Source organism: Dysidea avara, chromosome 3 (assembly GCF_963678975.1).
Source record: "Dysidea avara chromosome 3, odDysAvar1.4, whole genome shotgun sequence".
Lineage (NCBI taxonomy): Eukaryota > Metazoa > Porifera > Demospongiae > Dictyoceratida > Dysideidae > Dysidea > Dysidea avara.
In genome coordinates, this window is record NC_089274.1 from 19,966,312 (window position 1) to 20,038,400 (window position 72,089).

Genomic DNA, 72,089 nt, shown 5'->3' on the forward strand with positions numbered 1-72,089 from the left:
TTCAAGCAACAGGATAGATGTTTCAAAGGATTGTAAGCTTTTCATGAGTGCAACAAAGTACTTTCCAAGAAATTTAGTAACAAAATAACACTGTTAGAGGAGTTTGAATGCCTCCCAGGAAATAAATTATGGGTATGATTGCTGTAGTAGGACAGCTGAGTGTTATAATAGAGTTGCTGACTGCTCTATTTTAGAGTACTGTATCTCAATCTTGAGCACAGAAATAATTCGCCATATTTCTAAATAATTTTAACCAACTATGATGCGGTAGGCAAAGTGGCACGTGGGTGGGTGATGGGAAACAAGGAATTAACAAATGTTGTCGATACTGTGATAGCTACATGGCTTCCCTACTGAATTAAAAGTTCACTAGTTCACTGAATTAAAAGTTACAACGTTCACTTTTTGCCCTGCCAACTAGATTTGGAGGCTTGGGCATTGTTGCTCCTGATTCTTTGTCACCTGCTGAATTCTCAGCCTCACTGTATGTTACAGTACCATTACGACTGCACATCCTGTCACAGAATTTCAACTATGGAGCAGATATTAGATGTAGTCAGCTTTCACAAAAGATAGAAATCAAGGAATCTAAGATGCTGAATTTGTCCACACTTTCAAAGGAGCTGCTCCCTCAGCTTACAACTAGGCTTCAGATGGCTGTTGGTTTGGCACAAGAAAAGGGTGCCTCTAGCTGGCTAACAGCTTTACCTGTGCAGGAACATGGCTTTTCTCTACATAAGACAGCTTTTCCTGTGCAGGAACATGGCTTTTCTCTACATAAGACAGCTTTTCGAGATGCTCTTGCATTGCGGTATGGTTGGCTGCCCACCCGAACACTATCTCACTGTGCATGTTGCTATGCATGCTCTGTTGATCATGCATTGTCATGTCTGAAGGGTGGGTTTCCCTCAATACAACACAATGAGGTGAGGGATCTAACTGCTGAGCTTTTAACTGAGGTGTGTCATGATGTAGAGGTTGAACCTCATTTGCAGCCACTGGATGATGAGACTTTTAAATATAAGACAGCTAATGTTGAGGATGGAGCACGTTTGGATATTTCAATGAATGGTTTTTAGGGCGGCCATTTTGAGAAGTGCTACACAGATATCAGAGTTTAAATCTGAACTTCCAACAGAGGATCCAATACTGATTCACTCAAGTTACAGGAAGCATGAATCTTTGAAGAAGAGAGCTTATGAGTCATGACTCCGAGAAGTGGAACACAGTACATTTACCCCATTGGTGTTTTCTGCTACAGGAGGAATGGGTCATAAAGCCACTGTATTTTACAAGAAATTGGCTAATTTACTTTCGGAAAAAACCATATGCAGCTGTCTTGGGATGGATTAGCTAGATGCTGTTTATCTTTTTGTCTCCTTCACTCTGCAATCCAGTGTATTAGAGGAGTGAGATCCTCACAGGGTCACTTTGTATTAAAAGTGCGTTCCAGTGGACTTATTTCATTCGGAGACTCTGTTTTGTAATTGATTTTAAAATTTATGTCTAGCTTACGTATGTATGTAAAGTGAGGTGCTGCATAGGGAGGAAGAAGCTACTCAGGCAGGGGGCTTCACTTCACACTTTGGCCACAAACGAGAGTTATTAAATGTAAACAGGAGCTTAGATATATAGCGCCGATTATGAGCTCCTTGATGTAAATACTAACAGTGCGTGTGAAGAACAAGTGGGCGTCACATTATCAATCAGCTGCCGGAATGGCTTCGTTCCGATCGAGGTTCCGGTACTCGAACTATATAAAAGTCGAGTAAATTATAGCTGCACCGTACATAAACGAATAAAAGAAGTAATGGAAATTGCGTTAAAAAGAAACGACTACTCCAGTGGACTACTGAGTGAAACGCTTAAAGCTTTGACATCTTTGAACGTGAAGAATGTTAAGGCTAGACCTCGGACTAAACGAAGGGTAACTTTCCCGGTCAACGTCATGTTGCAACAAGCCATCACTGATGGAGACAAAGAAGAAATTAAGAAACTAATCACCAAACACGGCAAGAGTGTCTTGGATCTTAAAGACCCGACTGGAATGCCACTACTGCACCGTACCATCTTTGAAGATCAATTTGAGTGTTTTGAGCTGATGGTAAATGAGGGTGCAGATTTGCTTACAGCAGACGAGGAAGGATGGAACGCGTTACACGTAGCTGTCTCGTTTGAAAACATAGATGCAGTTGAGATGCTACTCCAACACAAGCCAGAACTGGTCAACACTCGCACCATGGACAATTTTAGACCGATCAATGTTTGCAAGTCAAACTGTGAACTTTGTGCTTACCTTCTCCAAGCAGAGGTGACATATCTGAAAACCAGATCAGTTACACACTGGGATAGTGCCAACTGCAAACGAGAAGAACTAGAACTATTGAACATTGTAATGAGAGTGAATGAAGAGGACAAGAGGAGCACTAGACAAATACAACAAAGTGCCTTACACCTGTCAGCAGCTAAGAACTACCTTGGACTGGCTTACTACATGTTGGAGAACCAGTTAGTAACAGTAGACTGTGATGATTATGAACATTGGACAGCACTTCACTTAGCTGCTCTACATTCCAGCATGGATGTGTTGGTACTACTCATCCAATATGGTGCTAATGTAGAGAAATTGACCAGTTGTTACAAGAGCCCAGTTGATCTGGCTGATGATGAACTGACCTTAGAGTTCTTGAGACGAGGCTCTGAATATATTGAACAAGCTATCTAATTAATGTAATATATAGGTACGGGTTTGGGTTTTGTTTATTTAATGTAAACTTTTAAACATCATTTTCGCTGTCGTCTATTTACTATTGTAATTTGTATTTGGTGAGTTTTATGTTGTGTACTGAAAATCAATACAAATAACATTTATCATCACACCACCACTAAATGATTTACTATAGTGCATGGGTTAGTAATGTGTGCATGGTAATCCATTCATGTTGAGTAGCTTGCATGTCATAAAGTGGAGAAGTCACTTGACTTCATAATCCATAATACCAAATTAATTATCTGTTTATTGCGAAAATCTGTACATGTGATAAATAGTTCCAGATCCATTAAAGACCTCTGCAAAAATGATATATTATACCCTGCATGTCATTCCACATAAAATGTTCAGCTATAAGGTATAGCTACCTCTATAACACTTAGTATAATTATATATGTATGGACTGGTGAGTTGTGCATGGACTTGGTGATGTGCTAAATCTGCATGAGATTCCACCATGATGCAAGTGTTAATTAAGAATGGTTATGCAGAAATGCCAGTATACACATACACATATCAATGTGAAATTGGTTTGTAAAGTGATTTTCTCTACAGTTCAAATGTCTGTGCTTTTTTAGTGGTTCAAAATATTTGGATTCACTTTATCATGTATGGATATACTTGCTCTATATCTCTATACATATTGTATAAGGAACTACTGTTAATATGTGTGCAGATTCAGTGGTAGATTTCACTTGTCTTAGATTTCACTTGTCTTCCTCATGTGGTTATACAATCTGTTAACTGACCACAATATATAATATATAGCTATATTTTCACTATCACATGTACATGCTTATAATGCACATTGCAAGCAGTATATATATCCAACATAACATTTTATTTCAGCCATAGACCAAGTTTTTAACTTATATCATGTATACATGCATGTGTATTTCATGTGCATGAGCTGCAATTGTATGTATAGTTATCCTGGACAACAAGTCAGTGTCTAAATAAACTATGACTCAAAGATACTACGCGTTTGCATTAATGGTTGCCAGCTTCATTAAAACTATAGGGACATGTATAGGCATCCTCCTTTTTCGGGTATCTACAAAAAAAATGCAGTAGAGCAGTCAATAACTCTAATAGTACAGTCATTGCTCATCAAAATCACCATTAATTGAAACTGATCTATGCATGCACTCCAAAGCATATATCTATCACAATAATGTTATTATTTAAATTATCTCCTAGCTCTTATTCCGAAATAAAATATGGTTACAATTTTTTGCCGGACTAAAATTTATATTTAATATGCATCTAAATGTTTAATTTGAAGCTAAAATTAGAGTAACTTGATCTTAAAAGTGGATGGGGACCAGGTAAGTTCCAAAATAAAAGTGGAGGGGCCTTAGCCATCTTGTTGCTACACCTATATGTATTTTGTGTTGTACGATAGGAAATTTTGAGAGAATGAAAAAGGTTGACAAATCCACACTTCATCAGCTTTGACAAATTAAATGTTGATGAAACTCAAGAAATCATATAGATATCAACACTTGCTAAAAGCACTTATACATTAAAAGTTGACAAATTTGGCTGATTCTTGTTACTTTTTCTTTTGTCTACTAATTTCCTGTCATACAGTATTGACAAGGTGTGATCACAGTTTACTATAAGAGTATTAATAATAAAAAACTGCAAAAGGGGCGTTCAACTATATAACTATTACTGTCACAATTTGTCCATAAGTTACTGGAATGAGGTGGGAACATAAATTATATATTTATGTTGTTATTGTGAAAAGTGGGTTGTCAGAGGAAAACCACAGAAGAAAGAACACATGTTTTCTTTTGCTGGGGTAAATGCAAATGGACTGCATGTCTCATGACATGTACAAGAACAGCACATTTCATAGACATGTGACAGTAATTTACAAGAGACACTAATTTTGTCATAATATCTTCTCTGATGCTATAAAAATAATATATCTTGAGTTTATCCTATATAGCATGTTCTAGTGTTTCTCATTCTAACACAGTACATGATAGCAGTGTTTAAGTGACATACTGAGCTCAGCTCCATATAGCGACCATTATGTCACTGGTACTGTTAATCATGTTTGGTGCTGCTGTTTTATATAAATACCATTCTAAAGCCATAAACTAGCTAATGTAATTAAACTTTGTGAACCCATCAGCTGTAATAAAACCCATTACATTTAAATGGCTTGTTTATTTATTGCATTATATTTATTTTAAATATGTAGCTCTAACAGCAAGAGTATATTATGGGGAGGCCCATTATATAGTCTTGCTAACAGGAATAACTTAAACCCTAACCCATGCACCAAGCAGAGGATATGTCATTGTTTACTAAGGATCGTATCTAGTAAACAAAGATAATAATTGGCCAGAACAAACCTGTAAGTTATTATACGGAAAATATAGAAAATATTTATATAACTAACTTTGATCTGCAATTAGTGGTGTCTGAACTAGTTGACACATGCTATATATGCATGAGTACAGTTTTGCTCTGACACACTCTTAACCAACCAATGGTCTACAGAAACAATGAAAGTAGACGTGTCAGCACAGTGTGATCACTACCATCATATGTACCTGTGACTCCAGATCTGGACAAGCATCAATCCCTAATAGTGAACATCCTCTAGCCTAACAAGAATGTGACAAACAGTAATGGTGACATGTGTTATAATATATGTATATATCTTGACTAATAATTGGCCAAAATGCTTTTAGCACTGACAAAGGATGAACACTTTACAGCATACACCCTTTCACCAGCGTGGCTATTCTATAGAAACATCCAGTATACCAGTGCCCCAGAGTGCATTGTCTTTCTTATCCACAAGTTGAAACAAACCCACAATGCATGTGTACTCGTCAAATGCAAAATGATTATCAACTGCTATAAGAGGCTCTCAAGCAATCTGTGCATACAATGACATCATTAATTCTAATAAGCTTATACTTTATAAACTGCATGTGTATGTGCACTAAGGTTCTACTAACACCTCTCATTAATCATTACGACAGCGGCCTCAAGTAATGATCCATACAAGTGAGACTATAATAGGAATAATAGTGCATTAATAAGAACACTAGCGCATGTGCAGTAGCATGTGGTGACAGCTGCTTGATGAGTGACCATCAAGTGTTACCCTCCTCTCCCATCCCCTACTAGTTACACTCCACCTCACCTCCATACCAATAACATGGCTGCAATACCTTGTTCGCAGATATTGATATCTGCTGCTAGTGACATATCTGCTGCAAAGTATAATGCAGTCAATATGTAATAGTTATACCATGGCTGCGAGGGATTTTGCTGATATATACACCCAAAGCCCGAGGGCTGCGGGTGTATATGTCAGCAAAATCCCAAGCAGCCATGGTACAAGTGATATATATCACTTGGGGCGTACTCACCTAATAGGTGAAAGAACTACCGAGAACTCATCCCATTTGTTTTATACAGTAGCATCTGAAGATCGATTGTGGTTTTAATAGCATGGGCTAATAGCCATCAAAACGTTGTCTATACATTAAAACGTCATTAATACGTTACTATGCTTCAACATGCAATGTTAGAAAACTTGCGATTGTGGGATGGAGTTTATATTGTTATCATTTTTGTACTAAGTTAAGCCAACTAACTTCGCTATTGGGACAGTAAGTAAGTTATTATATTAAGTTAAGTACTTAGAACTGTAAGTTACTAACCTATTTCAACGTAGCAATAGTAGCTTTGCTGTTCCATGGTCTGTTCAAAGGCTGATGCGCGGTGGGTAGAAATACGCATCCACAATCACCCAAACAATTATTTTGTGCCTTCATTATCCTTAACCAACTACTCTATCTTAGCCTATGTACTAAGCTTAGCAACCTCTACAAAACCGAGTCCCACAATACAAAGCTCTATGTCGCTCAATATAACGAGTCAAAGCGCATCGATTCTTTGAACTGGCTGGGTATCAAAGTCATTGGCAAACTGCTTTCCCATGATATTGCCCGGGCAATATGCGAGTTAAACACCGAGCGGCGCCTTTGAACGCCCACGCTAAAGTGGTATATATCCATATAATAATGTTTACCTGCTGTTGACATATATACTGGTGTACTGTACATATGGTTGATATGTACACTTACACAATCAATTTATACAGGCTTTACCTTAATTCACTGTTTATAGTGCCAGCATACAGATAGGGCAAGCATACTGCTGTTATAACTATCCACACAAAAACAGTCAAGCTGTGAAAAATGGTGCGGCCTTAAAAAGCCTGGGTGAAAAAAGTTGTGAAATCAAAGGTGGCAGCCAAGAAATGGCTGCAATGATGTTAATGCTAATAAATTTTAACAATGCACACAGCCATTATTAAAATTTTTAGCATTAACATCATTGCAGCCATTTCTTGGCCGCCACCTTTGATTTCACAACTTTTTTCACCCAGGCTTTTTAAGGCCGCACCATTTTTTCACAGCTTGGCTGTTTTTGTGTGGATTTCACTCCTTTTTGTACTTTACAAGGCCCCAAAACCAGCCTATGGCTGACTTTGAGGTTTGTCTTTACTCACATTTCTTCTTTTCTATGTAGATACAATGATGATTATTGAAGACAGACTTATAAATGTATTTCATTGCAGGGGCGTAGCTAGCCAGAGGGTGATGGAGGGGCTGGCATGCCCCCACGAAACACTCAAAATCATTCATGATTGCAAAAAAAGGCTAATGACCCAATGGTGGGCTAGCCAACATACGGTGTTGTATTATTACAGCTTAAATAACTAGCTACATAACTATTCCAGTACTGACTGCTTCCAATCGAGGTAGCTATATTCGTCGAGCATCATCGCACGTGCCACAACTGTACTCCAACAAATTCATCCACAGTCCGGTAGAGCTAATACTTTAGTGCAAATACAAGTTACTTTACGTTAGCCACAGCCTGTGCTGCAGTCCTAGCACACTGCTGACAGGATGACGTATTCACTCACTTCACTCGGCGAAATTCAAATGCCATGTATCGCACAAAATCCCACCTGTCTTGCTAGCAGAACTTGTAAGCTTGACTGATCCACCTGACTGGCTGACAAAGTAAAAACAGACTGCACTGCCGTACGTACAAAGGTCCAGTGTGATCGACTCGATAAAATTTTCATTGCTTCGTTCTGCTACAATGTGCCGCATCCGGGAACACGATCCATCCTTCATCGTTCCAACAATGCTTCCCCGGAAATGGGCCATGTTACTGGCCCTAGGGACTTCTAGTTGTCCCCCTTTCAGTTGTCCAGCACACTTGCTCCTAGGTGCTGGGGGTTGTAGGCAAGGGCAGTACATCCAGCCCGGGAAAAAAACTCGATAAAATAAACTTGGTACATCTATTTAGCTAACACTTTATCACCTCGTAGGCAGTAGGTTCGTAGCGTCATCTGGTCTTCTCATGCTTGGGTCTCCTTTGTCACTTGTGAGTTGTGACTCCTGCCGCGGAGAAGCGGGTCACTCTTTTTAGATTCAAAAATGTTCTATCACGCGAGTAATCTAGGCTAAATATAGAAGTATGTCTCTAATATTTTCGTTCGATGGATTCACGAGCGAGTTGAATGTTGTGTGTGCGCATTCACTAGCAACCCCTAGTGATACCGCGTAGTAGTGTACATAATTTACAGTCATTTGCGTGTCAGTTTAATACTGGTAAACTTGTGACGAGATTTTTAAAAAAATCATTTAGTGATGGGGGGGCAAATGCCCCCCCTTAGCTACGCCTCTGTTTCATTGCATGATTTAATTCAATATTTGATAATATTATTGTAATACTCTAATAGAGTGCACATTTTTTTGAGGACTTCTAATAGAACATACATAGAATGTTCTAGAACAGTCTAGAACTTCTATTGGTAGATCTATGAAATTACAAACGTTTGACTATAAGCAGATTTCAACTAGAAATTTCATTTATAAAGCAAAAATTAAGTGAGGTGATCAGTCAAGGTAGCAGTGGTTCAGTGGTTAAGGATGCAGGTGTTAGGTATGGAGGTCCCTGGTTCGAACTCTGGTAAGTTGTTTTTTTGACATTTTTTGCACACCTTTTTTACCCCGTGGTGACTGCTCTATTAGAGTATCTCGATCCCGCGATTTTACACTTGCTTAGTTTTTGCTTTATAACTTTGTCGCTGTAACTCTATTGCTATTCAAACTATCAAAAGGCACTGCTACGATGATCAGCCTATCTACACACCAATTTTCAAGTTATTTCTATGCTTGGTTTACCCTGTAGCCGTGACAGAAGTTTGATCTGTTTTTACGTGAATAAACGTCCATAACTCCTTGAATACTACTCAGACTTACAACAAACTTGGTACGTGAATCCACTGTTATACGTTCTTAATTTGTGCCAAAGATCGAGGCAATCAAGTTACACGTTTGCATTTATAGCAATTTTTGCAAAGTGTGCGAAAAGAAATCGAAGCCCCCGTAGCCCCCCGTACGGCATAAGAAGAAAAAAACGAAGAAATTAAAACGAAATTTTGGACGCTCATATCTCGCAAATGGCTGTTGCGAATTTAATCTAATTTGCTGTGTGGCGTACCCTACCTGGGGGACAGCTATAATGCAAAAATAGAGCGCTTTGGAGAAGAGGCCATGGAGCTATGCATGCGTGAAAAAGCTGTTTTCTTTCTTCCTGTAAATATACTCATGGTGTAGTCGCCGGCTTTCTTGGCCGCACGACACACTACCGTGTGTCTTGATGTGCTGTTATCTAATCCTGCATATCATATTGTTGTATGTTGTTACATGTTGCTGCTGCATTTGATGTACTCATTAGCTCACTGCAGGTGAATGCTGCTCTTCTAAGTGGGAATGTTGACAAGCAACTCTACTATGGATCACTGTCAGCTCCTCAAAAGCATGGGAGTGCCTGGCATATGACTCTGTCATGGGTCAATGTCAGTTCCCTCAACAGGAGTGTTGACATGCAACTTTGCCACAGGCTGGTTGGTGTCAGCTCCCTGGTAGGAGGGTATAACACACTGCTTTCCAGCAGGTGTTGCCCGAGTGTTGAAGTACCGTTCCTTTTAATGGGAACACTTTAGCTTCTGATCTTCAGAGAGCTTAAGCACAACATTTACAGTGCTGCCACACAGTGGAGTGTTGGCTTACTATTTGCTCAACCGGGCCAGCTCCACACAATTCAAAGGATATGTATATCAATGTTGGTCATGCTGCTCTGAAGTAGAGCATTAAAAGAGCTCTATAGCTGCATATGCAGCATCTCCATTCCTGATAGAGGGAATGTGATAGTACCGGGTCACTAGGATGGTCGCCACCAATATTAAGACCTAACCATGGCTTAAGAAAGGTATTTGGAGTGTAGAATACTTCAAATTCCTAAGTATCAGCACACCTGGAAAATAAATACAAGACCTTGTAGGCAATTGACCCCAAAAATATTAGGACAGATAAAACTATATTTTTAACCCAACATGGCAACCGGGACTAGGTACATTTACCAAACCACCACTACTAACACCAGTTGGTGGGAGGCGAAGAGCTACCAGTGCTGTATCCCCCTGGACATGCTGAAGGTCAGTCAAGTAATACCTTATCTAGTTTCCTGAACATTGCAAAAAGAGCATTCCTGTGGCACACATCTCTTATGTGGCGTTCACACCGGAGCATTCCTGTGGCACGCATCTCTTATGTGGTGTTCACACCTTTGCACTGGAAAATATATTTGCATTAGGAGCAGGCTAAAGAGTTAAGAGATGGAACTATGTGAAATTTAAAGCACACAACAGGCATGGGTGCCATTCTGGGGGTGGGGGGGTTGGGGGTGTGCCACCAGGAAAAATTTCAGGTCTTAAACATTCTGAGATATGATTTTAGACTATTTTTACTCTATTGGTACAGATAGACTAAGTAATACAAAATGTGACTGTTCTACTGATAGTCGACTACTCTATTAGAGTATTTTGATCTGAACCTTCGCAAATTGCCTGAAAATACACTTGACCAGTTTTCTAGAAACCTCAGAAACCTTCCCCTGAGAAACATATTATTAAGAGTTGGTCACCCTACTGAGTCACTAATATAAACACAATGAACAGCTATATAGGTCAATAGGTGATGAAAACAGGGGGCCATGGCCCCCACTTTTTTGAACAATGTTTGTAGCTAACAAGATTGAAATACTCTAATAGAACAGTCAACCACCACTCTAACAGAACAATTTCTCTTTTTAAAAACTGTTAAGTAGCTACTTAATTTATTGGCAACAACAAAGTGACAAGAGTCTAAAAATACTACCTCATGCAGAGCTTTTAAAATCTGGGGGGACATGCCACCAGACCCCTATGACATCCACACCTGTTGTATGCTTAAAACTTTGTTGTCATTGCTGGAGTTGCTACTCCCCCTCACTCATTCTTTGGCCAGCTCCACCACCCCTGGTGTGACAGCAGTTTTTACCAGCAAATGGGGATAGCAAATACATCAGTATTAGTGTAGTGACATATGTTTTGACGAAAAAGCTATTGGTGTGATATGATTAACATGACAATAAAGCTTATAAATATGCTGGGTAGTTCCTTTTGTGTTAATCTATACCTATAATAAAAGTATGGCTTGTTAGTGTAAGTAGCCATCGATAGTACACTAGTGGCGCATAATACAAGGGCAAGATTAGGTATACAATATTAACTCTTGCATAGCAAAAAAATCTATATTCCACTGTACTCCAGTCACAACTTTTGCCTACAGTAGTTATTTCACAGTTTTAAGCAAGCATTGGATTAAAGTCCAATCTCAGAGCTTCTAGTATGTCAAAATTTCATGGGGGTTTGCCTCAAGTTCAGACTATTTTATTTCTTATCTATACGCCATTCAATAATTATTTCTGAAATCTTAAAAATTCCAGACCTGACACTGTAATGCCAGTAGAAAAGTTGAAGTCTCCCAATGAAGGAAGACTGTCATTAAGATGCTGCCCAACATCACATTTATGATATTTATCTGTGTCTGTTTCACATCTGCAGTTACTGTACATAACAGGTACTCCGGAGTCACATGCATGCGTGGCACATACATAGAAGTGGTCTTTGGTTGTTGTGATGCTTGCTTACCCACTACTCAAGCACTAAAAGTCGGTGCTCCTGGCTGCATGACTAGTCACAGGACTAGTACCCCACAAGAGGTTGTATCATGAGTAATGGTATGAGCACTCAAAATCCCATCCAAGCCTCACCCAACATGAACGGTTGGCATTTTCTAAACCAGGTATCCATTAACACAGCTATAGTTAGGCTGCTTCCCTAGCCTACACCAGGTCCCCATTAAACAGCTGGGTAAGCAGGAACAATGAGGGTATAATCATAACATTTCTTGCTCACAGAAAAAACAACAGCAACTGGGCATTACTGAGCACTGCACCTGGATTACCAGGCTGGTGTTCTAACCACCTGGCTGTGCTGACTTACACTTGCACATGTACACAGACACCAAGTAGTTTTAAATCTCTCCTGTCATCTCAGCGTCAGCTACATGCCACCTCCAATGTATATGCATGTCACATACATGCACACCAGCTATACATTTAAAGCATCATGCTCATCAACGGCCTATAGTCACACTTGTTTTATTTGTAGGATATTGTACCATTGCAATGCTAGAAATTTCAAAAGACATTTGAGTGTAATATGCTCTACAGTTTGTTCACCTTCACACAGCACATTTGAGTTTGTAAAGTGTTTCATCTCCGAAGCATTTCATTACAAAATTTTAATTGTGACCGAATTTGTGAAAAGGGGGTCTTCTACACACATCCAATTCTATGAACTTGGGAGACCATAACTTAGTGTTCAAGAAAGATACAAACCTGACATTTTCTCCATCCCTTAACCTACGTTGGTTCTCACTATTGACCAAATTTCACAGCAATAACTTTTCCCAATCTGAAGTTATGATAGTCTCGCGTAGCCAGACCCTGTTTCTACGCACGACGCTTATTGATTGGAAATTATAAGCGCCTGCTCCGAAAGGGTCTGGGGACTCTACAATAGAAAAGTTCTGCAGGCAAACCACCCCTAGGTAGGTGAGCGTTGATTGGTCCTAAACCACTTTCAGAAGAGGTGTGAATGACCACAGTTGGCTTCATCCTTAGCTATAGGCAAGGCTTCAGCCTGTTCAAACTCTAAAACCAAGGTAAGAGAGCTATAAAATTTGCTTGTAATGAGCGTAATCATGCCTGAGGTGTGAGCTGATCAGTCTCTCCTCCAGACAGCTCGCAGAGCAAATGGCAGATGTAGCAGGTATATATAAATCAAGGTGAAAGTAGTAGTACTGTATTGACTATGCCACGAGCCCGGCTATCTGGATGCGAGACTCAGTATATTCGCGTGACATATCTCAGACATGACTACACTCATTTCAAGCAAATTTAGTAACTTTTACCTTGGTTGTAATTAAAGTTTGAACAAGCTGAAGCCTTGCCTATAGCTGAGGATGAAACCAACTGTGGTCATCCACACCTCTTCTGAAAGTGGTTTAGGACAAATCAACACTCAACTACCCAGGGGTGGTTTGCCTGCAGAACTTTTCTATTGTAGAGTCCCCAGACCCTTTCGGAGCAGGCGCTTATAATTTCCAATCGATAAGCGCCGTGCGGAGAAATAGGGTCTGGCTATGCGAGACTAAAGTTATAATATGTCAAAGTTGGTAAATTGGATGCATGTGGAAGACCCCTTTTCAGAAATCCGGTCACAACATAGCTTAATTCAAAAGGTGTTTATATTTCTTAAGCCATGTCAACTGGCTCCATGCATGGGCCTGACCGACCCACATTTTTAATAGATTGAAAAATTATTTTCATAAGTGGAAAATGAAGCTAAAATACCACTTTAGAAACTCTGAGTACAAGCCTTGATCAATGCATTCAGATTTAACTACTGCTGCTTACCTGCAAATATCTTGTCAAAACCTAGCTCAAAAACACTATGGCTGCGAATGAGTTGCTGTTTCTTCAATACCACGCCCCCATCTGTATCTTGTACTGATTTTTTTTATTATTTATATTCAGACCTATCAACCCTATACTCTTGAGATTTTTGCCCATGAAACAACTAATCAAGTTGAAGTGGCCTCACTTCAAGAACATTTTTGGATACTGCTTGCCCATCAATCTCAAAGGGGTCCAGTGTTTTGAGCTGCAAATTGATCAGTGCTTGTTATTGTTGCTGCTATCTACACCTTGTTGCCACAACAATATGAGGTCCCCTCTGTGTTGACATGTTTATTATCACAATCACTTGTACCATCCACACAACAGCCTTGAGAACCTCCATCACACTTTACTACAACAACAACAACCACATAGTGTGATTTTACTGTTTATACATGTTGTCATGGATATCATTCCTCACTACAGTGTACATTCTTAGTGGGATAGCTGACTGTTATAATAGCTGTCTTAATTGGTGTACCACAGTAATCCATTAATGGATTATTTGATGTTCAACAGTTAACAGTGAACATGAAACAACTTGAGATCCATGTTTAACACTCACCTTGATGTTTATCTGACATGAATCAGGCGCTGTAATGTAGGGCTAGGTAGATTCCAAGGTTGATGTTTTATGTGACATTTCCTTTAAGTTACACCAGACTAAATTCTTGATATAACTATAGACAACTTTTTAGTCTCCATACATGTGCTACATTATGTGGCCTTAATAAACAGGCCATACACGTGAAAATAGAGTTACAGAAAATGAAGATGATAAACAGCTCAGTATTGGCACATCATGTAACAGTGTTATAGCTAGTCCTTCTTATGCTTTCAACTCATATGTTATAGCCTAGTAGCAAGAGTTAATAATATTACTTGCTAGTAGGCAGAAACATATGTACACTGCCATGAAGAGAAGGCCAGGGGGGTTCCATATCACACTTTAACCATGAACATTTCATATTGTAGTGATAAACACGACAGTGGTAATGCAAGTAAACAATAAAACGCGCGTGACGTCATTCCATCCTAGAACAGCTTCCGGTAATCGTTGAATAAAAGCGAGCTGGGTGACCATCGGTCATATAACCCTTTAAACTTTATTACAGTCACTTGAACCTAGAGATACAACGATGGAAACTGTGTTTAAATGCGAGAATTACTCCAGCGGACTGCTAAGTGAAACGCTTAAAGCTTTAACCTCCCTGAACGTGAAAAGCGCCAATGCTAAACGAAGGGTCACTTTCCCAGTCAACGTCATGTTGCAACAGGCCATCACTGATGGAGACAAAGAAGAGATCAAGAAAATAATCACCAAACACGGCAAGAGTGTCTTGGATCTTAAAGACCCGACTGGAATGCCGCTGTTGCACCGTGCCATCTTTGAAGATCAATTTGAGTGTTTTGAGCTGATGATAAATGAGGGTGCAGATTTGCTTGCAGCAGACGAGGAAGGATGGAATGCGTTGCACGTGGCCGTCTCGTTTGAAGACATCGACGCAGTCGAGCTGCTACTCCAACACAAGCTAGAACTGATCAATACTCGCACCATGGACAATTTTAGACCGATCAATGTTTGCGAGTCAAACTGTGAACTTTGTGCTTACCTTCTCCAAGCAGAGGTGACATATCTGAAAACCAGATCAGTCCCACACTGGGATAGTGCCAACTGCAAACGAGAAGAATTAGAACTATTGAACATTGTAATGAGAGTGAATGAAGAAGACGAGAGGAGCACTAGACAAGTACAACAAAGTGCCCTACACCTGTCAGCAGCTAAGAACTACCTTGGATTAACTTACTACATGTTGGAGAACCAGTTAGTAACAGTAGACTGTGAGGATTATGAACATTGGACGGCACTTCACTTAGCTGCTTTACATTCCAGCATGGACGTGTTGGTACTACTCATCCAATATGGTGCTAATGTGGAGAAGTTGACCAGTTGTTACAAGAGTCCAGTTGATCTGGCTGATGATGAACTGACATTAGAGTTCTTGAGACGAGGCTCTGAATATATCGAACAAACTGTGTAATATTATTACAATTTAATTTCATCCTGTACATACAATGTCTAATTTTAAATCATTTTCGCTGTCGCTTTTTCAACTTATTTATTTGTATTTATTAATGTTTTGTGTTGTCAAGTTTATTGTGTTTTGCTGTATAATTGAAAATGTTCATCAAACAAATAACACTTATCACCATATCAACGCTAGACCTCCAACTGATTCACTAGTGGTTGCTAATATAAACACAATGTTATCATAATGGTTAGATCTCATGTGGAGTGGCTCCATACATGATAACCAGATCAGCATAAGGTAATATTGGAAAGTTGATATATGTGGAGTCTTTGTCCTGTGCTCTGAACTGCTTGCAACATCCATGAGCAGGCTATAATGATTTATATCATACTCAGTAGCTTATTGGAGTGCTTGCAACATGAGACTGTTTAAATCTGTATCCTGTAATGACATCTTAAACACTATGGAGTAAAGGGTAACATGACTCGTGTAACTATAACATGCAGTGTTTGCACAAGTGGTGTCAAATGATATATCAACATCACGTACAGCAAGGGATTTGCCAGACTGCATACACACCAGTGTCTCCATCACCTCCCCATAAGTCACTCGGTAAACAATCAATCCATTAGTAAACAACTAATCATAAACATTTATAATCTAATGCGAATATCCTTGTACATCGAATAAAATCACATCTTTCTATTATTGCTCATAACTATATAGAAAAACTAATTTTGGTAAGGCCGCATAACTTTTCCATCCGCACCTGCATCGCTAAGGATTTTTTTCTACATAGCAGTGGTGTCTGAGTGCAGCCATCCAGCACTAGCTAGAGTAGTCTAAGAAGACTGCATTCTGGATCATTTTAGCTAGCAAACTCAACTATCTAGTTAGAATAAATATCTACCCTCCTGTTTTGAGTATGAGAGGATGAGAAACTAATAATTAAGTTTATGTGGCCTCATATAATGTCATGAATTAAAGAGAGTGCATGTGGCACATGCAACACATCGCATTACTCAGTACTAAATATTCTATTGAAAGTTTTTTTTTTATAATGTGCTACAGTGCAATCTCTATCTAACAGAAACTGAGGGACTGATTATGATGAAATTTTACTATTATAAGGAGGTTGTCCTTTTTGAGAGGTAAAATTGTATTGGTAAAAGTCTTCAGGGACCTTAGAAACTGTCCTTTATAGAGAGGTTTGATGTTCAGTGTTCTTTATAAAAGGTCCTGTAAGAGACGTTCTACTACAAATAGCCACACCAGTCAATATATACTTAGTGCTGGTAACCAACATTTATGTCATCACTCAAGGAGGGCACATTTACTTGGACACATAAAGAACTACATTATTTGCTGGGTGATGACAGAACAACTTTAAAGGGATACTACCAGACCACACGCACTCACCAGTAACTCCACCATACACTCCCACAACAACTGACCATTGTCAATTAGCCAGTTGGTAAATCCATCACAACAGCCATATCTACTAATACATTTTTGTTACGTATCATCTTGTAGGATCTGCATGTATCAGTTCATTGCACAAGCGATATGCACATTTGATATGACCTATCATGAACAACTGGAGACACATACCATGCAGGAGGTTGTATATGCACACCCATTACCACATCATCCAGTAGTGTTGTAACTAAAGCACAGACTACCAATTCTGAATGTTCTCTTATTTCATCCCAAAATACATAACTACTACTATACACAATATTACATACAAATATTATTAGTGCACACTGTTCAGCTAATGCAAGTACAATTTGCAAAGCACTGTACTTCTTCAGAAGAGTCCAAGAACACAGTATACCATTGCGTCTGAGTTTACATCATGTAGTAGCTGTAATGGGTTACATGACACTATGTCACTTTGGACGTCTAAAACATAGGATGTTCTATTAGCATCTCAAAAGAACGAATAATATGTTGTCTGTGGAGTATTTGTGGCTGAAACTGCTTAACCGTGGCTGGTGGGACAAATTTCGCATTTGAACAAAAAATGTCTTGGTGACTAAAGCACACTTTGTTACTGAGGTTTCTTCAAAATATAGCGCTTTGTTTATAACACTGAAAAACATCCATCCTTTACTGTTCGGGTTCTAACAACCATTACTAAGGTCAAGTTACTATAATTGGTCTAAAAGCGCATCTATTATTTTCACCAGTTTTCTGATATTTCTCTTATATTTTATCATGGCTATTAGGCTCAGACATAAATGGCATCCCATAAATATACGTGTTTTGGATTCTTCTGAATACCTTTACAGTAACCAGATTACAAACTGAACCTGGCCAGCGCATTAGCTAGCACAGCAGTGCATACATGCATACATGTACACAACTGCATGTTTGATTCATTTACGTGAACAACCACAATATCAATTATGATGGATCACATGATCCCCACAACTTGACACTGCATGAACAAAAATTCATTATAATGCAATGATGATTGCTTACCAATTGGCAACATCAGACAGAGTGTAAGGCAGTCATGAACTCCTGCTATGATAGGTCCATTTGCAGGGCATGAAATTATGTTTAGTGATCTGTTATGTGGTTGGACATATACTCATATAGTACTGTACAACAACTTTCTAAATATGTTCAGACATTAGCCAGAAAAGATCAGAAAATGGCAAATGCTTGACCATAATTTAAGGCTCTGCATTTAGGATAGACATGAAATGCACACGAGTATGAGTTGATTATAGACCAGTAATTACTCTAACAAAACATTCACACTGGGATGATGGGCAGTTGCCAGCTACAAGGTGTAATAAAATTTTAGCTGCCAAGATTCATCAGTATAAACAAATGGGCTCACTGAAATCATGTAAAAAAGAATCTAGATACCAATTCAGGGGTGATTATAAAAGGCCCCAGCCGAAGGGTCTGCGATGCAAGACTGGCTACGGTCCCCTTGACTGAGGTGCAGTCCGTGAAAAATGTAAGCTAAATTATTAACCTCACCTCATCATTCACTCATTGTTGAATTGTGCACCAAGAATTTGATCGTTACACTGTTACAGGTTTCTATTTCAGATTCAAATCCGTCACACCCAAGACACCACTGAGGCACACTCGGTTTTGAGCACTGGAACTAGTGATTGTGGGTTTCGAATATTCGGTGGGTTTGCAGATCAGTGGAACCTCTCGATTTAGAGCTGTTCTGTTGTTCCTCGTGTTCTTAGAGATTCGGTGTATACCTACCTAATGTACGGGAGAGTGACTAAATGTCTTGCTAGTAAACACATCGTCTCAGGTGAGCGTTAAATACAGTTAACTACTGCTGAACTTGAGATGAACGCCATATCATGCACTGTGGTACAGTAGCATGATGCAGCGTTGCTTTCAGGTGCATAGTTCGTGGGAGTCGTGTGTTTACAATCACAAAAAGTATATATAGTGCATGTACCGTCAGAGCTATGCCAGAATTGCAATATCCTGTGCACACAGAATCTTCAATGCTACTGACATATCTGTAAACTAATAATTGATAGTTGTGTGTGTGTGTGTGTTTGCCTTTCCAGGGCTCCAGCTACTTTAAGGCTCCTTGGTACCCCTGCATCTAAGCCCCTTATTTATTTCCTGTACATTTGCCTTGAACCATAAGAACAAATCAATCAAAGAGCTGAGTTGCAGTTGATTAAGTAAAGCCACATGAATACTATCTTTTTGTGAATTGTGAAATCTCTATAGAAACTGTATTGTGATTGATGGCACCCTTATGTTGTAAAAATGACGGGTGGATTTTTTTGTGTACTGCAGAGATTTCGTTTGGTACAAATGTCTTATACTGTCCATGTACAAGTTGTATGGAGATCAATGTCTCAACCACAAAAATTTGTTTCATGGGAATTACTAATTTTGCTGCATTTCAACAATTCACTAAAATTCAATACCACAAAAATTTCTTGCTGTACAGTATCATCCTGTTCTCCAAGAGTTGCTCTTTCTGATGATATCTGTGATGAGTGAAAAGATACATGAATATACAGTGCTAATGTAATAGAATTGTTTAGTTTTTATTGAATTGGTGCAGCTGGGGACAAGTCTTCTTAATATGAGACAAAAATTTGTTATTATAATAATAGCTAACTTTCTGGAAATAGTTGCTCTATTCTGCTGATTGACCCACTCAAATAAGATTTTTCGGTTGAGTTAAGTTTAAAAAGGACAGCCACATGTATAGGATACTGTTTAGTTCATCATTTATGGCACTGCACAGATTACTAGATTCTATCACTTTATATTTTACAATGGAGAATGGGCACATGTATGTCAGTGTGTACATTTGTATGAACAAGCATCCAGTGAAGTAAGTACCAGTTTCATCACATTCTGTTGCAGTCATCCCTACTATAAAATTAGGAAAACATTGTATATAGCTAAGACTGATAAAACAGCCTATATCGGCTGATTCTGCCATCCCTGCTTATAATATCAATGCTGTAAAATAATATTGGCAGCACTGCATTCTATGTCTTTGTAAAGGAACCCACAGATAGTACTGCATGGGGTACTGCATGGGGTACTGCATGGGGTACTGCATGGGGTACTGCATAGCACTGTGTGGCACTGCACACATTTTTCATGGGTCATTTAACATTTTTGATCTTTTAGACTGCATGTCTGTTATTGTATAATGACTGCTGTGAGATAGCTGTTATACAAAATACTCCAATGGAACAGTCACCTATGAACAGTGTTGGGCAAGTTACTTTGTAAAAGTAACTAGTTACATGTTACATATTACTTGCAACTGAACTATTTAGTTACAGTTAACTATTTAGTTACAGTTACATATTACCCATAAAATAAAATAACTGTAATAATATTACATATTATATTACTTTGTGTCCACAGCCTTAAGCTGTCACGTGTGAAACTACCACCTTATCACGTGACATGATTGCATTGTTGGACAATATGCAAATTTTGGTTATAAGTAAGAAGCTGGTGAATAAGCTTCATTCGAATAAGCTTCATTCGAATAAGCTTCATTCGAATAAGCTTCATTCAGTAGGCCTCATTACTTCGTTGTGGCTAGGTGTTACTCAGGGGATAACTAACGAGATTAGTAACTTCGTTACTTGTAGTAATAATATTATGTAATATTAGACTCGTTACAGTAACTATATTACTTAGGTAACGCGTTACATTTGTAAGTAAAGTAACTTGAGTTATATTACCTGTTTTTATAGCGTATTTCGTTATATTACTTTGTTACCACAAAAGTAATAATATTACGTAACGCGTTACATACGTAACGCGTTACATAAGTAACGCGTTACTCCCAACACTGCCTATGAAGTGTTTGTTACAGTTCATATCATTGACCACATATGACAGACTATCATGTAATTGTCTCTGGGTCTGGGAAAACTGGTCTTATTTACAAGTATCAAGAAATGCTGGTTTATGGTACTCAAAGCGTTGTAGCTTACTAATGCTGAAGGTAGTCTTCCAGAGCATCCACTGTATAAGCAACCAACAGCTACTTTTCCTACCATTATAGATAGTTGTTTTCTTGAGGTTGACTGTATCGGGTGAAGAGCTTCTGATAATGTATGTGTTTATTTGAAAGTCCAACCTGTTGTCATGTGCAATAAAACAGGTTTTCCCAGAGCCAGTGTAGATGACACAATTTACAGATCAGGTCATATTAGCCTACAATGACCAGGAGTTAAATAAACACAACAAACAAAAGTATATAGTTGGTTGGGAAAAGGTTAAATATACAGATCAAATGTATACCCTTACATAAACAGTACATATAATAATGGTGATGAATTAAATGACTTTCTTCTCACTACTTTGTATGGGAGAATTAAAACAAGAAATCACATGATCTCTATGAGTGGTCGGTTGTGTTGCATGCATGACACATCTAGAGTGGCTGGTATCTTTGCGTGACATAACCCACTAATGGGTCAATATGTTTTTAATGAGTAAGGAAACACACATTATCACAAAGCAGTTTATAGTTAGTTGTTAACTAACAGGTTGATTGTTTATCAAATAACCATATGGAGACACTGGTGTGTACATGGTCTAGTAAATCCCTTATCATTCGTACCATTGTATAAACACTGCATGATATTACGCTATAGTCTTGTTACTCTTAAAGAGTCTTGTGTTACAAGTAATGCTCCTTGGAATAGTTTTGATCATGATATAACTTATTATAGCCCCCACAACCAGTTTAGAGCAAAGGACACATCATGTATAGTTAATTTCCCAACATAACTTTACTGCTGATCTGCTTCAGTATGGAGCCACTCCACATGAGATCTAACCATTATGTGTTTATATTAGCAACCACTAGTGAATTGGTTGGAGGTCTAGCATTGATATGGTGATAAGTGTTATTTGTTTGAACATTTTACATACAGCAAAATACAATAAACTTGACAACACAAATACAAATAAATAAGTTGACTTTTAAAAAAAGTGACAGCGAAAATGATTAAAAATTTAACATTGTATGTACAGGATGAAATTAAATTGTAATAATATTACACAGTTTGTTCAATGTATTCAAATCCTCGTCTCAAGAACTCTAAGGTCAGTTCATCATCAGCCAGATCAACTGGACTCTTGTAACAACTGGTCAACTTCTCCACATTAGCACCATATTGGATGAGTAGTACCAACACGTCCATGCTGGAATGTAGAGAAGCTAAGTGAAGTGCCGTCCAATGTTCATAATCCTCACAGTCTACTGTTACTAACTGGTTCTCCAACATGTAGTAAGCCAGTCCAAGGTAGTTCTTAGTTGCTGACAGGTGTAGGGCACTTTGTCGTACTTGTCTAGTGCTCCTCTCGTCTTCTTCATTCACTCTCATTACAATGTTCAATAGTTCTAGTTCTTCTCGTTTGCAGTTGGCACTATCCCAGCGTGAGACCGATCTTGTTTTCAGATATGTCACCTCTGCTTGGAGAAGGTAAGCACAAAGTTCACAGTTTGACTCGCAAACATTGATCGGTTTCAAACTGTCCATGGTGCGAGTGTTGATCAGTTCTGGCTTGTGCTGGAGTAGCAGCTCAACTGCGTCCATGTCTTCAAACGAGACGGCCACGTGAAACGCGTTCCATCCTTCCTCGTCTGCTGCAAGCAAATCTGCACCCTCGTTTACCATCAGCTCAAAACACTCATACTGATCTTCAAAGATGGCACGGTGCAACAGCGGCATTCCAGTCGGGTCTTTAAGATCCAAGACACTCTTGCCGTGTTTGGTGATTATTTTCTTGATCTCTTCTTTGTCTCCATCAGTGATGGCTTGTTGCAATATGACATTGACTGAGAAGGTGACCCTTCGTTTGGCCTTCGCACTCTTCACGTTCAGGGAGGTTAAAGCTTTAAGCGTTTCACTCAGCAGTCCGCTGGAGTAGTTCTTGCTTTTAAACACAGTTTCCATATCGTTATCTCAGTTCGAAGTAGCTATCTGTTCAATAGTTTGTAAAAGTGTTTATGTTCGACGGTTGAACTCGAGCTTTGCTTTATACCCACGAATACCGGAAGCCATTCAGTGGAGGTGATGACGTAACGAGTTGTTTATGTCGTACCGAACCCATACTGGGCCACCATTAACACTTTTCGTGTTTATCACGTCAATATGAAATGTTCTTCGTGGTTGAAATCCTCTGGCCTCCACCTGCAAGTCCTCACTATTGTGCTCAATGGTTTTAACACATTCTAGCATTGTACTAGGTACAAAAATGCCATACAAGCCGATACAAGTCAGGCTTCCCACAAATTTTTCTAGGTAGAAGTGCATACATTGCTGGCTGCAGTTCAAAAGCAAAATGGCTGGCTGTTATACACTGAAGTAAGTTATTAATCAATCATATTATATACTAGTACTAAGTGCATCTGCTAAAGGAGATGGTTTGTTTCATTATGACTACTACACATATTGTATGCACTCCAACCAGCTTGTGTGTTGGTGCTGTATGAGCTGTTGATCATACTCATATAACAACCATTGATTTCTGTATGGCTTTCACATGTGTGGCCTCTGTACAGTAATGATGTCAACATCAATGTACATTGTATGTACACATAAAATAACTGTTTAAGTTTGCCTGCATGTGTAATGTAGGATGTGTATAGAGACTTGACACTTGTCTGTACGTTAAGACTTTAGTCTAGCATAACTTAAGGTAATGTCATATAAAACATCAGCAGTGGTATCTACCCAACTCTACTCTACAGCGCCTGATTAATGTTAGAAAGGCATCGAATTGAGTGACAAGGTATAAACAATTGATCACAAATATGGTGTAATCAAAGGTGGACATCAAATTGTTTCTTGTTCACTCTTAACTGCTAAATAAATAAAGCATTAGTGGATTGTTGTGGTATACCAACTAAAACAACTATTATAACAACCAGCTATCCCACTAAGGATACACACTATAGTGTGGAATGATGTACATGCCAACATGTAAGCAATTAATCTCACTGTGTGATTCTTTCTGTATAGTGAAGCTTGATGGAGGTTGTTGTGCTGATGGTACCATTAAGAGATTATGATAACAAACATGTCAACACAGAGGGGAGCTCATGTTGTTGTAACAAGACAATTACAACAATAATAAACACTGCTTGATTGGTGGCTCAAAAGGTTGGACAACTTTGTAGATTATTAGCTAAGGAAGTATCAAAAAGATATCAGAAGTGAGAAATATAAAATTTGTATCAGATGGAGCTACAAGGTTTTGTAATGAACTGCTTTAGATGTGAAACACTTGACAAACTCACACATGCTATAACTGATGATTCTCCAGGTAAAAAAGTTGTAGTGTATTAACATTATTAGTGTAGCTACTACATGACTGTACAGTTGAAACAGGTATAAGCCTTTTTAATTTTGGATGAGATGGTGGCAATTTGTACCATGTACAGGGTGTACATAACATTACTAATGTACATGCAGTTCAAAGTATTGATTATCTCTTCACGTCATCTGCAAGCATTCATAAAATCTATGTGCAATAAGTCTTAATTCCCCTTGTAAGTTTACACCATGCAGACAAACCTGTCAGTTGCAGCAACAGATCCATTTACTTTTGTGTTCCTCTCTGAGGCAAGTGCTGCACTCTAGCTAGTTATATATAGTGCGTGAGGTGTATGATACTTAAAAACAAAATCATCTCCTCAGCATTTTTTTTACTTTTAATGTTTCTCTTTATCTTTGACTAAAGGATTTAAAGTCTTAAAGGCTGTAGGAGTTCATTCTCAATAATCCAATTTTAGAGGCCATTATAGTACGTATGATGGTGCTGAGGAAGCAGTTTCAAGTGATCTTGTAAGAAACATTTTGATTGGATACATGCTGAGTGTAGTCTGTACAATTACAAAGAATAATTTAATATTATACAGTTTTGCTATCAAACTACACACCTATGTAAACAAGTGATTTCCTCAACCCATGCATATCCTGACCTTGTGACTGCAATTAGTGTATTACATCATTGCTAAAAATAGAATGATTGTACTGTAGTGTGTGTTTCATACATGTGGATACAGGTATGGGTAAGCAATGTGTAGTGCACATTGTGGCTACCCATACAATGTGTGCTTTTTAGTACTAATGAAATATTTCAGAGTAGCATACTTTCTGTCATTATAACCAACACAGACAGAGCCGTAACAGCTCTGTTAATAAACCTCCTTTATGCATCAAGAGTTTTCAATTACATAATACGTAGCACTCTGTGAAATTGGAAATTTGTAACATAAAAACTGATATTAAATGTCTCATTAGTAAGAATATATGTATTGTTATCAATAACAATTTCCAGTTCAAAATGAGAAAATTAATTCTGTTAACAACTTGATTAATAATCCTATAACAATCTCACATTTTAGCTCACCCAAAGAGTGTACTTGTGTTCTATTTTTAGTTAACACATTTACTGATTCAAAACTTGAATGAGTGATTTAATGACACAAAAGAAACTGTTCAATGATAAATGATTAATGTATAGGTCACAAAACTGCACTCAGAACATTGTGAACATTTTCTATCCATTCACCACCACAATGCTCACTCTTGTGTTAATGCTACTAATGTACTAGATGGTATTTTAACTATTATACACATAGTTAGATTAATGCAATCGTAACTATTCCACAAGGAGAAAACACCAACACTTGACCCATGGGAGTGAAACTGTATAGTTGTCCTTTACCTACTACACTACAGAAAAATTAGGAATTTTAAGTTCGGTTAGGGATAAAAAAAAAGTTGTGAAAACAAGGAAGGTCACCTACACCTGAAGAACTAGCGGACATTTAATCTCATAGACTGAATTAGGGATTAAATGTTGTTAGTTTACTTTTTTGTAGTGTAATTATGACTGGTGACCACGTGCATACTGCATCAAAAGAAAGAATGGTGTCAGACTTATTGTTTTCGTCTGAATGCAATCCGATTAATGACAAGTGCCAAGTAGCTGTTATCCGGCTATAGGTTCAGCCCATTATACAGCACTACAAATAAGAACAATATGAGAAGTGTTTCTGCAATCAATCCAGTCACTACGGAAAATACAGACAATTTCCATTACAAATGTTGGAAAGCAATCACACATTACTGCAAATTGACACCTTGAGCTTTCACTGAAGAGGAATGGGATGCATTGGTGACAAAGATAATTATGTGTACATTGTACATACTGCAGTATGCCAAAAGGTACTTGTCAGGCTGAAGCGACATCAACAGTGAAAAAATTTAACCCATAGTCCCAGCCATTATCAAGTTACATTGGTCTGAAAGCATCACTAAGTAATTCTAAATTAAATTTGTAGTATCCTATTGGACATGTTTCAGATTGCACTGAAGGCACTTTTACAATATACTGCCATGCAAGAAGGTAATTATTGTGAGCTGGTTTCTAGTCAATATTTTAAGAAAATGCAAACCTCCATATACTTTCACTACCTAACTGTACAATACAAGTCAAATGTATGGAAACAGTCATATGTAAGGACGTTCTTGTTGTATCATTGTATTGTCAATATCAAGTAACTTTTATAATGCAATGGCACCTTTATTGTGATGTCAATAACTAAAAAAACCTTATTACTGGAATTAAGTCATCTACACGCAGAGGAAGCACTTCATCATGTATCTAGCCTATCGTGTCTCAGATTATATGTCTGCTTCATCATCTGCATGGCATAGAAGCCTGATACTGACACATGAATTATTTACTATCTTATCCTGTGTCATTGTCTGTAATATCTGTGTCTCAATACTGCTACATACTTTCATGTGAGCTACTATAATGGCAAGTTATTCCACCTCTGAAGTCCAAAGCATAATATGTGAGTTTGGCTAATCAACTGGATATTTCTGCATGATGGCATGGCATATACAGAACATAGTGACAAAAAAATTTTAAAAACCTTAAAATTGCAATTGTTAGTGATATCAGCGATTAACAGTTTTAAAATTTGAACAGCGCAAAAGAGATTCCATGCCAAAGAAATACTCCTCCTGTGGTGTTCAGAAAACCAATAATGCGGTTACCTCACTACAGAGCTGTCCATTATAGCAGCTTGTCAAAAGAGCATTAAGGCCACACAAAATAAGATGGCTCACCACACATCATTATTTGTTTTCATTACCAAATATACTGTTGACTATTGAAGCTCTACGTGTTTATAGAATAGTCATGTAAGTTTTTAATAGAATCTGAAGTATTTAATAGCTAGCTACCTTGTGCACACACACAACTTCTAAATGTTATTCTTTTCTATGATATTACTTTACATGTTCTTCGCTGATAGACCACACAGTAATACACAGTGAGCTGGAGCCCCCATAATAGTGGATAACCACTACTACAGATTATCATTGTAATGTGTGGGTGAGAGAAATGACGATGCATCCTGAGGCCACTACTACCTCACTGGTGCCACATTAAGTCTACTAATCACAGTACAGTGATAGTGTTGGAGTGATACCTCCTGTTGGCATAAACAACCAAACAGTATAATACTCTCCAGTTCTGTAATCTCAGGTGTGGACACAATGAAATAGTCTAATTATACCAGTGCCATCATATACTGTAGTTCCATTACTGAGAATGGTGAGAATATTACATTATACGCTGAATCTTATTAACATCTCATCTTGCATCATCCACTTTTGATCTTCTATGAACCATTGTGTGGTTAATGGTGTGTGTGAGCACCACTGGAATTCATATATATATATATATATATGTATATAGTTTCATGAATCTCAGCCTTGTGGATCCACTAATCATATGAAGTTTAACTAGTTAAACAAAGTTAATATAGCGACGGAACACAAAGGGGAGGTGTGTGTTACACACATCAAGGGCGAACCTTAATTGGAATACAAGTGTCGCGCATGTGTTACCAAAAGGTGACCACATCTTGACGGGTGGACATTGATACGAAAACAACTTGTTGCACATGCATTATCAGAAGGCGCACAGTGAACTGTGAAAAAACATGGAGAGCCTGTTCCCTCCCAGACTCCCACCCTCTCTGGACAGTTGTATTTGCGAGGGTCTATACTTGCTGGTAGGGCAATGGAATTGTATGATAGAACATGGTCTGGATTGGCTCTTTCAGAGAGGTTGGAGTAATAAGTATGCACCACAGGCAGTCTCAGGGGGGAGACTACTTAGGAAATGCCCTTAATTCCTCGGTTTATCCATCTTGAGGTTTGCTCAGGGTCTGAAAGTGCAGGTGTTTCACCTAGGAGCCCATATGGCCTGTTGAATTCTTGTGGCTTCCACAGAATGCTAGAACCCTCAAGTATTCCTACCTCCAAGCCATCTTAGCAAAACATGCAGTAATTAAAGTAAGGAGTAGTCAAAAAGGAGGGAATTGACAATGCATGGCCCTGTACTAAGGCTTATAGGAGAACCGGTGAAACCCTGCACACCTTACCAAAACAACCACCATCAGCAGACGGTGGTGATGGGCCTAGGGGGTGTTATAAGGGGGGTGGTTACATTGTGAAGGAGCGGTATTAAGACATGTTAGCTTAAGTACGAGGATTAATAGTGTTGTATTGATCACTACCATCATACCTGTGACTCCAAATCTGGACAAGCATCAACTCCCTTGTTGAAGTATGTCCGGCTCAGGTGTGTGAGTTTTACATGGATGTCATATAAGTGTACATCTGAGCTACATATGAGATGTTTACATTTTGTACTTGAAAGATTTGTATTATGCCAGCTATATATATGCATTCTTTTGCTATAGTAAGTAAAGTTATCTTATATTCACTATATGTAACATTTTAAACAGCTGCTCCACATGAAGGTTACAGCATAATCATCTGAGTATATTGTATGTGTAACTTATACAATTAAACAATGAATTCAATAAAATCTTTAAATGCTAATACAATTGATGAAGGTACATCATATATGCATGGTAAGAAAAGAGCAGACATAGATTTGTTATATACATTTTGCAGGTGGCTCATCCTTGGTCCATGGTTCAGCATGACAGATGTCAAACTTACAAGTTTGTCAAGTTTTGCCTTACGTAACTTTAGATAGTATGGTAACAGAACATTATTCTCCACCTCACCATACCCAACACAATATAATTGAATATCAGTAACACGGTGTTGTCCATGGTAACTGAACTAAGCAATGTAACCTGAACACTGCTATTGTATGTTAGAAACATCAGAACACAATTGATAGTTTTGTTAGTAACATCATGAAGTAGAAGAGCATATGTGCAGGTGATGTGATATATAAATAGGGATCAATGATATAACGGTAGAGTCAAAATGATGTGAGATTCAACCAGCTATAATTACTAATTAAGTGTATGCTAGAATAGGACTTACGCATCTTAAGTATAAAGATATTATAGTTTACAGTAACTCAATGTACTAGTACGCTGTGGTTAGCATTGACAAGCATGCAACACAGAAACGTCATCATATTGGCACACTATAGCATTATGTATAATATGCATGACTGATAAACAATCTGACCAATCACAAATATGTTGCATGCATGTATGTTATCATTTCTGGTAAAACACATAAGTGTGTACATGCGTAGCACATTGCATTGATGACGTGATGATATAAATTACTCAGTACAAGATCCGGATATTCAAGATATAAATGATTATGGAAACACACAGCTAGTAGAATATTGTTACAAATTAATGATCTCTGTTATTACATCATTCCAAAAAAAAAAAAAACACTTATGGAAAAAGTACACGTATCACAGTATATTACCTGATTCATTGTTCATTTACAGTACCAACTATAGTATTTTGTGAAGAGAACTAGTTTGATGTCACTGAAATGTAACTGATCACCATCTCACCAGTGGATGTATATTTGTGAAATTTAAGGTCAGTTATATCACAACACACTCACAGAAATAAACATAATTTATATGTATCACGATGCATGCATGCATTACCTGAAATGGATAGCTTTACATGTAGTGTCTTAAGCAATTGTTAGGGCTGAGCTATTGTGAACTTTCACAACTATATAAGGCGCAACATATCATGATTGTGACTCGCATTCATCAGCATCATGTATATGCACAACTTTGTATGAATTATTTAATACACAGTGAAATTGTGTACAACTGTTCACACCATCTAGGCATATATACCTCAAAGATAGTACTATCAACAATACTTTTGCATGTATTACATGCATGACTTCCTCCCCTCAACCGATCTTCATCACCACATTCTATTACTTACTGTATTTGCACAGTTTTGCTTACTGCTAAGCATGATGTAAAGATTATTGGTCCAGGGTCTGTGTATAATTAATGCATATCCAAACATATTGATAATATGGAACAATGGGTCATCACTAATTGTGCAAATGTTATGACTCAGTTGATTTAATCCTTATCAGGAAGAAAAGAATATTTTTAGGAGGGACTGTGTAAGTCATGCACTTTTTGCATCATTCATCATGTCATTGTATGACTAGTGACGTCATCCACACTTGGTACATGTGACTAGTGCCTTGAGAGCTACCCAGTGGTACTACTACCCAAGGGCAAGGATAGCTTTCCTACATGAAACTATTTTAAAAATTTCAAAAGTTGCACAGTGTCAGCATGGACCCTAAAGGGTCTAGTGGAATGTCTTGACATTTATTATAACCACTACACTGAGAATCTATAAAAATGTCCAAAATTTATACTGTAGACCATTGCGTATGCATATACCTCAGATTTGTGTAGATAAATGTGCACATGTATTCTAGGACAAATGGTTAGGAATATTTAATGTGCAAACCACGTTTATACTTATTGCTGCAACTTCTTGTTACAGTACTATGATGATAGATAATTAGTCTATGTAGCTATGTAGCTACCTCTAATTGTCAACATTTAGTTATATCAGTCAGTAGTTATATTAGTCACTACACTGGAAAAACCACTGTGACATCAAACTAGCTAATTACGTAGACACTATTAAGTAAACTACTTACATGACATATGGCAACTCAATGTTTACATCTTGAGTCAGAGCACATGCAGTGATGGTCTCCAAGGTGTATAGCTATTATGTATTGCATGATTTGATCTGGCTATGGAATACTAGGAAGTCCTATAGGTGAAAATGTTTGATTCTTTTGTTGAATCTTAAGTGAGTTTTTAAAACCGATGTTTCCCTTTTCTAATATTGTGCCATTCCTATCTAACTTGTGCCAATACATGCTTGCCTTATCAATGTGAAAGTTTTAACCACAAAGCTCACACACACACTGCACACACACAACACACACACACACGCACACACAGTGTGGCACTCTTGAGTACTATCAATTGTTTATGGTATAGTCTGTTTTAAATTATGGCTGATTTTTGCATGTATAGTAGCTATGTGTTTAGTAGCTTTCAATCTTCAAATAGCCCAATTAAAGATTTACATGTGAGTTATACCAAGAGTACATGCATAATAAAAATAGGGAGGGCTCCCTTATACTCTTGGTTATACATATCTACTTAAGGGTCACAAACACTATGCAGATTTCATTCATTCATCACAGTAACATCCCACAGTATAAGCTGATACATAATAGCGGAGATACATGTTATATTCTTTCAAAGTAATCCATCAATTCTCTGAATTCTAATTCATGTATAGCAGGATCAGAAGTTGAGAACTTGACTAAACAAACTAAATGTCATCACCAGTTATCATAAGGTCATACCTTTATGCCACAAGATACCAAATATTGCCACAAATTCGCCTCACTGGTCTCTTCCTGTCACTAAAGGTGATGACATGTCACTTCCTGCATGTCATGGCCTAAACCACTAAACATTTTAACAACCACTTTGTGCTCTATATGAGCTCCTAGTTTCTGATTTTTACAATTAGATCTAGGTTACTGTAAAGCAGTAAATCTCAACATGGTTGGAGCTGCATGGTCAGTGGATGACAGAAATGTATAGTTTGCCAAAGAGAAGTAAGTATATATGGTAGTTAGTAACGTCCATAGCAAGTCAACTCTATATACATTTTACCTCCAAATAAGAAAATACCAAAAGCTAGGTTTCCACATTGACATGTTAGTGCTAAAATAATTACATGTATCATTAAGGGGAACAAAAAGCAATTAAGAGGACAACAAGTCTCTGCTCCAGCCTAATGTATGGGAAACTTAACCCACATGCAGTCAGACCAATTTAGGCAACACTACCTACACAATATCAACTGCACTTAAAAACCTTTAGAATAATGTACAATGAATGATCTAGTCTGAACAAAAACGATTATTTTTATGTCTTACTATCTATGGTCACTATTAAGAGGGAAGTGATATCACATAGTGGTACCACATAGGATAGTTTACAAATATATACATCATAATGCAAAAGCCTACAGGACTATAAGGACTATGTTGAATAATAAACAACAAACTGCACCACACTGTCCAGCTATTTAAACATACAGAATGCAATTTCCTGAACAAGTGACAATTTCATGTCAATAACAATAGTAGGATAGATACTCCTGTACTGTACAATTCCATAATAGGCAGCTGCTATGGTAATAGTATGAAATCTATTAGCAATATGTAGCCCGGCTAACATGCTGCCAAATAATAAACACAAATCCCATTAGCTACAAACTATGTATACAGTGAAAAGTATGGCTCACAGGCTTAATGGGGCAATGCAGCCGGCTCTATAGAGGGACATAAACCCTCCATGACACATACCTAGTCACCACACTCAGACCATTGCATTGTATTCCTTTCACAAGTATGCATCAGCCAGATGTAGTTTAAATTTTCTCTGTACACTGTTAGTGCTAGCTATGTACTATATAGCAGTTTTACAGTAATCAACAACTGATCAGCAAAAATGACAATTTAAATCTGTGGTCATGTGTTAGAGTGAGCTAGACGGCCACTTATAAAGTATTAAACAGACTCACCAGGCCAGGCACAGTGTATGGTTGTTATTATGCAAAAATGTACATGATTATGACACCTGTATTTTGATTATGTATGTAGTATGTAGAACTGACTATCCAAACTGGTGTGAGTGCCAGCCATGACACCAAAATATTCCCCAGCTTGTTAAAAACAACAGTGTGGTATTGGGCATGACAACCAAACTAAGGAAATTATAAATTAATAAACTGCTTAAGCAACATAACAGTAGTGAAAAGTTTAGTCGGAAGTTTATTTAGCATTTGAAGTGGTCATTAATTCAGTGACATTTCTGTGTCCTTTACAAACACCAGCATAAGCAACATTAAGTACGCACAAGTATAGTCATGCATTCATAAACAAACAGCGACAACCCGATACTATAGTAACTGACATGTAATCACAAGCCATGCTGTTATACGTACTGTATACTCTTGCTGCAAAAAAACTGATGGTTGCATGTGTACTATTCTGTAGAGCTCAAAAATAGTTTGTATGGAGAAGTGAAGTTGAGCATCAACACCACTTCTGCAGTATAGAATGTTCTGTCCTCTCATGGTAACAGGCATCACCTTCTGTGACTTCCTAACTGGTGATGTTAGATAACACCACAGTGAAAATTATATGTATTGTTAAAGCCACACTGAAAGTTAATCAGTTCAGTCCCTGTGACAACATAATAAATCTCCCATTACACACTTGGGAAATTTTCTCTTTGTGCAGTGATTACTGTTGATCATTGGTGAACATTGCTATTCATAGCAAATGCAGAAAGTTCACATGTACTTAACTATTTACATTGCATACATCTTTCATGTATGCATGCACGTACACTTGTGTGCATTCACAAAAATAATATTCACATGCATATATGTAACACGCATGCATGCACATAATATGCACCCTTCACTACAGCTGTACACATACACATACGCACGATCATTATACCCAAGTAACCCCACATAGTGATAATTTTAAGCATTATTGCATGGTTCAATTAAAATAATTCAGTACAGCATACAAATTTTACAAATGCGAAGTTGAATTTAAAAATGAGAATAAAAATTTACACATATAACAGCTATAGTTAGGTAGCTACAAAATCAAATTAGACAACTTGTTCAATATATTCAGAGCCTCGTCTCAAGAACTCTAATGTCAGTTCATCATCAGCCAGATCAACTGGACTCTTGTAACAACTGGTCAACTTCTCCACATTAGCACCATATTGGATGAGTAGTACTAACACGTCCATGCTGGAATGTAGAGCAGCTAAGTGAAGTGCCGTCCAATGTTCATAATCCTCACAGTCTACTGTTACTAACTGGTTCTCCAACATGTAGTAAGCCAGTCCAAGGTAGTTCTTAGCTGCTGACAGGTGTAGGGCACTTTGTTGTACTTGTCTAGTGCTCCTCTTGTCCTCTTCATTCACTCTCATTACAATGTTCAATAGTTCTAGTTCTTCTCGTTTGCAGTTGACACTATCCCAGTGTGAGACTGATCTGGTTTTCAGATATGTCGCCTCTGCTTGGAGAAGGTAAGCACAAAGTTCACAGTTTGACTCGCAAACATTGATTGGTCTCAAACTGTCCATGGTGCGAGTATTGATCAGTTCTGGCTTGTGTTGAAGTAGCAGCTCAACTGCGTCGATGTCTTCAAACGAGACGGCCACGTGCAACGCATTCCATCCTTTCTCGTCCGTTGCAAGCAAATCTGCACCCTCGTTTACTATCAGTTCAAAACACTCAAATTGATCTTCAAAGATGGCACGGTGCAACAGCGGCATTCCAGTCGGGTCTTTAAGATCCAAGACACTCTTGCCGTGTTTTGTGATTATTTTCTTGATCTCTTCTTTGTCTCCATCAGTGATGGCTTGTTGCAACATGACGTTGACTGGGAAAGTGACCCTTCGTTTTGTCTTGACGCTTTTCAGGGAGGTTAAAGCTTTAAATGTTTCACTCAGCAGTCCGCTGGAGTAGTTTTTGCATTTAAACACGGTTTCCATATCGTTTCGTTTTATAACTTCGAGTAACCGTTTTAACGTTACTTTGTAGCACTAGCTACTCGAACTCGCACTCGCACTTTTATACGATGATTGCGGGAAGCCGTTTAGAGGATGTGATTACGTCACGCACAAATGATACATATCAGAACCCATACTGGGCCAACAAAAGGGACTAGACTACTGTACTGACACATGTTTTGGTTTCAAGCATAGTGTTACCGTCGAGGTTACCGTACAGCTCAGTACATATATACATGCATGCAATGACACTGAGTGATGACATTTCAACACTGAACTTGTGTATGAAAATCCCTATGCTATGTAGTTTAATTCCTATATGGATGCAGAGAAATCCAGCCTGTTAAAATACAGAGATTATAAACATCATAGCAGGTTGTCTTTTTTGTGCATGTAATTTACTTGTAGCTGCATTATTTCAACTGATTGCACTGATTACATTTACTGGGTGACTGAGTCTGTTTTAGGGCAGACAGCTAGCTACTTACTGACATTTATATATACCCAAAACCCATGGAAATGAGACACATGTGACTAATATATGTGTAATTACTGTGTGTGGCATGCACAACTTTCTATAATGTAAAATGGTGATTATGACTGTGCTATGAAATAAGCAGCTATGTATGCCTATAATAAGCAGCTATGTATGCCTATAATAAGCAGCTATGTATGCCTATAATAAGCAGCTATGTATGCCTATAATAAGCAGCTATGTATGCCTATAATAAGCAGCTATGTATGCCTATACACTTTTTCAAATTCTGCTGTGACTATGCAATTTTCTTCTCTTGTTAAACAGCTGAATGGCTTTGTAATACAATTTACAGAATGCAGATATTTCATTGGGCTGCATGCAGTCATGCACGACTCATCATTATAGCAAGGTTAGCCTGAGGATCTTCTATTATAGTACACAGCAAAATCAGCTTTGACATTATAGATGTAGAGTTTGAAAAGGGCTTGTTTGAAGAAAATCGTGATCATATACATTTTACTTGGCTAAGAAATTAAATTAAAATTCAGCCATGTTTAGTCCACCCACCTACTGTGTTAATGAATTGAACATGATGTTTGTGGACAAATTAAAGTGCTCCCCCGGCCTTCTCCTCCATTGCCTCACCATTATTGTGTTCAATGTCAGGTTATAGCACCAGAAATATCCTCACCACTGAATCAAAGTTAATATTTATTGCCATGTATGGCCTCAACATCAACATGCATCACAGTACATTGTCTACACACATAATGTAATCTTATTAGTCTGTGCATTAGTCACCAGTGACATCTATACAAATTTATGGTACAGAATCTAATTATTGTCATCAAAAGCTAAATCACATATGTGGTACATGTGATCAGACATGGACACCGTCATCTCTTGTTCACTGTTAACTGCTGAACATCATATAATGGATTAATTGCTGCGGTGGTGTATCACATTAAAACAGCTATTACAACTTGTTGTGTAAGCAATTAGCTATGACAACTCAAACATGTTATGAGTAGATAATTACAACAATAATAAACACTGCTTCATTCATGGCTCGGGTTGGACACCTTTGTAGATTATCAGCTGAGGCAGAATCAAAAGATTCCAGAAGTGAGGAATGAAATACTGTAGAAGATAAATTTGAATGGAATTACAAGAGTATGTAATAAAACTACTTTGGTTGTGAATTACTTTGCTAACTGACGCACAACACGCACACTCACACACACACACACACACACACACACACACACACACACACACACACACACACACACACACACACACACACACACACACACACTAGTTATACCATGATCCCCTCAGTTCATAAGCTAACAAGTAATATACAACAGAGTAATCTATATCAGCTTTATATAGATATATAGTACAATATTTTGTAGACTATTCTAAATGTACATACAAGTTTTTATTAGCATCACAGCACATTAATGTGATACAAGTATATAGCTCATTCAAAATATATTGAGCTTCAGAAATCACATCATCTGCAAATGAACGAAAATCTCCAAGTTGTGAATCATCGTCACTAGTAGGTTGACACCAAAAAGGATACAAATGACACCAAGAAGGAAAGGAAAAAAAAGTGGATGTGTAGCAGTCTATATGGGTACAGAGAATAAATATGTATAAACTCTTATTATCATGTATACACTATAATGTAAACAAGTAATTATCATCAATCCACACATGTCTGATTTTGCGACTGCAACAAGTGTACAACATCATCACTAAAATAATTATAGATTGTTTGTCTGTGTCCATGTGATGTGAGGCAGCAGCCATGATCAGAGCATTGGCCTGGTAATTTCAAGATATAATTTTATAGTTGCTTTGAACGGGAAACTTTGCATGCATTCACATTGAATTGTTCCAGTATGTTGAGTTGTTTCAGTGACCTGGAAGTTTATATCAATAGAGGCCCAGTGTTCAAACTGAGAAAACAAGTTTCAAATGTACATGTCTTGTATAATAGGTAATTATTCAGGTGTGACTTTGGGTGCCCACATTTTCACCAATGAGACATAGCTATGTAGTACAGCCTCCTGTCTCAGGGAATTTGCTTGCACCGATATTTTGATGCTTGGAATGGACCGACTGATCAATGATAAACTGTTTAAAGTCAAGTACAATAAGTGTACTGGTGGAGTGGCCCAATGCTTTGTAGCTACTAGCTAGCTGTGATCATTTTTTGCATTTACATTGTAAGTGCATGTGTGGCTCCCATGTGTAGAAAGACACATTGGAAAACCACACAGATTGACAGGAATAAATATCCTAAACCATTTGTGACCGGATTTGCGAAAAGGTACCTTTTCCACACATTTTACATACCAGCAAACAAAACCTCATAACTATTAACTTCAGATACTAATTAGGTTGCTCTTTGCATCAAAATACAGCCAGATACTGTTGCTACACTCATGAGAAATTTCAGATGATTAAATGCAACGATAAAAAAGTTATGAAGCTGTAAAGTTCAAAAAATGGGTCAAATTTTGTGTGTGAAAAAGGTACCTTTTTGCAAATCCGGTCACATTTAGTATTATTAGTAGTCTCATCATAGTGTATGGTAATGGGTAGTCACAATCTAGTACACCACACATTACTGACCTAGTCATTTGTCAATAGTGTCTTAACAGTTGAGTTAACAGGTCTCCAACCTTTCAACTCTGTATCACAAAAGCTTGACATGTAATAAGAGGAATTACTGTTAAAGGTTTAATTAGTAAGTGTAGATGTCTTGTTGTCAATAACAATTCCCTATTGAAAATGAGAAAATTATAATCTTGATAATGAACATGACTCTCTACAGTAATCTCACATCATCGTCTCACCCAAAGAGTACTTGTGTGCTATTTTTACCTAATACCTGAATAAGTCTGAATCTAACCTTAAATTCAACACAAAGAAAACAGTTAAAATTAAATAATTAATTTAACCACAATGCCTTATGGAGCATCCATATTCACCATTTATATTATATGTACTATAAATCAGCTCTTGTATTGTGTGTCACCATCCACATCAAATGACCAACCGTTACTCTATACCACTATGTACAGTACATAATAAGCTATTATGGTATAGAATAACTGTCGGTCATTCGATGTCAGTGAGAGTTGAGATAACCAGTTACTTTGTAATTAAGTTACATAACTATACTTACTTCTAAAGTAACTGGTAATATAACTAGATATGTAACTAGTAACTTGTAACTACGAGTAACTGTCTGAAAAGTAACTAAGTTACAATAGTAACTACAATTAAGCAAGAGCACTTCGTGCTACAGCCACATAAAGTAGACACTTTCTGTGTACTGTTCTTCATGATTCAGCTTGAGTAACAGATGTAACAGTTGAAACTGAGCTGAAATGGCTACAGAATCATTATTTTCACATATGATTATTATATAGGTCTCTTCTTCCCTTGCTCTGGACAAAATAATCATGTTACAAAAGTTAACAGACAAGCTTTATGAAAGTACCTAGTAACTAAAGTACTTAGTTTCCTTTTTAAAAGTAATGTAACAAAGTTACAGGGGAATAACTAGTAACTATATAGTTACATTTCTGAAGTAGCTACCCCAACTCTGTATGTACTAAGCTATATGTATAGACCAGTAGTATGATATCTGATTCATTGATCTATAATATGCTTTGAGGTTATTCTGTGAAACTATCACGCATCTTGTTCCAACATATATACAATAGCAGAGTTCAGATGACATTGTTTAGTTCATTACTACAGATAACACTGCCTTTTGTTTCCTCCCAACTTGTAATATGAAGGTGATAGCCGGTTAAAAACATGAGTTGCAATTAGTCAAATTTGGGAATTGGAAAGGTTTTCAGTCCCCTTTTCACATACTCGGCCAAGCTATTCAGGCACTAGTCTATTTAATGGTCCCCAAATACACTACTAAGTTGAAATAGCAGCAAGATTATAAAAAGTGTGTGTCTATATTCTAACCTGAGACTATAATTGTTCATGTACATACAACATGATAGTCTCAGGTTTTGTGTTGGCATATATAGCAAAATGGCTTGTACGTATGTATATACTTGGCCTGAGCCTATTATGCTTTTGAGCAATGGTATATAGTTGGGTGCAATATTATTGTTGATGTGCTGCACAAATACTATATAAAGCTTAAGCACCTTGTGGACCCATAAACCAAAACTATATACTTTATAAGTTGCTTGTTTGTTATATATGATGTGTAACATAAGTACCAAGAAATACATACACAAAGCACAACTTGAACTCTGACCTGTGCACCTGTAACTAAGCAGAAGAATTTGTTACTTAGGATGTACCTAAAATGTAAAGGCCATACCTTTAATAATAGATTGGTTAGAGTATCTTAGTCTTTACAACTGCAGAAGCTTGTTCTTCATTCCCCTTAACATTCCCCTTGCTGCTGCACCTATCATATCATTCCATTACCAGCCTCATGTGAAAGGGCACCACTATAATTCCTGAAATATTTTATTTCAGGAACATAATTAGCAAGGATAATGGCTGTTAAGAATTTATAGTGCAATTGCATGTACTTATGATGATAGTGGATCTAACATATTAAGGGAGACCGATATTACAGTGTTTGTTACTATATATAATTACATCACTTCATCATGTGTCTTCACCTGATATTACAGAACTGGGAAATACATTAATGTTTGTTTATATACAATTCCTTGCATTTTTAGACTTTATCCTAGAAGTTCCCAGTAGGATGCACTTCTAATGGAGGTATTACCATAGATACTAAACGTATGGTAAATACTATATCACTGCACTGTGCTGTGATTAATAGAAACCTGTAGAGTTGATTTGTTGTACCAGTGAGGTAGTAGGGAACTCAGGATGCATCGTATTTCTCTTGCCCACAAATTGTAACATTAACTTTTTCATACAAGTGCATAGCTACATACAGTATAGTGGTGTAGTGACTCGCATATGGTCATTAGGTTATGTTGTGTGTAGTTGTGTGAAGGTTTAGTGCAGGCTTTAGGTGCCTCTATTCATTCTATTTCACAGATAAAATAACTATTAGCCAAAGTGAATATACTTGTTCATCATTATTAGCAGCTGCCCAAACCTTCTCTCCACTACTATATATTATTACATGATGAGCATGTGCCTAATGTTGTAGTGTACTGACTATTGCTGTGTGACGTATTATGTGCATGCACTGATATCACAGATAATTAAGATGTTGTAACTTTAGAGGCTGCAAGCATCCACAAAGTGACTAATGAATGCCTTAGATCTACTAATGGCTTGTTCATAAACATGTACTATAGAACTTCAGTATAATATTACTAGATTTTGCAATGACAACAAGCATTGATGTGTGGTGTATGTCATCACACTCATTGATATGTATGCAGTCTGTGCAGCTCCACAGTATCAGTGTTGAGATGAAACTACATCATTAATTTTTGGTTTCCTGAATACTACAAGAGGAGCATTCCTATGACACACGTCTCTTATGTGATGCTGATGTCTGTGTACTGGTAACTGCTGATATCACCTGTATTACAATGTTATGGATTTTATTTTATCTCTTTTTGACTGACATTTATACTGGAAATGAAATGTAACAGATTCAAAATGTCTTGAATACTGAAAAAAAATGGAAATCTGCACAACCAAACTAATACTCATGCATGTGATATATATTATTTTATATTCTATAATTCCTTTGGTATTGTGGTACATACATATACATAGCTATAGCCGAGGGGTAGGTAACGACCTGAAATTTCGTAGATCATCCCTGAAATTATTTCTGAAAGATGAAATATTGCCTGAAATTTATGCAGTTTGAAAGATGAAATTTGACGATCAGAAAAATGTACCGAAAATTTATGGAATTTTACAGAGTCTAAAATTTACGGATTCACAAATTACTGAATTTTACAGAATTTAACTGAAATTTGTCTTGAAAGATAAAATATGGGCAGCCATATTTCTGAAAGATGAAATATGGGCAGTCATCTTTGAAATTTTGTAGACCATTTTGGCTCGTTACCTACCCCTCAGCTATAGCTTCTTGAGATATACTACTAAAAAACTACATGCTTTTTCCCACTGAATATGATAGAGATAGTGTATACATGTGTTATAAAATGTTTTTGCATCATTACTTTGAAGTAGGCTTCAGTGTTTGATGATGCGTCACCAGACAATGTGTAACAGTCTACGCCATGTAGATAATGAAGTAGCTAATTCCCAGCTGTACAGATTGTTTATGATTTTTAATTAGAATGGATGACAGAATCTCTTGTCCATGTTACGTAACCTGTAGTGTCACTTTTTTGATGCTATATATATGTACACAATATACATTGTGAGCGTGGGAGAATTTCCCTACACAGTACATGTACCCATGGCTGTATACTATTTGTGTAGTGTGTCATGGTTTGTTGGCAAAACTGACTAAAAAGTCTGAAACATTTTAGCAACTTGTTTGGATGATAAAATCACTCGAAGACATACCTAGCTGAATTAAAGGTAAAATATTAACTCCTATATACAATCTTTCTCTGACCCATCCAATGAAAGCACTACAGTGAAACCTGTGCCTAAAGACACCTTAATTGGGACTGACCAAAAATGTACTTGATTTCCTGGCCATTACCAAGTGTCCAGATTATGTTCTTATTTTCAAGTGTCCTGATTAACAGGTTCTACTGTAGCCATTAACTTGCTTCTCATGTGCTTAATAGTGTAATATCAATAGTTCTCCTGAGCACAGGTGATAATTGAAGGCTACTGACGTCAAACTTGTTATGCTGTAAAAATAAAAAGCTCCCAAGTAGCGTGTGATCACAACATGACTTACAGGTGGCTCAAGACTACATAGATAATTATTGGCATGTAACAAGATGTAGATAATGTGAAAGGCCTCAGGTCTAACAGTGTGTTGTGACACATTTTATTTTCACAAATTTGAAAGAGTTCAAGAACATTAAAAAATGGTCCGTTGCATGCCCATCAATCAACAGTGAACTTGACACAGTAATTTCAGCACAATATATGTAGCAAATTATTCACATTTATTTTTTGTGTGGAATTTCTGTGTTCTCATCTATTGTTTACAGGTTAGCTACATGCCTCATCACAGAGTGCAAACTGGTATACATTAGTGATGCACTAGTTAATCAGTAAATAATCAGACATTTGCTTATCAGCCAAATTTCAGCAATGGTGGTATTGGTAATTATTAATAGATTATTTAGCCGATTAATGTTACTGACCTTGGTGCTATTGTTTTCATGAAAATAAAACAAAGTTGTAAAATAGAAATATTACAAAATACGTGTGAAATTTTGGTAAACATAAACATCAGATCAGTTATTGGCATTGCAGGCCATTATATGAATTTCAATATTGGCTAATCAGATGATCAGCAAAATCTCTTATCAGTGACTAATGTTACTCTACTGATAACATGTGATCAACAAAGATCCACAATATCAAGTGAACATTAGTTTTCTGGTAATATCTGTAGAGACTAAACAGATGATGTAAATCAACAACATAATGACAAACATTATAAGTACAATATACCTTATATGATCAGCAGCTATAGAGTTATGTATGACAGAATAACCGGTTTAGCCTTCCAAGTAATTACCTCTCCTTTAAGCCCTGGATGGATAGTTTTTTGAGTGACCTCTGCTTAAAGGAATATAAGTTGGTGGCTATATACGTATAGCTACTTGTACATTGTACACTATATTTTGTATTAGCACCATCTATACCAATATGATTGGTGCAAATAGTTATAAATGTGGTGATGAGAGAACTCTACTGTTATCAAACACTACTCCAATATAGAGACTGAGGATGATCCTCTAATGCACACACAGTAGGATATGGTACAAATTAATGATCCTTGTTATCACAACATTCCAGTAACAATATGATAACTTATCATAGATACATTAACCAATACAGCTGTGACAATAATTGATTAAATGCAAATTTATTGATCTAGTGAAATCTCATCAGTATTGTACTGTGCACATAGCCTTAACTGTACGATGGAATGATAGTTCCCTGTGAAATATTATAAATAGCTTGGTGAAGACTATAATACTGTACACATGATTCAAGGTACACAGAGAGGGTCATAATAAACAATTTCATCTAACATGTAGTAGATAGGTAACACCTATCTAGCTATGTATTGTCACCAGCTTGTTGCTCAAAGATTTTTACATGATAAAACATATGACATCAAATTTCATCATATATTTTTACATTCACTACAGTCCATATATGCCCATAGAATTCCCAAGTTAGTATTTGTACCTCAATTGAATTCTGCAAAACAGTTATATATATAGTACAAATCCAGTGTGTGCAGTTATGGTCATATGTGCATATAGGTATCCGCATTCATAATTCTATTTTATAATGACACCTGTTCAATCCTCATTCTGCTATGTACCAGTGTTCCTAATCACAATCATTGGTAGCATCTGACCATGCACGATATCACCACAAATTCTGCTGACTTTCTGAATACAGAGCCTCTGTATATCATACTGCCAGAGGATAAGTAACATTCACATGTGATTATGTAGCTACAAGCAGTATACAGCGATAGGAAGAATGTGGATTTCAGATGTCACATGGAACAATATAAACCTCATGCAATTATTATGTCAAAATTAGCAACTCGTATATTCTATAATAATTGGCGCTAATTAATTACATTGGCACTGAAATCTGTTAAAACTTTTAGTTTTTCTCAAACTTACATTTTTTACTGCTTAAAGTTGGTATAGTGACTTGGCTAGTGTCCTTGGAATGCTGGTTTGAAGAGTCAACATTTGAGTCACTGCGTAGTTTGGTAAAGGTTTAATGATGGAGTTGTTGTAGCCAGTGTTAGATCTGATCCACTATACTGCACACCTTGCTAGTTAAACATGAACACGCAATGACCTAAATCATACAAGCGATGGTTGATTAGGTGTGACTTGCGTGAATGTACAGCACAATAAAGGAAAATGGTATGTGCATTGCTTTCTGTGTAATGGATGCTATTTAGCTGAAGGTCTAATGGCTCTACGGTTACTCTGCTCTAAGGTCAATCTCACATCATAGGCTCACCCAAAGAGTACTTGTGTGCTATATTTAACTAATACCTTTACTGAATCTAAACTTAAATATTTAATAACACAAAGAAAACAGTTGATTAATTTTAACCACAATGCACCTTATGGGACATCCATTCTATAATATAAATCAGCTCTTGTATTGTATGTGTATACCATCCACAGTTATTCTATATCATACAGCTTACTATGTACTAAGCTATGTAGACCATGCAGTAGTATGATATCTGATTCATTGATCTATATCATGCCTTGAGGTTATCCTGTGAAACTATCACATTTTCTCTGGTGCTTCTTGTTCCAACATACAACAGCAGAGTTCAGATGACATTGTTCAGTTCATTTCAGTGCTACAGATAACACTATCATACATAGTACCTTTCATGTGTGTCCAGTTACTTGTGGGGTGGAATATTTGTTGATGTGCTGTACAAATACTGTATAAAGCCATGTAGCTATGATTAATAGCTTGAACACCTTGTGGACTCATAAACCAAAACTATATACTTTATAAACTGCTTGTTTGTTTATTGCAAGATATCGCTTTACATATGTGATGTGTAACATAAGTACCAAGAAATACACATACATAGCACAACTCTGACCTGTGCACCTGTAACCAATGCAAGCAGAAGCTTAGGCTGTAAGGCCATACCATTAGAGTAATAATAGAGTATAAATGATTGCTCCATTAAAGTATCTTCTTCTTTACCAGTGTAGGAGCTTGGTCAAAGCCGTTCTGAAATAAAATGGGGGATCTTTAAAATTTCCCTTGCTGGTAGTCTGGCTGCTACGCCAATCAATCCGGCAATTTTCATGGCTATTGTGTGGTTAATGGTGTGAAGGGGTACCACTAGAATTCCTGAAATTTTCAATTGTATTTCAAGAACAAAATTATCAGTGATTGCAAGGATAATGGCTGTTAAGAATTTATCTGTGAATGCTATCCCACTAGGGACCTGTGAGAAGGCTAAAGCCTGTGAATATAGGGGTTTATTGTATGTATGATGATAGTGGATATAACACACTAAGGGAGACCGATATTACAGTGCTTGTTACTATAATTATTATAATTAAATCATGTCTTTTCCTGATATTACAAAAGTGGAAAACACATATTAATGTTTATTTATATACAATTCCTTGCATTTTCAGACTTTATCCTAGATGGTTCCTAGTAGGATGAATAAGTATTTTCACTTTGGTCAAACATTTTCCAAGAAGTAGAAACAGAAGCACCAAAAGCCTATACCAAACCTTCACACAATTATATTAATAATAAGAGCTACAAACAACATAACCTAATGACCGACCATATGTGAGTAGCTACACCATATACTGAAAAAGTTACTGTTACAACTTGTGGGTGAGAGAAATACGATGCATCCTGAGGCCCTTACTACCTCATTAGTATAGCTGCACAGGTAGTAGCAAGTCAACTCTACAGGTTTCTATTAATCACAACACAGTAATGATAGTATTGGAGTAAGTAATACGTAGGTTTAGTATCTATGGTAATACCTAGCTTCTAGTTTGAATGCTACAAGAGAAGCATTCCTATGACACACGTCTCTTATGTGAAGCATTCCTATGACACACGTCTCTTATGTGAAGCATTCCTATGACACACGTCTCTTATGTGAAGCATTCCTATGACACACGTCTCTTATGTGATGTTCATATCTGTGTACTAGTAACAGCTGACATCACCTGTAGCTACATACAATTTTATGGATTTTATTTTATCTCTTTTTGACACTCATACTGGTAATGAAATGTTCTCCTATCCATTGTTAGTAACAGATTCAAAATGTCTTGAATATTGAAAGAAATGGATCTGCACAACCAAACATTAATAACTGTTATGGGCCATATCACATGGAACTACTCGAGGAGACCAGTCATGGCTCATGTATATAATATATTTTTTTATGTTCTGCAATTCCTTTAGTATTGTGGTACATACGTATATGTATAGCACTATCTTGAGATATACTACTACTATAAACTACATGTTTTTCCTACTGAATATGTTAGAGATATTTTAGAAATAGTGTTATAAATGTTTTTGCATCATTACTCTGAAGTGGGCTTCTGTGTTAGATGATACATCACTAGACAATTTGTAACGGTCTACGCCATGTAGATGATGAAGTAGCTATTTCCCAGCTGTACAGATTAATTATGATTTTTAATTAGAATGGATGACAGAATCTCTTGCCCAGTTATCCGTAAGAGTGGCATTTTTTTGATGCTATATACGTTGTGAGCGTGTGAGAATTCCCTACACAGTACATGTACCCATGACTGTATACCATTTGTGTAGTGTGTCATGGTTTGTTGGCAAAACTGACTAAAAAGTCTGAAACATTTTAGCAACTTGTTTGGGTGGTTACCCCAATAAGATCATTCTAAGACATACCTAGCTGAATTAAAGGTAAAATATTCACTCCTACATACAAACTTTCTCTGACCCTTTTAATGAAAACGCTACAGTGCAATCTGTGTATTAATAACACCTTAATTGGGACCAACCAAAAGTGTCCTGATTATCAAAGTGTCCTGATTTACCAAGTTACTTTACCAAGTGTCCAGATTATGCAGGTATTCTTATTTTCAAGTGCCTTTAGTGATTAACAGGTGAGTGGGCAAGGGACCATTTTAATGCTCTTTGAATTTGTGAAAAATAAAATGTGTCACTGTGCATTATTAGATCTGACTGAGGCCTTTTACAGTATCCGCATCATCAGTTGTTACATGCCAATAATTATCTATGTAGTCTTGAGCCACCTGTAAATCATGTTGTGATCACACACTACTTGGGGGCTTTTTATTTTTACAGCATAACAAGTTTGACGTCAGTAGCCTTCAATTATAATCTGTACTTAGGAGAATTATTGATATTACACAAATTAAGCACATGAGAAGTGAAACAGGCAACTTAGTGGCTAGTCAATTAGTGGTGAATTTGAAATAGTAATTTCAGCTATTATGTACCAGTTCACTTTCTGTGATGAGCACTGTTGGTAGTATTACTTCATTAGTGAGTGTTATTTCTGTAAGGACTAACACTGATGATGCAAATCAACATCATAATTACAAACATTCAAAGTATAATATACCTTATATGGTCAGCAGTTATAGAATTATGTATGACTGAATAACCAGTACAGCCTTCCAAGTAATTACCTCTGCTTTAAGCCTGAATGGATAGTTCTTTGAGTAACCTCTGCTTAAAAGAATATAAGTACAACTGATGTACACTATATTTTGTATAGATCTATTAGCTCCCTCTATACCAATATGATTGGTGCATATATATGTATGTATAGTTGGTGATGAGATGTTATCAAACACTACTCCAATATGGAGACTGAGGATGATGCTCTGATGCACGCACACATACAGTAGGATATGCTACAAATTAATGATCCTTGTTACCAGTAACAATACAGTAACTTATCATAGATGCATTTACCATTACAACTGTGAGAATAATTGATTAAATAGAATTTTCAAATTTATTGATCTAGTGAAATGAGTTTACCATCTCATCAGTATTGTACTGTGCACATAGTCTTAACTGTATGATGGAATTATAGCTCCTATGAAATATTATAAATAGCTTGGTGAAGACTATTATATACTGTACACGTATATTAATTGATCTGCCAGCAATTGCTCTGCTGTCACAGTTGCTATGGTACTGGTGTGCATGATTCAAGGTACACAGAGAGGGTCGTAGTAAATAATTTCATTTAACATGTAACAGGTAGGTAACACCTATCTAGCTATGTATTGTCACCAGCTTGTTGCTCAAAGATTTTTACATAACAAAAACATATGACATCAAATTTCATCATATATTTTTACATTCACTACAGTCCATATATGCCCATGGAATACCCAAGTCAGTATTTGTACCTCAATTGAACTCTGCAAAACAGTATATATAGCACAAATCAAGTGCATCCAGTTATGGTCATATGTGTGTATATTCACGATTTTATTAAGGACATTTTTATAATGACGCCTCTGCTGACTTCTGAATATAGAACCTCTGTATATCATACTGCCAGAGGATAAGTAACATTCACATGTGATTACATATGTAGCTACAAGCAGTATACAGTGATAGGAAGAATGTGGACTTCAGATGTCACATTGCCACTGAAATCTGTTAAACTTTTAGTTTTTATCGAACTTACATTGTTTACTGCTTAAAGTTGGTATAGTGACTTGGTTAGTGTCCTTGGAATGCTGGTTTGAAGAGTCAACGTTTGAGTCACTGTGTAGTTTGGTAAAGGTTTAATGATGGAGTTGTTGTTGTAGCCAGTGATAGATCTGATCCACTATACTGCACACCTATGCTAGTTAAACATGGACACGCAGTGACCCAAGTGATGGTTGATTAGATGTGACTTAAATGTACAGTACAATAAAGGAAAATGGTATGTGCATTATTTTCTGTAATGATTTTGTGGTTACAGTAATGGATGATATTTAGTTGAAGGTCTAATGACTCTAAGGTAACTCTGCAATGTGACATGGGTGGCCATGTACTGATAAATAGAATGCTCTTACATTTACTCAGAACAACCACAGCATTGACGTACTATATGACGTACTATTGACGCACATGCAATACTATATTATAACCACACTGCAAGCTTAACACCTCACACTTTACTGACCAAACACATTATCGTCACAACACCACTATTAGTATTATCAATGCCATCAGTATTAACATACGTACTCCATCAGCATATAGCCCGTTGCCATTAAATTACTCCATCAGCACTCCATCAGTCACAGATTAAGATCTTTGTAAAAGGGATTTACTGTTCATACTAAAAGTACTGCCAGATGACATCATGAGTAGCTACCAGCACTTGCTACCTGTTGTACTGTTCACACATTCCTTAATAATGTGAGCATTTATTTGAAAAGCTATATAATAAAACTATGTACATATGTCTCTGGTTTGAAAGTATGTTTTGAAAGTATGTTGAATAATGGCCATACCGGTTTGACACTCAAGCATCAACTATATGGCGTAGATTGGAAGCCAATACAGTTTTATATTATACCTTAATTACTTCATAATACAAAAGTGGATCATGTGATGACTGAACTCAATTTTATACAATCTCTATAAATAAACTACACATATACAACAGGTACACTAGAATTTGTAATAAATTCCTTGGAATGAACTTTCATGTTACTATAACTGTTTGTGTATAGGATGTATATTCTTTTTTTGTGATAGGATTATAGTCATAGAGATTCTTGTGATCTACATGCTCCTGTCTCTTGTGATTCACATACCTGCGTGTATTGTTTGCCAATGCCTGACTATAATCAACAATCCATTAGTCTCCTTCCTAATATCCAGGCATGATGACAGACATATTGCGGAGCACGCTAAACCATACCGCATGATGGATGGTCATGATGTTTAAGATTCATAGCACTGAAGTTGGTTCATCTCCACTATCAATGTCTAGTTATTATAGCTAGTATTGTTATACCTCAGTTGTCTTGCCAACCAGACACATGTTTTCTTTCATTAAAGAAACATCGGCTATGACTAGTGAGATGGTAATAATGCAACTGTGTAATTTATAATTGGTGAAGAATTAAAAAGAAATGCTGCATGGCAAAAAATTAAAACAATCAATGCAACTCACTTGCACTGTTGCACACAAAGTTCTAGTCATGATAGAGACACAGACTCCAGGTCAGTATAGATTAGATGCTGCACACAGAATTCCAGTAGGATATTACGTTATTCATGATCATTCTTAAAATAAGTGGCTTTATGACCATGCAAATACTGCGTCAATCTAAATGATGTCAAATAATATCTAGTTGCATTAGCAAAACGTAATGATTAGATGACTAGTAATGATGTATGGACCAATAAATTTCAGAGTTGGGGTAACTAGTTACCTTGGAACTAAGTTACATATCTAGTTACTTCTAAAGTAACTAAGTAACTAGTAATATATACAACTAGTTACATACAAGCTTTGTAACTAGTAACTTGTAACAATATTGGAAATATGCGTACTTGATGGTTAAGTGATCTGTTCTTATGCTAGAGACTGACTATTTCTTTTTAAAAAATTCTTCAGAATGTCGTATTTTAAAATGATGGTGCTTAGATAATTAAAGTTGTTTGGAGAACAAGTCACCACCTCGTAGAATTTTTGTCTGCATTCAACATCTATACGATTCTATAGTTTCAGTTTCAAGATTTTGGTATACGTAGGTTTTCAGCCTTCCAGTTTGCAGATTCTTAGTAGGTTATAAATAATTTTTAAAAATAATGCATAGAAAGTAATCAATCTGATTTATCAGTAATTATACTACACCTACAGCCAGCTACCTGCCACACTGTTTACACACCTTATCACCACCCCACTTGATAAACAATCAACGTGTTAATTGACAACTAACTGTATTTCTACACTGTTATCATATTCATTCATTACAAGAATACATTGTCTATTTTGTGTCACTTGTAGCTACAAGCAATTTGGGGCTAGCATAATTTCAGCTGCCCAACATGCACTTATCTACATTCTCCTCTAAACATTGTAACATATTGTGCAATTCAATTAGTAGCTAAGTGCAATCCAACAGATGTGATGCCTTGAAACTTACGTATACATCAAGAAAACATGCACACACACACAAATGTTAGGCCACTCCCTATTAGAGAAGCTAACTTTATCCCTGACAAATACTCTAAATTTGTAAAGTGGAGCTTAATTTATCCGGACCCCAGTTATCCGTATTCTCAGTTAACCGAACTACGGAATGACTGCTCTATTAGAGTAGTGACTGTTCTATTAGGGTAGTTGAATAATACTGATATTTTTACCAATTCTCTTTATGCACAGTTTCAGAGACATGGACTTTTCTGATTTATGGACCCAGCCTGATCCCAAGGGGTTTGGATATAACTGAGGTCCCACTGTATGCTGTTAGTAACCACTTTCAACAAATCCCCTGCATATGCTTTATTACTGTCCTTGACTCCTTTCCAGATAGTTTAGTATTGACACATCAGATACTAGTACAAACACAGTTAACCTACGTATTAATGGTGGATAGTTGAAGTATTTGATTTAACTCTTAATAGCTTGCCAACCAAACTCATATTATAGTCGGGAGAAAGCTGTTAAGAGTGTAATCAAGATGGCTAGTAAGCACTTTACATAACAAATGTAAGGAAATACATGTCTACATTGTAGCTACATAGTAACTTTGCTAGTGTTAGTCATAATAAAGACACCGGTTGGTATATTCACTAAGTGTTATCCACAAGAATGTTGTGTACAGAATATTGCATTATTCACGATCACTTTGTAGTGGCTTAACTCTACTAGATTCATGACCAGTGTCAAATTATCAAGAGTCATTAGAGAGTGTTGAGAGACTCATCAACTAAAAGTATATAAAGCATTATGCTATAACTTGAGTAAGTAACTAATGCTGCTATAACATTAAAGGATAGAGAGATGTCAATACCACATTAATTTTGTAAACTTTATATATAGTAGAAGAACTCAACACAAATGGTAATTGTCAGTGTGGTACACACAAACCCTATATATATGTAGTAGGCTGAAGTGCTGTTATAGTGGTGCAATAATTCTTCGTGTTAATAAAGCACTGCAAAAGGATAGAGTGTTGATTTGTGATATTTATGCAATAACCACACATATCTAACACCTCACATGTTTAGTACAATACTAATCATCAAGGTAGCAAAGGAACAAAAGAGTCTTCCATGAATTTCTGGATGTACGCATGACTTGTGAATAAAATGACCAGAAAGAAATTCTAATTTACACAACTGTACAAGAAGCATGTACTATATTGTTCAGTAATAAACCGACTGCTTTATTAAAGTGTTTTGTCCAAAATTGGATCACAGTCACATGATAATTTCAAATTTTCTGGCAATCAAGTCACTGACACAGTTAATAGAGTTTCAATGTCCAGCTATCAACCTTTTGTGAGTTCCCAGTGATAATTTAATATCACATATTAATTTTGAAGCAATCAGTTATATTGTACAGCAATTTAACTTCCATGTACAGAACAGTGGCTCCATCACCACCCCCATAAGACCACATGATGAAAAATCAACCTGATATCAATTAATTATGTTATTGTGTGTTTTCTTACGCTTTATATTTGACTGTGGTAATGATGGCCAAGGTATATTTTGTGTCACTTTGTGTCCTTGTAGCTACAAAGAACCCGAGGTTGGGAAATCCACGTGCCTACCCAACAAATCTATGTACACACATACATGCATATGCAATTTGAAATATTTCTCTTAATGGTTTTCCCAGCCAAGTTTCCTTTTGTATATACACAGTGATTCATTATGTCTGCAAAAAAGTCCATGTGTTAATACTACAGTAACTACTCTAATAAAGCATTCAAAGAATAGTATACACACAAAGTTGCATGGGGATATAATTACTAACAAGATATTGAGTGAGACACACTCCTCTAAGCATGATAGTTATAATGGTACTGATATGTGTTTTACTTATGTAGTAGCTACATAAATGCAGTGTGATGCTTAAAAGAAACTTAGAATTAAGACAGTACAGTTCAGAAAGACACAAAAGAGCACTAAAATGTCACCACACCTTCCTGCTATAAATATCTGGAAATACACACATGACCTATTAATTCATAAAGTGATCAGAAAAACTTTCTATTATAAAGACTATAGAAACACCATGATACTTAATCATACACTGACTGCTTTATTAGAGTGTTTGGCCCAAAATGCTGTAATCATTTGATGGTAGACATGGGATAGTTGCAAGTTGTGTGGAGATCCAATTCACCACCTGGTTTGAGTTTAATGTGGCTTTCTGCTATATAAGTGGGTCCTTATAGGTGAACAAATAATACCCATATGCAGTACATGTTAATTATGAAGATATCAGTCTTATTTATCAGTAACTACACTAGCTACGCATACAGCAAGCTTGAACAGCTCTAGGGGCTCTATTACCACTCCATATCATTATAATGATAACCAATTAACTTGTTAGTTAACAATAAACTATTAACAGTTCTACACTGTTAGTCTGTTATGTGTGAATTTCCTTATAATATTCAATATGATGGTCACCAACGCAATTATACAACAGCAGTAAGTTAATGATTGTCAACTATATAACATACACCATTCCATCCATTGTTCCCTATATAATAGTAATCTAGTGTCTACCCTAAAGTTGGGTTATGTACAGACTCAATGTTGCCACCAACTTTTGAATGCTCTATTAAAGTTATTTGAATTGCATCAAGATCTTGGAAGATAATTTTCAAGACAAATACGTGTCTGAAATTATCACCATTCATCCAGCTATGTTTGTGCTTAAAAATTTCAAGGAAATAGCTTTCTTTTTCCAATTTGAAATTATGGGTCATCACAGTTGGTATATATGTTGGATACATATGGAAGACCCTTTTCTCAAATCTAGTCAAACTTGATAATAATATACACTCCACTGCAGGATGCTAGATAGACTTCATCATATCACCTTGATGTACATAGTTTAACATTGTTATGAAACTGTTAAGCAAGCTTTTACAGATACCACTATACCTCATGCCGGCAAAGTGAGGGATACTACCATACCACATACACATATACCAGTGACTCCACCACTTCCTACAACAACTGAATTCAGCTTTGTTGTTATGCAGTTAGCAGTCAATTGGTAAACAATCAACAGTGATGGAGCCATACCTACTTCATGTAGTTTTGATAAGTATTAATTGTTGGAATCATGTTAAAATCTTCATGTATTAATTACACTGCATGATTGATCTATACACAAGATCATGCACTTTGTTATGATTAGGTCCACTTGATACGTCAATTCAATTTTCCGTTGTGTTATGTTTTAACCACAGTGCTTAATATCGGCTTAAACAAGCTTTGAGACAATGTTCAGAGGTTTATTTACTGTCACTGCAGCATCTGTTATTGTTTTGGAGTGGGCAACTGTGAAAAATAGATGTTTGGGGTAAGTTTTTTTGTAAGTCTGTTTTCCCAGTCCGTTCCGCATTTTAGTCATATCCATACACATATGTGTTTAACAGCATAGTATTTTCCACGTCCTTTGCATGCATCATTATGGCCTAAAATACTGAGCCCACAGACCAGAAGTGAGTCTTGTGCCCAGTCTCACCAACTGTGGTTTGGAGATACGTATCTTCTTGGATTCTTTGGCTGCATTATAAGCATGACTCCAACAACACAAACACTGCATGGTCAAACTTATTATTATTGATGTGCAATAGAACCCAAAACTGTAATTCGGTGATATCAGACTGGCCAGACAACATCCAGTGCAGCTGTAGTTGCTAGCAAGCCATGCAGGAAAACACTACACTTTTGAGACCAGCATAATCAAAGGTACTCTAACAGCTGATAACAAGTCAGTCATGTGGTATGTCACATGTATAATGTGCAGTTTCAGCTACATCTTGTGGTGTCTAACAATATTATCACTAATCTAGACAGGAACTGCAGGCACATAATGCAAGAGTACTGTAATAGCTAGTAATGAAACTGGAAAAGTTAAATGTAGACTTAGCTCACTAAATAAAACTAATACTGCGTATGTCAAAAACATTCCTGCATGGTGTCTGTCCCTACTGACAGGGTTCCACAATTTTTGCCAATACATTTATGGAGTACCTACATAATCTATTATATGTGCACACACTTACGTGGAGCGTATACTAGTGTATACTATGATAGCTACAATGTTTGACAGCACATAACATGCATGCTGTACTTATGTGTGTACAGAACTTTATGTAATAGCTGGGATATGAGAGTGTTACCAAATGGCATGTTCCTTAGCCAATCTGTACACCAATTACTGTTGTCTTTCATGCATAGACTTAGTTGGTCACTCAAATTAAGTCAATGTTGAACATGTAGTAAGCCTAATTTCATATTTGTATTTATCAATGTGTGAATGTTCTATTAGAGTTACATTCATCGATGTGTGCTCCAATTTATTAGAATTTATAAATCAAAATACCAGCCATTCCCAAGTGATAATGGTATACCATACCACATGTAGAAGAAGGGATACTACCAGACCATGAACACACCAATGACTCCACCACTCCCGCCCACATTGACTGACTTTGTTGTCAGTTATCCAGTTAGTAAACAATCAACAGTAATGGAGCCACATCTACCCATCAACATTTGCCATACATTTTTGTTAGGTATCATTTTGTAGCATCATATCAAAATTTTCATGCATTAATTGCCAGTGCATAAGTGATACATGTGTATACGTGTATATACAAGTGATATTATGATCAGGTGTACTTGATTGTGTGGAGCCGGACATCTGACGTGTTTTGGCACCTTATTCAGACTGGATGTGGCTTGTATGTATGACTTCTCCACACTTGTTAACTGAGTCACCTAATACACACTGATGTGATCAGCCCCACCCACTATGGTTTATAGACAATTGTCTATAAGTCTTATTTTGATGTGACAGACTTCAACAACAAAAGTGGCACTACTGAGACAATGCTACGGACATGAAATATGATTACAGATGACGTGCAAGTATCATGCACCCAAGAATGTAATATAACACAACACATGGGATCAAAACTGTTATGTATGTAGCTAGATGCAGAAAATCACTATACACTGTTGAGACTGGCCACCATAATCTAAGGTACCCCACACAGCTGATAGCAAACTAGTCATGTGGCATCAACCTTCATGTCACATGTATAATTCTTATCATGTACAGCTACATCATGTAGTGTCTGATAGTACAATATTACTCATGACTATATTGTCTATATATACAGGAACTGCGGCAGCCTCACACACACACACACACACAATGTACCAATTTAATTCAATAACCTTAGGACAGCACTGAATTTCCTGACCTTTATTAATCCCTTTGTACACAGTACTTTCAGTTTAGACAGATGACACCATTATACCAGCTGGAAATTGGAACAGATTTTACAGTAGCAAGAATAAGCATGATAATTTGATGTGTCAGTGTATAGATATGTGCGTACATTAGATGCACTTCGACATTACTGGAAGTTTGTTATTATTATTTTGAAAATGCTTTTACTGTGACCTGCCCTGAGAAGACTAAAATATAATTTTGAACCTACATACATATAATTATATCAGTTGCTAACCAAAGAATGTCTGTTGTGGGCAAGGGTGTTGCTACCCAAAGTACTGCCTTTCATTGTTCTGCCTACAATAACTCTTTAGGGAAGGCTGAGCAAATGAATATTATTGTCTATGTGTGTCTATTGTTTGTCTCTGTGCATGTTTAGAGATATCACTTATGTGGACAGTTTTATGGATACTTTTTAAGAGGGATCATTGATACGTATGAAAAGGAGAGTGCTTAAAATTACCTGTTGCCAGGTTGAGGTACCAGGCCTGGTCCTGTGACAACTAATGGAATGCTGCAGAAAATTCTGTTGCCTTGGAGAGATAGAGCCAGTAAAATTGATCATTCCAGACATCAATCACTTTGAGGCAGTAGGGAAGTTGTGTTTAGATTTTACTCCATTTGGCTGATACAACACAGGGGGTGCAACTTCACAACCCCAAATAATATGATACTTTGTAAAATTATATGATTGTTCTTCTGTGTAGTGTGTGTGTGTGTGTGTGTGTGTGTGTGTGTGTGTGTGTGTGTGTGTGTGTGTGTGTGTGTGTGTGTGTGTGTGTGTGTGTGTGTGTGTGTGTGTGTGTGTGTGTGTGTGTGTGTGTGTGTGTGTGTGTGTGTGTGTGTGTGTGTGTGTGTGTGTGTGTGTGTGTGTGTGTGTGTGTGTGTGTGTGTGTGTGTGTGTGTGTGTGTGTGTGTGTGTGTGTGTGTGTGTGTGTGTGTGTGTGTGTGTGTGTGTGTGTGTGTGTGTGTGTGTGTGTGTGTGTGTGTGTGTGTGTGTGTGTGTGTGTGTGTGTGTGTGTGTGTGTGTGTGTGTGTGTGTGTGTGTGTGTGTGTGTGTGTGTGTGTGTGTGTGTGTGTGTGTGTGTGTGTGTGTGTGTGTGTGTGTGTGTGTGTGTGTGTGTGTGTGTGTGTGTGTGTGTGTGTGTGTGTGTGTGTGTGTGTGTGTGTGTGTGTGTGTGTGTGTGTGTGTGTGTGTGTGTGTGTGTGTGTGTGTGTGTGTGTGTGTGTGTGTGTGTGTGTGTGTGTGTGTGTGTGTGTGTGTGTGTGTGTGTGTGTGTGTGTGTGTGTGTGTGTGTGTGTGTGTGTGTGTGTGTGTGTGTGTGTGTGTGTGTGTGTGTGTGTGTGTGTGTGTGTGTGTGTGTGTGTGTGTGTGTGTGTGTGTGAGTGTGGTGTTGTGCTGTATTGAAATGTGTGTGTGTATGAGTGTGATGATTTTCTGAATAGTACAATCAATACTCGAGGACCCGTGCTATATATACAAATATACTATGGCAAGAATGAACCTTGTGACAAGGTGACTTCCAGTCATTCTCCAGTCGGTTGGTCAGCAGGTGACACGTAGCTATTGTGTACATATTAGCATACATCATACTTCTAAGTCAATTATGGTAAAGCACTCATTGCATGTGCATATGAATATTTGCTAAGTGACCAAAAGTATGCTTCATCACCTATGGTTATCAAAATCACTACCAGATCTCTATGGATATATGCACTTGTATGCATGCATTTTGTAATGTAACAGCATAATATTATATTATACACATCACTGCATACGGACTAGCATACTAAACATACGTAGGTATGCACAACTACACTATACGCTCCACACATACATAATACACACACAAATGCAAACAATATGCTGCACCCATGTATGTGAAGTGTACACACAACCAAGGAGGTGATCTCAATCATTGTTCTTTGCATAATATCAGTATTGCATCCTGGTGACAGTTTTATCCTAGCTAACAGTACAAATTACTAGCTATGTACCTAGAGAAGTCAACATTGTAAACTGCATACATGACTATATCAGTGATGGCGTAGATGACCTACTGTATACTAGGGCCTTCAGCACTCAGGGGGGTTAATGCTAATTAGCAGCAGGCCTTGCATGCCCTACATCATTTGTCAATCATTGTATGCCATGTTCCCACACTGAACTCTGAATATTTAAATTTACAACACTGAGTAACTATACATTAGGGTAGCTAGTGTGCTGTGTAACTTTGGATCAGTATAGATAGTTAATTAGCTAGTATCAGATATGACGTTTTTGTGGTCCATTATCACATTGCTAGCATATTTGATGAATGCCATATTATGTAATCATGTGTTGGTACTTCATTCTATGGTAGATGATAGCAATACTTTTCAGTACGTCTGTAATATGCCATGCATATATTAAAAAGCGACTCATGTAGCTCAGTATAGGTATTTATTGGCCACTGAATTCCTTGAGATACGGCAGCTTATACATTTTAGTCTTTAGGTCAGTTACACTACAGCTTTAGGCTATCTAAATTCTAAATAGTTGATCACAAGCAAGCGACCACAGGCGACCATATATGGTTGATCGATGCCAGATTTACTGGTCTAATTACCTAGTGCTCTTATTTTATTTTTAATCCTATAGGAAGCACAAAGGAAAGCGACTGGTCGGCAACGAGTGAATGATCAAATGATGGTGTCATTCTTACGTCTTGTAAGGTTTCCCGGGTTCAACTTGTATGACTTCATGTACTATAAATACAGTTGCGCTACATCGCGTTTGTATAATCCTTCCTTAAGTTATTTGTGTTTGACGAACTGTTAGCTAAGAAAATGGAAGTAACTAGTCGCAAGCAGCGTATGGTAGTTTGTGAGATACTAGATGCCTTGTCAACGTTGAAGAACAAGGAGAAGTCTCCAAGCAAAGTGACTTTCTCGACTAACATTATTTTACAACAAGCCATCACCACTGGAAATGTTGAAGAGCTGAAAAGCGTCGTTTGTAGTAGCGGCAAGGCAGTATTGAACTTAAGCGATCCAGCTGGACTGCCTTTGGTAATGCGCGCCCTACAAGAAGATCAACTAGACTGTTTTACTCTGATGGTTGAAGAAGGTGCAGACTTGTCAGTCACAGACGAGTACGGATGGACCATTTTGCATTTGGCGGCATCCATGTGCCACCTGGAGGCAATAAAACTAATCTTGAAACACAAGCCAGAACTGCTCGAGGCTAGAACATCTAACGGGCTGAGACCCATCAGTGTTTGTGAAGATTGCCAGCTAACCGGCTTTCTGCTACAGGCTGAACTAAAGTGGCTGAAAAACAAGAACAATGCTAACAAAAATCGAAAAAGCAGAAAATCTTGCAGTAACCCAGTGGCATCAAGCAAAGCAGAAGAACTTGAACTATTACAATTAGTGATGGCAACTCCAAGTGGGGATGACAGCAACAAAATACAAGAAGAAATGGCTTTACTAAGACATAGCGTACTACATTTGGCAGCAGCAAGAAACTACCTGGGTGTAGCTTACTACATTGTTGACAACAACTTGGCAAATGTTGATGCTCAGGACACTGACTGTTGGAGTGCAATGCACTTTGCTGCTATGTACACCAGCGTAGATGTACTGATGTTGCTACTGAAATACGGAGCAAGTAGAGACTTGAAAACAAACAGTGAACAATTACCTACTGACCTAACGTCACAACACAATATACTGGCTCTCCTAGAAAAGAACTAACTCCCTCATCATCAAATATTTTTGATCCCTTCACTTTCGACTTGACTGTGTGTGTGTATTATGCTTTGTAATGTATTAAGTCATTCACAAATGACTATAATTTGTCTCTTGTAATAACTGCTGTACTGAACGATGTAAACCTTGAAATATACATGATGAAATATATTAATATGATACATTGTATCAAGCGCATGGCTCAGTGAATTAGTAGTATTAAGATGGGTGGGTTCTGTATACGGATCATCTTAACAGAAGTCCTACCACAACACTAAATATTTGGCCACTAAGAGTTCTTGTATCACAACAAAGGCTCTTGAGAGGGGTAGGCTTCCGATCTTTGCATTTCTGGAAGGGACAGAAAGGTTTCTGATGACCTGCACATACAGCATCACAGGGCTTGTTACAATGCTGAAATATCTCCACTATTGGTACCAACACAGGATGACTCAGGTTGCATACAACAATCATCTCCTGGTTGAGTGTTGAGCCAAATGTTTGGCATGTCTCCAGGACACTATGTGGACAATTCTTGTAAGACTATGTGTCCTATATGTTCTGATGTTCACAACATGTCTGTTGATGATTTTGCTGAATTCATGTCCCAAATCTGAACATTAGAGGAAGAAGCAATATACACCAAACCTGTGTATATAGGCCCTTGGTAGCATAACATGATAATATTCTTATCAAGTCTATCAACTAGCCACTTCAAATATAGATGGAATGTGCCTATACCAGCTGCTGCTAATGCTATGCCATCTTGTGACCACAATTTGGTGCATGCTATAGGCATAGTTGACATTCATGTGTATAATAACTGTACAGTACAATTGTCCAGTTAGCCTCCTCCAGACTCATCTCCTACAAGCACTACAAGGTCATGTGTTCAACAGAATCTTTACATGATGCTAGAGGCTTCCTAAGATCATAACAACTCCTATCATGGATGACACATTACTATGAACAACTCTGAAGTGTTTATGGACCAGTATGGGTTATTGTGTTATCTGGCTGTCAACAACTGTTGCTGATGAACTGATGGAATTTTGCTACAAAGAGTTACATTCTTGTGTCGCAAACAACTCTCAAATTGCAAGGCATTTGGCTGCCCAGTAAACACCAGGTCCGTGCAAGGTCACAGCAAGGTAAGGAATCAAAAGGTTTATAAAGTTAATTCTAATGTAGTGATGCTGGGTCCTTTATTGACATGTTTACTTAGCATTCCTGGCACTGTTAATAGCTATAAAACACCTTCAGAGGAAACAAGTTATTAACAGCATAATACACTACCTGAAGCAAACTACATCATATCTTTTGTTTGTGGGAATTACTTATCTCCTGTGATTACTATGATATACAACAAATGTACAAATTATGATAACACCTGATAATAGTACGATGGCACAAGTTCTTAAGAAACAACACATCATTGCCGGGAAAGAAATAGTTATTGTGGGAATGATTTGTCCTTAACTTATTTCTTGTAATAATAGATATGCAGTCACAGTGTAAACTTGACAGTGTTAATGAGGGCACTCACTAAAATGTTGCTTGTTTAATTATCAAGAAACAACAACACCAATAGGAATAATTTTATCAGTTATTTGTGTGCATTATACGTCAGTGTTGACGAGAATACCTCAAGTGAAACAATGTCATATTAGCTTGGCCATACGTACATCTCCATCATAGTAGCTAAGGTAGAAAATATTACATTTACCTAAACGGCTTCATACACTATGCATGCGTTGATTTTTTAAACTTTGCATGCATGCAGGCTGTGAGGAATACGTTTCCAAGAAGATGATCCATAAAATTCCAATTGCCTTGTAGATATGCTTTTAACTGAAGATCTATAAAATAAGGCAACACCTTTTTTATGTGTAATATGATAAGAACTGTAACTATGCTAGTGTACATGATTGAAGTATGGCTTGTGGACACATTTATGTGTTGACCAATAATCACAGTCCAGCCAGATACTATATACAGTACTGTTCTAGCTGTCATCTGTTGTTCTGCTGAAATTGATAAAAATAAATTCACTTGTAAACGATGTCCCAAGTCCATTTTCTTCTTCAATGAAGTCAGTAATCTCGAAATATCGGAATTAAAATTCTACAATCAAGAGACAAACAATAAAGTACAAGACACCAACTATACAAGGACCATGTTCCCATAAGTAACAAAGCCAAGGTCATTTTTGGATGCTCCATTTTTGGAGTTTGTTTTTACCACCTAGACAAGACAACCACACTGGGTGACTCCTCTGTGTAGTTACTGTCAAAACTGTTTTACCATAAAAACTTTTTAACCAAAATGATGATGAAGTGCTGCCTAACTAGTCAGAAGGATGTCCAGAAGATAAACTAGTTATAAATACCTACACACTTAGAGTCTATGTTGTGGTGAGCAAATTATATTCAGAATAGTGAAGCCATTGTTTATTTCAGCCAGCAAGGCAACACAACTATATAGCCCAAACTAATCAATCAATTTTGCTCCACTGACAGCTATATAACAGCTCATACACTACATACCGACACCATCTGGTAACCTGTACAGTTATTTGTACTGGTACATGAATACATGTAAACTAGTGCCCTGAAGCTCACCAGTAAACATGCACATATTTGGAGGAGCAAGTTGTTAGCTGCAAAACTGAAATGTGATATCCGCAAGTGACTGATTAGTCAAGGGATGTCAATAATGTAAGCCTTAGGAGACTGAAATTGATCTCAGATAGAAACTGTTTGAAACAAACAAACCATCAAAGTAGCAATCAAAATATCACAGTGGCAATCATTGATATGTCCAGGATTAAACATTCAGATGAATATTGTCATTGGTATCTTAAGGTATGGTGGTGGGCAGACTGAAGTACTAGACATGTTTCAGCAGTAATTGTATTATAGCCAACACTTTCAGCCAAAATCGCTTAAAGAATGTGTTAGTCTTAACAACTTTAGAACTGCAGACACCTTGCACAGTTTATGGATATTTGCTCATACAAGCCATGCATAGCTACAATTATTTTATGCTACAATTATTTTATTTGATAAACATTTGATAAATATTTACAATTCCCTATCCCTTTAGTCAACAATGCCTTATGTAAGACAAAGAGACATGCTCGGCCAAAAAAAGAATAACATTGTTCACCAACACAATGTGTTAGTGGCAGGATGGAGGTGTCTAATATAAACACTACTTAGTAACTTGATACTAAAGACCTTAATATATTCATTGTACTAAGTTGAGCACTGGCAGATAATCCAACAGGTGTTCCTAGCCACCATACCTTATACCCTTATACCTCATGCTTATTAACAAATTAAATATAGTAGGTCAACAAAAAGGAAATTCAATCTCCTTTACACCAGATTAGAATTTTTTTAAAGACAAGTTATAGGGGTATCGCCAAATGATGAATGGTAACTTGTTGAGCAATTTGGAAGTTAAAAATTAGGTGAATTTATCATGCTGGCAATAATAGCTTAGAGTTTATCTAATTCACATCTGGTAAAGCAGAGGATTTTAATATCACACAATTCCTCACAGCACACACCCACATACAGCCCAGATGGAACCACATTTGTTAAAATAAACACAGCTAGAACCACTATGGCTTCTACATGACAATCCATAGGCCATGTCAAGGTGTGCTTACGTCATTGTCCATTTGATGTAATGCCGAGTAATGAAAGTCTATTCTTTAGGACAACTTGAATGTTTACTGCACATTCTTAACATTCAACCACACTTAATCAACAAGTACAATGATAAAGACCATCGTAAAAGAGTAGTCTTATTATGTGAGTAAAAAAACTTTGTTGTAAAACACTTCAGAGTCAAGTTACATGCCCCACACAATTGCAGGCAACAACAACTGAATAGTTTGTTTATTAGCAGCGTTTAAGATTGTTTTCAATTGAATACGCTCACACTATGTCGACAGTAAATGCGATTAAACAAAAATTGACATTTCTCACATATTTAACCCTCAAACAATAATGTAGGAGTCTCCCTAGTGATATTACAAGTGGCCACTACAGATGGCGAAGATAAGGTGAGTGATAATATGTTTGAATATTGTTGTTCACTATTCAAATATTATTTACTCACACACAAAGAAACTGAGATTGAACTACTAATAAAAACTCTGCGTAAAGCCACTTTACAGTGACCACAGTACTTAGTGCTTTTCTCATAATATTCAAGTTCTATGGCATGTAGAGTTTGAGAAGTGTTGTTCTTAACGTACTAGAAAACGACACATTTCTGTACATCAGCTTTTTTATAAGCTGATAACTATTCTTTACAATATCCGTCACTAAACTTAATCTGGTAGATATAAGAATCACAGCAGGTATTCATCAAACAACATAATATGGTGAGGTTATTAAGACATGATGACTATTGATGTTGTCAATTGAAGTGGATATGTCATTATCACATTATTTCATTATCACATCATTTCTTTTACACTGAAAGTAAGGTGGGCTAACACCAAAGATGAAAACATCTAAATTTATTCATAGCACAGCTTCTACAAAAGTCTTCATTTTATAAACATCTTACAGACAGTCCCTAGCTGTTGGTGCCTTTTATAAAACCATGGCACCAACTACAGTGTACACCACTATTATCATTTAACAATAACATACAAGTATTAAACAATTATTTTGTCTTCAAGCTTGTCAGGCGTAGGATGCTAGATGATGTATGTAGCTGAGTAAAAAACATCACATTAGTCTAGAATAATTTGTAAGCATTACACAAGGATTGTTTGATGTTATAACACCCAGAAACTGATCAATCTGGCTCTTGGAATTTATCGGTACTTGTACCAGTGCAAGGCTACCACATACGTACTACAAATTTGTCAGTTAAGAGTCAGCACATGCACGCCCAACAATATTAGTTGTACGGGAGGGGAGTAGCATAAATTAGTTATACAAGTAGTTTGTTGCTAGTCAACACTTTAACAATGTTGAAGACATTTCATAATCACTGTTCAATTGGCTACAAAAGGTATGCTCAGTAATTAATAACAATAGAAATGGTTATTACGCATAGAGATGCCAATATAATCACAATCACTATGGAACATTTAGTGGAATAATTATTACACAAATAATATCAGAAGCTCTAGCTAGCCAACAGTAGTAACTACAGTGCTTAAGTATGTAATATCTGATTCCATCATGCATAATTAAGGGAATGTCCGAATATCTGGATAGGACTTCACCTATTTACTTTCCCTTACCTATATAGTAAATAGGTGAAGTCCTGTCCAGCCAGTTAACTCAGCATTGTTTGCCATTAGCTACTACTGAGCTATATAACTGGAGGAGGGCATATAAATTATAAAAGATCATTCAAGAATGGACTGGGATAAATGGTATATAGCTCACTGATCTGCAGCTCAGTGTGGTTTACTAGGTGAACAGTAGCTAAATGCTTCAAAAATAATGCTTACAACTTATAAAATAATGTAAATTAATTATCTATAAAAATGTTTGGTAGGTCAGGCCCAGGAAACAACCAGTGGTCTAATTAAAGGGGGTGACAACAGCCAACAAAGGTGCGACTATGAATCTGCAGGCAAGCACCATACTTCCATGTTACTCAACTCTTTGTACACACATTCTTATGAGAAACCTACTAATGACTCTTATTTGATTGGATAGACAGAGTATGGTATCAAGATGATAATTATTGTGGAGTTACAGTGATTGGTAAACATTATCAATTTGGAATTATAAACTAACACCAGTTTTGTTAAACATCTCAAATGACATAAAAGAGTTTGTGACTAGCTTTGATGATGCCGCATCATTTCAGCCAATCAGATTCTCCTTGAAATTTGATACAGCACATAAAGCATACAAAACCGATACCATATTTAAGAGTGATAAAATCCCCTAGCACAGGTATACATGTTTCAGTGTAACACTATTGTCCATACACACAGGAGGTAATGCTATATTAGTTATCCACTCATGCCTAAACCATTGACTTTTCAAGAAATAATACCAAAACTACATCTATCCTGGTGTTTGTAAACTAGTCAGAGCTGAGTATTCGGCACTAGATGTAACCTCAATAAATCCCCACCACGAGAATGATGTGGCCTAGCCAGTACCCAACTCAAATGCTATTATACCACTGACCACATGGGCAACATCAGTAAATCAATGAGTGCTGGTATTCCACCACACACCCGCTATGCTAATGAATTACAAACTCTTGGAATAGTAGATGAATTATAATGACCACATACAGTAGTGACGCAAGAATCAATTTTGGCTGATGATATAGTAAAAATTAACTGACAACATAAAAGAGATTTTAACATAGCCTTCCAGAAAGATCTATTAGCTCATCCTGTACAAGGTGTATGATATACTATAAAGCTCAATAAATATTGTTAGTGAAGTGTGCATATTAATATGTGTTATGTCACACCTCATGTAACAGCTTTATTAGCTGGTAGTGAAATGTTATAATATTGTATTAATATAAGAGAAGGATTGGAATTAAAAGTAAACACGTCATCAACACTGGCATGGAGAACAAGATATTATGCAAAACTGATATGAAAATCTCCTCTGCAATGTATGTATTAGCTGCATAAGGCATTCCAATAACACATGCAACGCATTACACACACAAAAGCAAAATAAATTTATATGCACATGATCAGGCCTAAAATACACTGGCTCTATTGTGCACTGCATATGGGATATGAATCAGTAAATTCATATTCTTGGGACTAATATTGCTGGGCAAGTGGTTAGAAATCACCAAAATCACTATTGTATAGGTTGCCTTGTGGACCTGATAGGGTCGACATAGCAGAAATTAAACACACAAGCAAGATGACCGATAAAGAAGGAAGTCACATCAACCACATTAATACAGTAGCACATACACACATAAACACATAGACACATTGTAGTAGCCAAACTAAACAATACACAACACATTCCATGACATATGCATGCTATACTAAACTGCTACACACACTACACACTTATAATTCTTTCATTTGTCTATGCCCCAACTTTATAGAGAGGTGCTGGGTAACTTCCTTAAGCCAGGTGAGACAACCCCTAGGGATTGGCCAGGAACACAGTCAATAGAACCAAAGGCTTCCAGTCCTACGTACAACATAAAGCATGATGCATATGACAAGCTTACCTTCAATGACCACATCCAATCCATCACCTGCCTTTATTTACAAAAACCTGTGCCACTGTTCAAGTACTGTGAATGAATGTAATTGCTACAAAAGTATGGTCAGGCCAGTGCTTAATATGCATCACCCATGTGGGACCCTCATACCATTAATAAACTTGAAGCAATGCAGATAAGAGCAGCCAGATTTTAGATAAGAAAAAGATCTACAAGCAATTGAGAACCACAACATTGACTTGTATAAATTTTCTTTCCCCCCTCTGTGATTAAGTTTTGGAACCACTTTCCCCATATCCCCCTCCCTGGATATTTTTTTGTAACTACTTAAGCATCTGTGGTATCATTTGTGATGATTTCTGCATAGTAAAACAAACAGTAATAAATAATACACACATTATACTATTACAGCCTAATTGCTTTCAAATGGTGGGTGGGTGTTGAACTCTCTTTGTTCCAGTGAACTAGGTATGAATCACCTATTAACATTAGGATGGGGTATACATATACAGGAGGTTCCCTGGATACTCACATATCAAATAGACAAAAAATACAAACACACTAACACACTAATCACTGACCGGCAATCGAGATGAACAACTTGACATTAATTGTGCACATTAACCTGCAACTGTGTAGGCTTGAGAGTCATTGCCATCACAATGTGGCTATGTTTTTACTGTCAGGGATCGCAAACTGTCAGTAGAGCTGAAAATTGTATCAAAGAAATACACTGATGTCAAAATTGCAACAACTATTTTAAATGATGTTTTTTAGTGCCACAGAGAATCTGCATTGTTATCAGAAACTCTAAGAAAAAGTCTATAGTATTAAGAAATAGTAAATAATATTTATGGGATTAACTCTTGTTGCCAAAAATAATTAGAGATCGGTCTACCTGGAACTATATGGCTGATACAGACGCTTTGAGATGATGAGACCACCCTGAGAGAGTGGCTCTAACTTATGTGGTCTAAATAAATGATGAGTGTACACTAGACAATACAAATGGGACCAAGGGCAATCGTCCCAGTAACAAGTACAGTCACAACACGCAGTTGTGTGGCTTATCAATGAATTGAAGTCAATGAATTTTAATGTGTGTATGTGTTTATCTCTAGCACAACTGCATGTAGCATGAAACTAGAAGCACTATATATAGATGGAACAAATCTGCTCGCATTTCTCCTTAGATCATCATTAAATATGTACTTCCCAAACTAACAATTTCAAAATCCTCAGTAGCTACCAAGTATTCTAATATATGATATACTGCATGTGTCCCGGAACCCTAAAAAACTTTATTTCACTAAACTGTCTCAACACAAAAGCTACATGGCTTCCTTAGCTAAGAAGCAAGTGTTATTTTATCCATATTATACTTCTTGTGAATGTGAAGTAAAAAGGTTTCCCGGAAATATCAGCAGGCATCATGTTTGGTTTTATACTCACACACTCATGACATGTGACTAATCAGTCTCCTCTCAGGCCAGCCTGTATTTTTCTTTTGTCGGGAAAAAAGATAAGTTTTTAAAGCAATTCTAGGCTAACAATGAAAGTATAGCTGGGAAAGTATTTTTCCCGACCAAATGACAAAAATACAAGCTGGCCTAATCTCCTTTGATCTTCCCCCTCCCTCCCTGAGATGTAAGATGTCTTACTGATTAAAGAAGCTGACTGAATTTCATTGAAAAAAAGTAAGAAGCGGTGGTTTTGATAGCTGCTTGATTACCAGGAGATTTGCTTACATCATGAGCTGACCTCACAGCAAACAACTCTAGGGTGGTGCTGTGTGTATACAATGGTGTGTGTGATTGTAATGTGTGTGGTGAAAGCAACTATCCTAATACCTAACTGTTAATTCCTGTCTACAAAACCACTTGATCCTATGGCGGCTCCAATATGAATAATATCAGCATCACTGTCAGACCAATAGAAAGTAATAAATTAGAAATGGTTGTCAAAAAGATTGAAGTGATTAGCTAACAGCCAGATGGTTGTTAGGCTTATCTTTTTACTGTTGACAAAGCGGTAGGACCACCTTGGGACCAACCAAAAGTGTCCTCATATTCCAGGTCAGTTGTATAGCTACCATCGTGGCCATGCACAGATAATCATCATGTTGGTGTGACATTGGTTTGATGAGGTAATAACACTACTGTGAGGTAACCAATTAATAGATTGAGTTGTATATTGATTGACTCAGAGATGGAATCCACTAGCATAGAGAGTTAGTGATATTCATGAGACACAGTGGTGAAGTAAGATGGTGGGCTAATGATCTACCCCACTGAATATCTGCTGGTTCCTGACATTATCATGTTGCTTGTACACCCACCTGATGACTTGTAAACATGTTATCCTATTGGCTGGAATTTCTTGTTAGTGTATATATTGTACACATGTGTGTGTACACTATAAACAGTGAACTACATACACTATACATTTTACATGCAAGTAGAAGCAAGCAGCAAAAAGTAAAGTCTTCAGCTGTTGCATGATGGAGATGTCTACCCAGTGAAACCAGGGCCATCGGGCTTTTCTCAGATGCTATGAGACAGTGTGGGCAAACCCTTGCAGAGGTAGGACCCTGAAGAAGGCTGTGTCATGAACTTACAAGTGAAGGTGTACTCAAAGTCCTTCATCTACTATGTGAGACATGGACAGTCCGGATAGGTTGGAACAATGTGAATAAATTTTCTTACTCAACTGAGGAAACTATATATTGGCTCCAAATGTGATTACTGGTGCTCTGACTACTTGGCTGTGTTGCCTCAACACTATACACAACACAACACACCGTCATACCGTCACACACGCACATACTACACACATATACATTGGGTGTAAAAATAATTATCATCACTTCTGTACCTACCAAGTGTTGCATGCTACTGTACATTACAAGTATCACAGTAACAGACAATGGAAGAGACAGGACACTGTGGGCCTGTGGCTAAGGCTTTTTCATTGAAGAGCACAGGGAATAGCAAATGGTTTTCATTAGCATGGTTACCACAGAGATGGTACTAATCATCAGATGCTCAGACTACTGTGATATGTATTCATAGCTATTACACTGACACCACTATTAAAAAGTATATATCAAGAGCACCTTTTAATGGTGAGGGCCTTTTGTCATCATCTCTCCGTGGTCACTTCTTCTCTTTCTTTTCCTTGTTGTGCTCTAGCTCTACAACCACAGCTGTCTGCTACCCTGTTTCTCTCTATCTTTGTTTCACGACTGCTCTTTATCTTGTCTTTGTTGCACATCTTTTACTTGTATACTGAGCATTTCATGTTCTCTCAAATACTCCTAGTGATGATAAGCAATTTTCTGGATTACACACAGTGTTGTGTATGATGTGTCCTTTGTATGCAAACATAAGGAACAATTATTTAACCCAATGACATCACAAAGTACATGGTCTCACCAGCCAGCCTGTATTATTTCTTTTGTCTACAGGCTGGCTGAAAATACAGAGTCCATGAGTCAATACTAATTTTTCTGTTTTCTCTTTACTGTGTGGGCAGGGAAAGGAGTTCTAGCTACTAAGCAATTTTCATCTTGATTCTGAGGACATGCAAGGCAAAACAATATATTGCTTTGCAAGCTCTGAAAATAAGTTATGCTACATAGGTAACCAAACTTAAAACAGGAAGAGAGGAATGTACAAAACCTCTGAAGGGACATTCGCTCCAGTTGTAATGGTTGCATATTTGTCCTTTGCCTGGATATCACAGGCTCATCAACTATTGTTGCTGAATCTCCACTTCTAATCTACCCATGGTTTCAAGAGTATGAGGACCCCCTGAAGGCATATTGGAAATCAGCTAAGTACAACAGGACGTACACCATGATAATCAACCATGGTTCCATTTGTATTAGTGTATACATTTAGGTGCCTGAAATCAAGACAAATTGCTTAATAAGGATGAAGTAAGTGGTAACACAGTACAAATCAGCATTACAACAAGAATGGACAGCATGTGATTTGGCTACCTAATTTAAAAAATAGACTTTAGGGCAACTTGCTAAAGACTGTGTGCAATGTGTAGGAACTGTTCATTAAAATACTCTCACAATACAAATCCTCCTACTTCAATGACAATACACTATTGTCCTAGCCAAGCCGAACTATTACAGTCTCAATACACCAGTATACCACCAAACACTTTGGCCCCACAAGAATG

At 37.1% G+C, this 72,089-nt stretch overlaps 2 protein-coding genes and 3 long non-coding RNA genes across 9 annotated transcripts in view; 3 read left to right on the plus strand and 2 right to left on the minus strand.

Moving 5' to 3' along the window:
- The first annotated feature begins 1,761 nt into the window (after positions 1–1,761).
- On the plus strand, positions 1,762–2,877 carry LOC136250023 (protein phosphatase 1 regulatory subunit 12C-like). Its single transcript, XM_066042183.1, has one exon. The coding sequence runs from the start codon at positions 1,811–1,813 to the stop codon at positions 2,723–2,725; it is 915 nt and encodes a 304-aa protein (XP_065898255.1). The 5' UTR covers positions 1,762–1,810; the 3' UTR covers positions 2,726–2,877.
- A 683-nt stretch (positions 2,878–3,560) lies between these two features.
- On the minus strand, positions 3,561–18,916 carry LOC136250034 (uncharacterized). 2 transcript variants are annotated; one of them, XR_010698417.1, is made up of 5 exons: positions 18,772–18,916; positions 17,191–18,347; positions 5,341–5,394; positions 5,187–5,281; positions 3,561–3,824 (listed from the first exon to the last, which is right to left on the minus strand). It is a non-coding gene; the product is annotated as an uncharacterized lncRNA (long non-coding RNA). The 2 variants fall into 2 exon arrangements; XR_010698418.1 differs by lacking the exon at positions 3,561–3,824 and adding an exon at positions 4,609–5,139.
- On the plus strand, positions 18,888–41,921 carry LOC136250035 (uncharacterized). Of its 4 annotated transcripts, none has more exons than XR_010698419.1 (5): positions 18,888–19,063; positions 24,291–24,484; positions 24,545–24,594; positions 30,091–30,187; positions 41,025–41,921. It is a non-coding gene; the product is annotated as an uncharacterized lncRNA (long non-coding RNA). The 4 variants fall into 4 exon arrangements; XR_010698421.1 differs by having other exon boundaries at positions 41,188–41,921; XR_010698422.1 differs by lacking the exons at positions 30,091–30,187; positions 41,025–41,921 and adding an exon at positions 27,605–28,144.
- A 17,308-nt stretch (positions 41,922–59,229) lies between these two features.
- Positions 59,230–60,695, plus strand: LOC136248392 (protein phosphatase 1 regulatory inhibitor subunit 16B-like). The gene is made up of 3 exons (XM_066040175.1): positions 59,230–59,316; positions 59,599–59,667; positions 59,754–60,695. Exons 1-3 carry the CDS (start codon positions 59,230–59,232, stop codon positions 60,693–60,695), a joined length of 1,098 nt encoding a protein of 365 aa, XP_065896247.1.
- A 7,835-nt stretch (positions 60,696–68,530) lies between these two features.
- Positions 68,531–72,089, minus strand: part of LOC136250038 (uncharacterized) — a 9,922-nt gene continuing 6,363 nt past the window's right edge. Inside the window, exons 2-3 of the long non-coding RNA XR_010698425.1 lie at positions 71,011–71,211; positions 68,531–68,603 (exon numbers count right to left, since the gene is read on the minus strand). This is a non-coding gene — a long non-coding RNA (uncharacterized lncRNA). The remainder of the gene's footprint in view (positions 68,604–71,010; positions 71,212–72,089) is intronic.

Excerpts from the sequence above, each read along its gene's own strand:
- LOC136248392 (XM_066040175.1), top strand. The coding sequence starts at position 59,230 with ATGACGTTTTTGTGGTCCATTATCACATTGCTAGCATATTTGATGAAT. Across the intron at positions 59,317-59,598 it reads TGTTGGTACTTCATTCTATG|GAAGCACAAAGGAAAGCGAC; the intron begins GTAGATGATAGC and ends TTAATCCTATAG. Across the intron at positions 59,668-59,753 it reads TGGTGTCATTCTTACGTCTT|TTATTTGTGTTTGACGAACT; the intron begins GTAAGGTTTCCC and ends TCCTTCCTTAAG.
- LOC136250023 (XM_066042183.1), top strand. The coding sequence starts at position 1,811 with ATGGAAATTGCGTTAAAAAGAAACGACTACTCCAGTGGACTACTGAGT.